We start from the raw sequence: 72,089 nt of genomic DNA on the forward strand, positions 1-72,089 counted from the left end.
TAGGTAGGATTCCAGCTACTTCTATTTTTAAATTTCCGTGTTCATCTGCATCATACTCTCATAATTCTACAACATGCAGTTTGTTAGTAATCAGACACAGGCATCAGTAGGAGGGTAGTGGGCACTCTCGTCCATAAATCGGTGATATCAACACTTCCAGGAACTCCAGTAGCCCTATCTAGTGTCAGCATTCCAGTAACTGCACTTTCGATGTCGTGTTACACCTGAAGCAGTTGTTATTGTTATATTCAAGGTCACCTCCCCTCCCCTCTCTTCCCCTCCTCTCCTCTGTCCCCCGCCCCCCCACCCCCCCATTCGCTTTACTCCTTCTGTATTCATAACGTTGGTAAGTTTATCCTGGGGAAGGCACACGGCAGTTCCCTTTAACACGAGCAGGAGAGGTGCAGTTCTGTTCTAGAAAAGGAACTGTTATATTCCCTTACATGCTATATGGGTATACTGGAAAAAAATTAATGACAAGTACACCCTGCTTATATCGTCTGCCACCATACTTACACGTAATCACATCCCTTTGTTACTGTTTATTAGTGTCGTGGATGACTGACGAGATGATTATGAGAGAATCAGAAATAAAGCAGTATTTGACAAGGGTAACACTCTAAACTGATGAACTGAAACTAGGTCATTCTATGGGAATGTTACAGAAAACTAACTATCCTTAAACCCATCTTGGAGAGAAAGTATCGAGGAAAAAGGGAAGTAAGGCATTTGTGGAACGGTTAGGGTTCGATAAAAAACACAATAGATGGTTTACTCTAATATAAAATTTAGTTTAATATATTATTGCACACTGTACAAGTAATAATCTCTATTCAATCGTTTATGAAAGCAATGAAGTGGACACCTCGCCACCATTACCAACAACAATTTTATAATAACAATCACTGCATTATGAAAGAAGTTCACATCATGTAACACCCACTTTCATAGAACAGTAACTATCACATATGTGATCAAAAGTATCCGAACACCCCCAAAAACATACGTTTTTCATATTAGCTGCATTGTACTGCCACCTGCTGCCTGGTAATCATTATCAGCGATCTCAGTAGTCACTAGACATCGTGAGAGAGCAGAATGGAGCTCTCCGCGGAACTCACGGACTTCGAACGTTGTCAGGAGATTGGGTGTCACCTGTGTCATACATCTGTACGCCAAATTTCCACTCTCCTAACCATCCCTAGGTCCACTGTTTCCGATGTGATAGTGAAGTGGAAACGTGAAGGGACACGTACAGCACAAAAGTGTACAGGCCGACCTCGTCTGTTGACTGACAGAGACCGCCGAGAGTTGAAGAGGGTCGTAATGTGTAATAGGCAGACATCTATCCAGACCATCACACAGGAATTCCAAACGGCATCAGCATCGACTGCAAGTACTATGACAGTGAGGTGGGAGGTGAGAAAAATTGGATTTCATGGTCGAGCGGCTGCTCATAAACCATACATCACGCCAGTAAATGCCAAACGTCACCTCGCTTGGTGTAAGGAGCGTAAACATTGGACGATTGAGCAGTGGAAAAAACGTTGTGTGGAGTGACGAATCACGGTGCATAATGTGGCGATCCGATGGCGGGGTGTGGGTATGGCGAATGCCCAGTGAACGTCATGTGCCAGTGTGTGCACTGCGAACAGTAAAATTCGGAGTCGGTGGTGTTACGGTGTGGTCGTGTTTTTCATGGAGGGGGCTTGCACCCCTTGTTGTTTTGCGCGGCACTATTACAGCACAGGCTTACATAGATGTTTCAAGTTCCTTCTTGCTCCCCACTATTTGAAGAGCAATTCGGGGACGGAGATTGCATCCTTCAGCACGATCGAGCAACTGTTCATAATGCACGGCCTGTGGCGGAGTGGTTACACAACAATAATATACCTATAATGGACTCGCCTGCACAGAGGCCTGACCTGAATCCTATAGAACACATTTGGGATGGTTTGGAACGCCGAGTTCGTGCCAGGCCTCACCGACCGACATCGATACCTCTCTTCGGTGCAGCACTCCGTGAAGAATGGGCTGCGATTCCCCAAGAAACCTTCCAGCAGCTGATTGAACGTATGTCTGCGAGAGTGGAAGCTGTCATCGAGGCTATGAGTGGGCCAGCACCATGCTGAATTCCAGCATTACGGATGGAGGGCGCCACGAACTTTTAAGTTATTCTCAGCCAGGTGTCCGAATACTTTTGATAACATAGTGTATTTCTGCATCTCCACTGAAACATACGTCGCACTCGATTATACTCGTATTAATGTAACTGTGTGTTGTCTGCTCTGTCGGACATGTTGAATGGAACAGACAACGCACAGTTCCATTAAAATATTATTTATTCAGTTTGTTACCCCAATTACCCTTTTTCTGTGAGAATACCTTCACAACTGCGACAAATCGTGTAAAGTGCATTCTTAAAACTACAACACAAAATACCGAGTAATAAAAACATCCTCACAAGCAAAAGTGCTGGAACTGCTCAGCGTATTGTCATAATGCCGCTCTTGTATTGCATTCGTTGAAATCACGCGCGAGGTGCATATCGGCCAACTCTTCACAAGAATACCCATCCATGTTGATTTCTATCACTGTTGAAGCACAACTGGCACTGCTGGAAAAATAAACCTGAGGTAGAATCGAGCAATACTGAATGCAGGCTTGAGGTCGAAGAGTAAAGTGGCCAGCAGAAAATACCGTGAGTGGACGGAAGAAGTTTGTTTCCAAATAAAACGCCCAGTACATGTCTTCGACATTTGACATTTGAACTGCTGTGCATATATTTTCAGAGCATTACAGATACAACGATAATTGGGGTAAGAAAGCAAAGGAAATGCAGTTACTCTTTAACGAACTACGGGAGAGCATAGGACACTTATAGTCCATGGACTTCAAGAATACCATACACACACGTAACTGTTCACGGTATCTGTAAATGACCTGGTTGGAACATCAGAATGTCCGTGAGTCTCTTGACACATGTTTCTATTGTGTATATAGCAAAGTCGAAACACCAGAAAACTGTAGTGAAATTCCAGAAGACCCGCAGAGTATCAAAGCATGGTGCAATGACTGACAGTTGCTTCGCAGGATAAATAAAACTAACGTATCGCGCGCAAATAAAAAGAAAGCTTACACGATACAGTGACATGCGTAATATATTTATTGTGCGAAATATAATAGAACAATGGATAGAATTTAATTATCCATTGCACCTAAATTTCATTGATTTTAAAAAAGCATTTGGCAATATACAACGATAATCATCATGGGAAATATTTTGTTTTCCTAAACATTTCGTTGATGTTTGTAGAAACATGTATCTAGCTACGACTTGCTGTATTAGAAAAGAAGATGGGAATACTCTTTCCTTTAGCATTATAAAAGAAGTCAGACAAAGATGAAGTTTGCCAATTCCTGTTACTATCAGTCACGGATTTTATGAAGAGAAAAACTGTGGACAAGTTGGTTGGTTGGTTGATTTGGGGGAGGGGACAAAACGACGAGGTCATCGGTCTCATGTGGACAAGTTCAACGTAGCATATATCGGTATCAGTAATTGAGAGTTACGGATCTGTATTTCGTTGATGACGTAGTTCTTCTGGGAGAAACACCAAGAAGTATGCAACCAATAACTACCACGCTGAAAGTAGCGGCCAGCTCTGTAGGGCTAAAAATAATTGCTACTAGATATTGACCGATCTCCCTACCTCGATAACCTTATCTGTAAGATCAGAGACGTAGATCGAGACATCAACAGCAGAAATGGAAAAGCTCCTGCAGTCTTCCAACGAATGCAGTCCGTATGGAAATTAGCTTCTAACAGTATGCCCACAAAGCTTAAGAAGTACTCCTCTATCATTCTACTTATGGCCATACACGCATGTGAGATCTGTAATAAGTCAGCAGAATCAGCACACAAACTTAGTGCTTTTCTTATCCAAACCGAGGATGGAGGGGGAGAAAGGAAAGGAAAGGGAATGAATTATTGCTGTCAGTCGCATCCAGACTTTACGCCCAACCAGCGGCGAAGAGTGAAAATGTGTTCCGCACTGTGATTAGAGCCTGGGATATAATACTGGGGAGAACTAGGATACACAGTCTGCACAGAGTCGTCGCTGAAGAAACACTGAAGGTTGTGGGCGATTTGCTATGCGTGAAAGATGGAACAATCCCCACTGTTTTTGAACCAATGGACGTACACACATCAAAAAAGTTTTGCATCACCCCGGTTTCCAGAACTCTTGAAGATAGACGTTCACTGTGGATATTGTATCACATACACAGTCCCTTTGACTGTTCAGAGATGTCACTAAACCCGCCCAAAGATGTAATCCATCATGCATGAGCAGCGCCTATTAGACGCAGGGAGTCCGACAGCCGATCAGTTCCAATCATTCCACCAGGAAGGAGGTACAAGGCTCGCGTTGTCTGTAGGTCAACCATGCCTAGTTGGACAATACCACGGTTCGATCGCGTCCGCATTGTTACTTTGTGCCAGGAAGGGCTCTCAACAAGGGAAATGTCCAGGCGTCTCGGAGTGAACCAAAGCGATGTTGTTCGGACATGGAGGAGATACAGAGAAACAGGAACTGTCGATGACATGTCTCGCTCAGGCCGCCCAAGGACTACTATTACAGTGGATGACCGCTACCTACGGATTATGACTCGGAGGAACCCTGACAGCAACGCCATCATGTTGAATAATGCTTTTCGTACAGCCACAGTAACGACTGAAACTGTGCACAGTAGGCTGCATGATGCGCAACTTCACTCCCGACGTCCATAGCGAGGTCCATCTTTGCAACCACGACACCGTGCAGCGCGGTACAGATGGGCCCAACAAAAATCCGAATCGACCGCTCAGGATTGGCATCACGTTCTCTTCACCCATGAGTGTCGCGCATGCCTTCAACCAGACAGTCGTCAGAGACATGTTTCGAGGCAACCCGGTTGGGCTGAACGCCTTAGACACACTGTCCAGCGAGTGCAGTAAGGTAGAGGTTCCCTGCTGTTTTGGGGTGGCATTATGTGGGGCCGACGTAGCCGCTGGTGGTCATGGAAGGCGCCATAACGGCTGTACGATACGTGAATGCCATCCGCTGACCGATAGTGCAACCATATCGGCAGCATATTGGAGAGGCATTCGTCTTCATGGACGACAATTCGCGTCCCCAACGTGCACATCTTGTGAATGACTTCCTTCAGGATAACGACATCGCTCGACTAGAGTGGCCAGCATGTTCTCCAGACATGAACCCTATCGAATATGCCTGGGATAAATTGAAAAGGGCTGTTTATGGACGACGTGACGCACCAACCACTCTGAGCGATATACGCCGAATCGCCGTTGAGGAGTGGGGCAATCTGGACCAACAATGCCTTGATAAACTTGTGGATAGTACGCCACGACGAATACAAGCATGCATCAATGCAAGAGGACGTGCTACTGGGTATTAGAGGTATCGGTGTGTACAGCAATCTGGACCACCACCTCTGAAGGTCTCGCTGTATGGTGTTACAACATGCAATGTGTGGTTTTCATGATCAATAAGAAGGACGGAAATGATGTTTATGTTGATCTCTATTCCAATTTTCTGTATAGGTTCCGGAACTTTCGGAACCGAGGTGATGTCCGTTTCATAAAAGGTTCGCAAGAGGGCCTCATAGAAAACTGAATTAAATTCCAATGGCAGGCGCCACATGGAAGGCGTTGTGCACCATGCAAACGTTTTCTCTAAAAATTCCAAGAGCGGACTTGACGAGAAGTGTGAGGCAACATTTCTTCCTCCTATGTACATATCGCGCAGTGGTCTAAGCGGGCAATTCAGATGAAGTCGAGCTCATCTGGATATGTATTGACTGTTAATCTTACTGCGCACCATTCGTGAATAGATAGGAAAGCAGAGAAATTATAGTGCTGCCCAAAGTATCCCTCGACATACATCATACATGTATATGTAGCTGACACATATTGTATATTTTGGATGCCGTAGTAATAGTATTATTAATCCTTGGATCACTTTTACGAGGATATTGGCCGTGTCACGGTATTATACCTTACGATCAGGATAACATATATAGAAGTTTACATACTTACACGTCTAGTTGGAGAAGGATGAGACAAGTAATGGACTGTGGTCTTATACTAGGAATCATCCCGGAATTTACCTGAAGTAATTTAGGGAAACCACGGAAAACCTGAATCACGATGGCTGGATGGAGTTAGAGCCTCCGTTCTTCCGAATACAAGACCAGTCTGTCTACAACAGCGCAGACACTTTCGGTTTACCCCTAACGCACAATACTACTTTCTTTATAAGCTTTTGCAAGGAAGCTGTTCCTTAATGTAGAAACTTAGTTCTACATTGTACATTCGTGGAACAAAGACGACCCTAAATAGAACACTACAGAAAAAGGCTCTACTAGTACCGCGTAAGGCCTTTTCCGGCAGTTGACGCTTACGTGAAATAAACAAGCCATAAGAGAAAAGTTTGGTCTCCAGAAGCCGTCGTTACTCTTCCCGAACACGAGAAGTACCTGTTGGTCATATCTAAGGAAAGATAAAATTATTAAATACTAACTCACTCTAGTGACAGCCTCTACGGGAGCTCTGATTTAGTGACTTTTATTTCCTACACTGCGCCGGATGTGGAGGTGATTTTTCGCCTTGCTGCAAAACAACAAAAAAAGACATGCGGGGCATTGTGATGATGATCGACAACAATATTTAACAACGTTTTTATTTTACGGAAAAATAGTTTACTCCAAACTGCAAAGTGTCAGTGATTCTATGAAGAGCTCCGTAATTTTTTGATACAGATCACTCTTCTCCATAATTAACATGGCTCTGTAGGAATCCTAGGTTCCTCACATACGGCAACAAATCGAACGTGGCAACGAAATAAGCAAACTGATGTTTCAAAAGTCGGTGTGGTGTTTGCCTGATCAGTATACGGATGACGGGCTACTTGTCTCTGTTCAGTGTAATACTGGCATAGAGGACGCTAAAGAATAAAGGCTGTCGGCAAGTGACATGCCCGAAAGATGTCGGCAGCTGCTGAGTTGTAAAGAGAGCGAGCGTAGGCGTAAGCGCGTTGTAAAGTTGCGTTCCGCTTCGCTTCGCGTCGCTTTCTGCCCCAGCGGCTGCCTCACGGTCTTCGTGGGGGAGTTGGTGGCTGCGCCCTGCCTCTCTGGCTGTCCGCAGAAAAATCCTCCTCACTTATCTCAACCCATTAACGTCCATCTTTTTAAAGTCCTGACGTCCTTATCTCTTCGACTGTCTCCTGAGGACTGGTTTAACTGGCACCGCTTAACATAGCCAGATGCACACATTCAGAAGTTCCCGAGTCCGAAGGTTGTATTTATAATCCTTAAAGAAAAGAAACTTGTAGCTCCATGATCTCTTTTCTTGCTTGTCTGGGTGAACTGGTATTCATGACAATTGGCAGGCGTCCTAAATGCATTCGAAATAAATTCGCTGAATGCGAGTATCAATGCATCAGCTGTGTTATAGATGTACTGCTTAACAGTAAGATATGAAAATTTGTGCCGGACCGGAAATCGAAACCAGAGTTTTCTCTTACGTGAATGATAGCCCCGACAGTTTCGGCCATCAGTGCACGCCTCCCGGACCGACCCAAACTGTCATGTCACACTGTCTACATCACTATACCGTAGTCCCCTGCATTCATCACTTACTGCTGGCAGCTTTATTCTGTATTCCCACATCAGTGAGAACGAAACTATAAGGAATCGGGACCCATGATGATATCATCTAGCGCCCGCCTCGGCACGTAACATTTACTTCCAAGAACAGACATTAATGGCCCTGGAGGTATTCACGGGTAGCCGAAGTGATGAAAGCGACCGCTCGAATAAGAGGGAAATACGGCTTTGAGTCCCGGTCCGGTACAAATTTTTATTTGTCACTGCTGATGCCAAGATATTCGTATACAGCGAATTTATTTCGAATGAATTTCAGACGCCTGTCAATCGTCATTAATGTCTGTTCATCCAGACATGCAAGTAAATATTACATACCGAGGCAGGAGCAAGACGATGATATCACGGGTCTCAATTCCTCATAGTCTCGCTCTCAATGGTGCAGGAATACAGAGTAAAGCTGCGAGCATTAAATGATGAATGTAGGGGACTATGGCATCGAGATATTGACAGTGTGATATATGGACGTTTGGCGGCGTGCGCGAATAGTCGTCTACGGCAGGAATTATTGCAGTCACCGATTAGCAACAATTTATAATAATTAATTAATATGAGGTGTACAGTAAGTTGAATGTAAACATGATGTTTGGCTATGTAGTTTTGAGTTCACATGCACTGATGGCCTAAGTGGTTGAGTGACCACTCACAATTAGCGGGAAATCCGGCACAAATTCTCATTCGTCATTATACATGTATAGCTAACATAGCCGGTGCTAAGACGTTCGCATTCGGAAAAAAAGTAAGTAATTTATTATATCGGTTTTACTCACCAAATGCTCTTGCCATCAAACATAAATGTGGTATGAAGAGAACCCCACTACTACCAAAGTAGTTGATATTATTATTCCACCCAGCAACTGTACACCCTCGCCAAAGGGCCAAATGGTTTATGCAAATTACGGCAGAAATTATGACATCATAGATTAGCAACAGTTTACAATAATTTATTAATGTAAACTATACAGTACAGAACTTGAGTGTAAAGATTATGTGTGGCATGTAATTAAAAGATCTTGATTAAATAATGAAAATTGTACCAATTACTTATTTTTTCATGCTTAGCACAAAGTTTTAGAAGAATTTATTCACATTTCAAATGCATTTGTTTACATGAATATTTTTGGTGATGTTTACATGTGTGATTTTCTGCCTCTCATGCGTCTTTTTTGGGTTATACTGCAGTCGGAAAATCTGACAAAATCGATCTCTGAGTGAGTCTAATGCTAATATTAGTAATATTAGAAGTGGTATTTTTATTTGTCTAGTTACAGATACTCTGCCTCTTCTTTTGTACAGAATATCATACACACGTTTTCGTCACTTGCACTACTTGTTTTAGTAATCAAAACATGCTACAAATGTATTACTATACTATGGTTTCACAAAGATTTCGTGCATAGGCAGAGCTGTTATAATTTCTTCGAATTACGTTACATATACAAGGTTGTCTGTATGTTTACGTCTATCGACTACCGAATTATAGATTACTTTTTTTAAATGAGGAACTGTTCATATTTACGAAAATTACTACAGTTATCATAAGCAGGAAAAACATTTGAAAATAACTGATTGAACTACCTAGTTTGTCACTGAGAATTTTTTTCTCTTTGCTTTTTGTGGTGTACAAAAATTTCAAGCTCCTCCTTTAAATCTATGGCATGTGATTTCTAGAAGTGGTGGAGTATCTTAAGATCTTCATCTATGTTTCTGAATGGGTATCCAGTGTTTTTTGGTGTGTGCTGACATTCCTGATTCTTTAAATTGGTTGTGTGTGTAACTGTTGACGTGTTCAGTGTATCTAATTTAAGGAGTCATGCCCGTTTGTCCTATGTCGCAGCTTGAGCAAGTTTTACAAGTTTTGTTTTTTCTATTCCTGATTCTGAGGATTCAACTTTTTTAGTGCTTAAGGTGTGGACTAATAATTTCTGCTGTAGTCTGTTGTTTGTGGAGAAAGCTACTTTCACTTTACGTGAGCGAAGTAGGTTTGCTATTTTTTGGACATACGTTTACAAACAGCAAACAGCATGGATCCTAATATATGGAACCTTACGTGGGAGAAAATTCCTATCATAGTTGTAAAGAGTACTTTAAGATCTGTAACAGAGTAAGAAACTGAACAAAGTGAAATCTAAAAAATATCGGTCTAGTGAAGAAGGAAACAATGTTAAAAACACGTACGCAATCTATGGCAAAGTAGTGAACAACACAGACGTAGTATTCAACGAAAGAGAGTTAAACCTGTTAAATAAAGGTTTAAAATACAAAGCAAAAGAAGCTCCGTTAGGCAGCACACTGAAACACCTCATAGTGGCAACAAATAATGCAACGGACATTGTAAAACTAAACAGCAATTAAAATACTGCCATAGGTCACAAACTAAACAAATTCGTCGAAAAGAAAGTAGTTAGATACAAAGAGAACTGTAGACACATACAAAATTATTTAAAGAGAAAATCAGTATAGACAAAAAACCTGGAGAAAATCAGGCACTAACATTAAAATCAGATAAAAGCCACAGAATTTTCGTTATGAAAGTAAGTGAATAAATTTGAAAACTCTTAAATTCTTCACAGAAAACAACATAATGCAACTAAACAAAGATCCAGTAGAACAATTCCACAAAAAAGTCAAAGGACAGTTCAAGGAAACACATTTCTGAGTGACAGAATATGAAAAGAAATACATCATCTATATGATCCCCAATCCTCCCCTTTTAAGATCCCAACCTAAGGTACTCAAGGAAGGATGTCCTGTAAGGCCTGTGGTTAACAGTATGAACAGCTCTGCATACATTCAAAGCGGCGTCTGGCCATCCGGCCGTCCCGATTTAGGTTTTCCGTGATTTCCCTAAATCACTTTGGGCAAATGCCGTGATGGTTCCTTTGAAATGGCATGGCCGACTCCCTTCCCCATCCTTCCCTAATCCGTCGGGACCGATGACCTCTCTGTTTGGTTACCTCCCTCGAATAAACCAACCAACGCCACACGTTATGTTATAAGCGTCCGCCGAAAGGTGCAGTCGATCTGATCCTTGTTTTGTGTGCCGCAGACTGGCGGAACTCAGGTGTTTGTTCATGACTTACCTTCTGAATGCTATCGTTGTTCCGCATTCTTGCTTTATTTCACGGTGTGCCAACGATTCTTCTAACTACAGATGGGTACATTCATGCTGCTCGCCAGTCGCTTCGTCTTAGACAGATGCTAAGCAACGGCGTGCTCCGCTGCAGAGACTCGTGCATTGTTGAGAACACAGTCACGTCGCGATATGTTGTTTACTTTAGAGGACGTATGGGAAATAATTACGGCACAGTTAGACAGACATCCCAGCGGTAATAGTATAGGCGTAACTAGGTTGAGACAACCGGGCCAATGCCCCCGGCGATAACAGAATCTGGATCGAAAACAATTAGGGAAAAATGAAGAAAAATTAAAATATAAAGGAAAGTGGAAAATTTAGTAATCACCACGAACAGCAATGCATGCTATGGCCACAAAGTTGGTAAGCAGTTCAGTAGGGCATGTCATTTCTCCACCAGCGTTATTGACAACAGTTGGATGGTCTTTGGAAGCATTGCTCATTGAGCATAGGGGGCTACAAAGGATAGAAATCAACATTTGACAAAAAAGGATAAATTCTGATAAATCTCAGTACGCGAAAGTAGTGTTATACGAGCGCGTGCTGAAAAATAATTCCTCCGAATTTTTTATCCTGTTCTCAGTATCGGTTGAGGTATTACGAGCTATATCTTCTTATCTCCTGTTTTCTACTGAAAATCTCGTGCTTGTACTCTTGTTAACTTTACTATTACAGATATCGCCTAAACTTTATTTTTTTTATTGGTCCTGTGCGCAACAAATAACTTACTTGGTCTTTCTGCTGCCACTGCTTGATCTGCTGCATTCTATTATTGAACAAAAACATAAAAAAAACCTATTATCCATGCTGAGTGCAATGTATGTTCTGTATGGGGGCTCCTGCTGTTGCTGCGGCTGCTGCTTACTACAACTACATATAATTCAAGAGAAAGGGTTTGGTCAAATCTAAATTCGATAAATGATAACCCAAACAAGTAATTCCTTTTTTCAAAAACTATATTCTGAAAGCGATTCTTTCTCATTCAATTTATAAAACGCTAGAAGCTCTTTGAACAATCGCTTCGTATGTAAATCTGCCCCAGTGGCATTAAAGCAATATTACAAATTATCAAACTCTTGAGACAGATTGAAATACTTCTCAATTAAATACATAGTGAAACAATTCCCTGACAATTACAAAAGAAATCGATGACAAACATCAATACTTAATCGATTTGCCTAACAGTGGTTTCCTTAAGAATTCAACTCCTATCATCATCAAAATTACCGTCTGCTGCTACGCACATGCACAAACCTTTTTCTTTAAATTAATAAGCGCGCTGCAAATTATAAAAAATACCAAATCCTGTGTCGCTGCTGGCGGACACGGCAGTACGGCAGCTCGGCGACGACCCCTCGCCCAACACACGTGTGCACCACAGCAGGCGGGCTCCTACACTGGCTTCCAAACTGCCACTAATTAAACCGTGCGCTGCGAAGAGCGACAACAATATCTTAGATTCCAGAGCCTGTGTATGCTCGCTGTAGCCAACCTTTAAATCCTAAGAGAGTTTGGCCAAATCTCAATAGATAAAGCTTAGTGCGCCATTTGTGCCAGCGTACGCAAACATTTCGATGTGCTTAAAGTTCTGTAAAATTTCTTCATGAATATTCCTTTTAAAGAAATTGATGAAATATTCGTCCTAATATTTTGAGTTTTAATATTAGTCGTTACCACTCAGTTTCAGTCTTCATGTGTAATTGTTTTGGTAATATGTATGCTTCAGTTTATTTGATGTTTCTGTATAACATGCAGGAGATATTATAGACATGCATTTTGATAAAGTTATGAGATTAAAGATTGTTGCATTTAGCTAAACGTTATCAGAAAATATTTCGAGATCAAACTCTTGTGATCCGCCATTGTTAATCGCTCTCTCTATGAAGTGTAAAGTTCACATTTTTGTTTCTATTAATAAATGTTCAGGCCATATTTTTCTAGTGAAACAACCAGCATCCATTCCCACTCTTCCTGCCGTTTCAGTCTCACTGCGTATTTTTTTCATTTATCTTCTGTACTGTACTGTAGCAGTTGTTTTTATGTACGGCTCAAGTTTCATCCAGCTGTGGTGCTTAGCAATGACAGACTATCTGACACTTACTTTTGTCCTTAAATGTTGTACAGCAGTATAAATAAAGTCGATGACTATATCACTCCTTCCACGAGACATACACTGCGTATTATACATAAGAGATGTCCACAGTATGAAGGAGGCAAGGGGAAAATTTCTCTACCGTGCAATGAGGGACGTGTTCTTCCAGTAAAAAATGCACTCGACGTGGCCCTCTTTCAGCGAAAGAACTTTGCCTAAAGTTTCTCTAGTGAGTAGATTCCAGCACTGCAACGATATTCTGCAAGATCGCATGAGAGAATAGCTGTTATTCGAAGAAGGTCATTCTCATCATCCAATAATTTGTACTTCAGATTACTCGATTTTATTACTGCTAAAGTATCTTTACGACATGAAGGAAGAAATTACGTTCTTTCTATTTTGCGATCTTGGATTCTTCTCGTGTTTATTTTCACCCAGTTCGCATGGAAGTCGCTCGTAGTATTTTCCACTTAGTATTACTCACGGTGAAAGGTAATTAACAAGAAGTTGTCTTTCCATTATCAAAAGCAATCGTCATTTAATTTGTAGTAGATAAAGCCGGCTTCATCTTTTTCAGTATAGGGCAATACGCTTCTATCATTTGATTGCCGTTTCGTCTCTGACGTAAAGAAGTGGAACTATGTTGTACCCGCAGTAACAACACTGCAAAAAGTCAGAATGATTCTTTTGGAAAAGGCTCCAACACGGCTGTAGATTCGTTTCAGCATGTACTTTTGGGCAGTATTCGACAAGCACACCGTTCGTGTAGTACAGAACTTTGTCTCCGTCAATTCTTGGTATAAAACGTCCTGGATTCTTTCTTTTGATATGATTCTGGGGTCATAAATAAAAATACATCTTCAAGCGACGATTGTCAGACACTTTCTCGATTTTTGTGGCTGCTTGCAGTACTGGGACGATCATCTTGTGGATCACTTTCAAGACGAGTAAACCCAAGGTCGATTCATACCCAAGGCTGATTCATACCCAAGGCTGATTCATACCCAAGGTTGATTCATGCCGCCAATTTCTTAACTGCTGAAAATGTAGAAGCTGATCATTTATAAACCTTCAGTTGATTTGGATGTTTCCCATTCGAGATAAGCCGTAACAATTTTCGTTTTTGAACAAAACACACGCAAAATGATTACATTAAAAGCCGTAGAAACAAAACCACTTGTCAAATTCGGTTGACACTAGACACGTTGTTAATGTGGTTATTACACGGCAGCCTTTCCTCCAAGCTGACACGCAACACATTTCATAATATTATACACACCCAAGCTCAACATGGTCAATCTCTTATGCGGTATCACAAGTGCAGACAATATTCAGTATTACCACTGACTGACCAGCAAATTACGGTGAAGGGCCCCTTATTTTTCTACAGAGCTGAAAGCTTTCGAGCTGACTGAGGCGACATAATTTACTTAAATTGGCCAGGAGGAGCTACAAGCGTGTTCAAAGCTGAGGGCTATTTTTCAGCGTAGGTAGACAGCGCAGAATTCGTTTCGGGCCATCTCAGCAGCGGGCAGTCCAAGCGTCGGCCTATATGCCGTAAAATTCAATTGTACCACTCCTAAATAAACCCTTTTGGAAAGATAAGGGGTGCAGCCAGGTGCGCATACCACGCCGAGAGGTGCGTGGGATGAGCCGTTACTCTCCGGCCATGGTACAACAGAACGTTAATTTGAAAGCCTTGCAAGAGGCTTTTCGATTGGGGCGTAATGTTTATTCCTTTAGAGTGCACTCTTTCTCATGTGTCCACATGCAAGCCTTTCAGTTTATCAGCTTCGGATTTCTATCATGAAGTGGGAACGGTTCTCTGCCTGTCTTCTGACACTACGGTTTCATTGATCACTGACAGCAGAATCTGAAGGAGTAGGAGATCTTTTAACTGATTTATGAAACTATTGTTGGACGGAACTAGCAAGATTTGCTGAAATTGGCCGGCGTGATTGTCACACTTGCAGAAACAGCCAAGTTTCAGAGGATTACGGCAGAGAATACTTGCGGAGAGATGAGGGAAAAGAAATCACTTGCTGCTAAGAGATCGCTGAGTAAAGTCTTGCTTCTGAGAGATTAGTGGGACGAGACTTGCAGCGATATAGATGGACGCCTCCAGTTTAGCACTGAGTGCAGAAGGCGAGCTGGACTCCCCAATCTCCAGCCGCTACTGCCTCCACCTTTCACATTCACGCTGTATGAGCGTGGTAAGAATGAACGGACAGAGGTATCATCGATTTAGAAGGGCCAAGAGCTAAATGCACAGTTTTAATGTACGGAGCCAGTTAGTTTGCTTTCCCCATGCACACTGGGAAACTTACTGGTGTTAGTGCTTACAATAAAACACAAAAAATGTACAATGGAGGAATTATCCCAATGGGACGGAAATAGGCAAATGGGATTTACAAACAAATGATTACAGTTTCAGAGAAACAACTTCGCGCTGATCCACCATTGCCTTTTTATAAAAGCAGTTATTCGGCTTGGCATTGTTGATGCTTTATGATAATAAACCTGAGTGCTACAGTGCCCACTTGTTTCTGTTATACGTAGTTGTACGGTACCTTGTCTATTAACATATCCATGTGTGGTGTGGTGTCCATATTTTCATGCTTGATTGTGTCACCCCTACTAATTAACATTCAAGGAGACGTTTCCCTTGCTTGACATTATCATTTCCTTAATACTGTAAATGATCTTATGGAGAACTTCCCTTCTCTGTAGGTTACCAGAGATCGAATGTGTGACATCTTATGGGTATGCTAAACAGCACAATCGGCACCCCACATGGTCTTCAGTCCAAAATTTTTGATGCAGCTCTCCGAACGCGTTTGTTCTGTACAAGCCTTTTCGTCTCTGCATAACTACACCAAACAACGTCCATTTTATCCTGCTTACTGTAGTTAAGCCTTGGTCTCCCCCAACAATTTTAACTCTCCAAACTTCTCCGTTACGAAATTGATGAATTTTTGATGCCCCAGGACGTGTCATATCAACCGAATCCGTATTTTAGTGATTTCTTTCCTTTCAGATTCTATTCTTCATTAGTTATCCAGTTTACCTATTTAAGTTCGGCATTCTCGTGAAGCACACCATTTGAAAAGTTTCTATTTTTGTCTGAACCGTGCAACATGTAACAGCACCTAAATTTCTTTGATTTCAACGTCGTCATTGAGCCAAGACTCGAAATGTTTTTTCTTATCCCTGTATCTTTTTGAGGACGTTCACCTGAGCATCCCTTGGATCACCCGTTACTGGAAAGGACACTATGAAGACTCTTGGCATGTGCCCATTCTATTGCAGTACACTGCGGTCACTTACATGGTTTATTCTAGAGTAGATATAGCATTCTCCAGCAGGCCCTTCGTTCTTAACAAATTGCTAAAATTTTGTTACAGCCATTTGGAGAATTCAATGGGAAATTTCATTTAAACGCATGCCTTTCATATTTAGTACATATGAACTGCACTGAACAAATCTGGCATGACATCGGATGCCTGCTCAGAGTTCACTAATCGTCACGTCGTTATCTACCGTGTAGCGAACTCAGTGGACGTTCATGATCCATTTACTTTCTCCCTTCTTCAGCCTACCTCAGTCCACTGTTTTCATAGCTCTCCCCCATACGCTCCAGTTGTCTTCGGGTTTGAGACGCCTGATACCATCGTGTTCCATCCAGCAACTTCGTCATGCCATCTATTTTGTGGTCTTCTAATGCCTCTTTCTTTGCCCCATGATTCCTATGGATCTACCTGCCATAACCCTGTCCAGCTACATTATCACTTCGCCTTGCAATTCTATTTAGGACGTGTGTTGCCTTAATCCTCCTCTTAATGTCCTCTGGACGAAGCCTATCCCTGAAGCTGACTCTTAGCATCTATCGCTCCAATGCTCGATGTGTGCACTTACGAGCACTTGCTTCGGAGTCATAGTTTTCAGACTCTGTGCTGTAACTAGCTGTAGGTCTCGATAAAGCTTAATTTTCGGAACGCTGTCCAGCTCTACCCTATTCTCCAAGAAATTTCTGCATTTTGATCGTTTTCTATAGCTTTAGTGGCCAAGTTAGACGCATTCATCAACAGCTTCTACATACTGGTTTCCGACTGTAAATAGTTGGTCGTCTGGGATGAATGTTTTTGTTTCACTGATTTTCATCTCCTTGTCAATCTTTGCAGAGGCAAATTTTAGTCCTTGGACAATACTTTTTCTATCTCCCAAAATTTCGCTTACGAGCAAAACATCATCGGCAAAACACAGATAGTTCAGATACGAGCCATTGGTTTTTATTCCTCTGTTATTCCAGTCTAGTGATTTGAATATACCAAAACACGAGTAAATAGTTTCAAAGAGATGATGTCACCTAGGTGAACTTCTTTCGCCGATTGAGACCTTACTGATAAGATCTTCATCCACTCTGATTATCCTTGTTGCGTGCTTTTGGATGTATCTCAAAAGCTTTTTACATCTTCAATTTTTTTCCTGGAATTTTCAAAGGCCTTTGTAATTGCCTAAATCTCCACGGAGTCGATAGCTTTTCGATACGGGGCATATGAATCCCGATAGTATACGCAGTTGCTTTCTCAAGGAGGATGCCATTAGTCTGGGTGTGATCCGTAGCCGAAAAACCTTTCCGACGTCCCTCTCGCTCAATAGGCTCACAGAAATCCAGTTTTCTTGTGTGGCTGGTATTTACAATTTCAGACAGTACGTTATAAAAATATGATAACGAACTAACTGGACGACAGTTCTTAGAGTTTTCCTCATCCCCAGAATTTTTCCGTTTCACTTGTTGACTAGTGTCCTTACAATTTACAGCAATTAACGTTCGCCTAGCTTCCATAACCTGTACCGACATAGAATTCAGTACTTGTGCATGACGGTATGTGAAGAGCTATAGAGTCATTCCATGAAAAGTGAACGTTTTGTTACACCTTTAACATGTTCTCTTCCTGTGTTTAGTGGTGAATCAAAACTACTCGCATCATCGCACCTTCACTATATAGAATATTATTTTCAGATCTATTTGTTTTTCTTTTTCTTGTTATTAGTTCAGTGTAAATAGTACAAATGTTAAGTCTGTAACAAAGGAATGATCCTATAATGTTCTGGCTGACAAATAGTAAGTATACATCATTAGACACGAAAATGGGGCATTAAAATTTAGATACTGAGCACGAAAGGTAAAAGTTACACTTGAAAATGTTTAGTGTTAGATGTAACTTTGCACGCTTTCCCGATAGATATGTTGCAAATGAACTTCTCGGGTTTGCTGATGTATAATATTCTGCAAATCCCACAACATTTCATCAGTGCATCTGTTCGATATCTTCAGGCGGTGCTAGTAGCTGTAGTCACTGATGCGACTGATAATAATCGCACGTCGACGTCGAATTTATGAGGACAGGAGCAAGAAGGACCAGGACGGCGCTCACAGTTTAGTTAAATGGCAGCCAGTGCTGGATTACAGTAGGTGCTTGGTTGAAAACATGCATCCCTGTTGATAAAATTGTCCGCCATACGGATATGTACGGCCTCCTCAAAAACACAATTTCTAAATATAATGGTCAGAAGAAAAGCGGACGGTACACTGGGTCATAGTGTCTACTGCAAACCAATTCACACAGAGCTATGTTTACAGGCCACAAGGTGTCATCATCCTACACAATGTGGTAACGTCTGTCACTCTGTGGTACACAGAGCATATGTAGTCTCCGATACCGACAGTCTGTTTGGTGAGGTACAACAGCTAAGAACGATGTTCCAGCGGAACGGCCATTCTGACAGACAGATACACCATGTATTCTGTTCTAAGCAAGTTCAGTGCAGGGACGTAAATGAAAATACATAGGAACTCGCTGCTATGGCGTTCTGGCCGATACAAAGAATTCTCAAGAAACGCGACATCAAATGTATTTTTCGTTCACCTGCAAAATTAAGGAATTCTTTGTGTTCGATCAAAGACGACCTTGGCGTCAGAGAACATGGCGTAAATAAGACTCCGCGCCGATGTGGAAAATCTTATGTTGGGCAGACACGTTGAACCATGCAAGAACGTTGTGTTGAAAACCATTGTCGTACATGCCTGGGCCAACCAGATATATTAGCGGTAGCGCGGCACTGCCTGATCACGGGATACCGCATGTTTTACAAGAAGACTGAAGTTTTATCCACAGCGTGATCATTTGGGGCAACAGCCACCATCTGAAGCGGTTGAACAGTTGTATCGACGAAATACATAGGGCAACCACAGGTACGAGTAATGCAATCACCTTGGGTATTAGTAAACCGCTTCAGCTGTAACTCGTCCTTTATTTTTAGATCACTACTGGTTTCACGGCACTAAGAGATATTCAGGTGAACACCTCCATAACAAGAAATCAAGAAGTAAGAACAACCCTAAAGCATTCACTGTTATGACAATTTTATAAGTGTTTCAATGGCCGAGCGGTTCTAGGCGCCACAGTCTGGAACCGCGCAATCGCTACGGTCGCAGGTTCGAATCCTGCCTCGGGCATGGATGTGTGTGATGTCCTTAGGTTAGTTAGGTTTAAGTAGTTCTAAGTTCTAGGGGACAGATGACCTCAGATGTTAAGTCCCATAGTGCTCAGAGCCATTTGAACCATTTAAGTGTTTCAATATTTTAAAAAAATATTTTTTAAACTTTTAAATGATTTTACATAAAAATATCGAAATATTTGTACTCGTGAAACTAAAACAGTAGAGCTAAAAAGCTCGGTAATTGGTACAGAACATATTTTGTTTGTTGAAATAAGGCATTCCTACAAGGCGGTGTGTCATTGGATAAAACATGCATGGATTCCAATCCAATGTGGAGGGTGGGGCCTAAAAAATTATACCATACTGATCCACTGGTAAGGTGAAAATATATGAAAAATATTAAGATCTAGTAAGTGGCTAGCTATAAAATGTCTGGCTGCAGCAAAAGCAACCTAAACAAAATGAGCAACCTGCACAAAATGAGCCGGTTAAATAGCTCATTGACGGAAAAGTAGAACATGAAAAACACACTTACACTTTCCAGATTACACGCAGTTGCGGGACACGGGCACGACCAAGTCTACCTCTTACTGACGGCATGAAAGTAAAAATAGTTTAAGAATGTAAAGTTTTTAATTTTTCTTTAGGGGACGCTCTCGGCAGTTACGTTCATTTGCCATAATACAGTATATGCATCCGATGGTCATCTCTTCAGTCATTAAACGCACCTGGTTTAAGAGTTACTTTTAGGTTAGCATAACTCATGGACGTTCCTAATGAAAACTAGTTTCAGCTATCACTATTATATTCAACTCACTGTTTCTTACGTATTGCATGTGTTGTGTATTACTCGGTCGAGTTTCCCACTTCGCTGACACGTGTTGCAAACCTCTACCGCTAGCGCTCTCCGAATTGTGGTCTGCAACATGTCGGCTCGTAAGAATCAGCGTGCTCTCGTTGGCAGAAATGTATTCGTCACTGGGGTGACTATGTTGGGAAGTAAACATGTAGACTTGAAGAATAAAGATGTACAAATTTAATAACATTTATTTTATTTAAAAAGCATGAAGAGTTTTCACATAAAAATTCCGAGGCATTACTTTTCAGCACGTCCTCATGCAAAAACATACACTTCACTACAGCAAATCGACGGAAAATGAAACACGATAAATTATCTCAATTTTGGCATGTTTTGAAAATATATATGGAGGCTCCAGTCCAGCAACGAAACGCAGATCCACAAACCAGCCGCATTCACACCAAATGCTTTGTAACTGGATGTCCAATGCGCCTATCTCCAAACACACGAGCAAGCGTCTTAGACATAACCGTTCGATGAGGTGTCAGAAAGAAGAGTCAATGCTGTCTTCAACCACACAGTTTTGCACAGAAAGAATTTTGTCAGCTCGCACCGTAATTGGCTGCCACAGGTCAAAGCTAGCCGTACTACCAAGATATACACTTCGCTAGAAAGCAGAACTCGCTACGAGACCCGCTGGGACAAGTGAATGAACGAAAGACGCATGGGTGCACATGATACGACGCAGGGGTCTCGCGACAGTGGCCACGTTTTATAATGAAATATTTTAATGATGTGCTGATATGTAGTGTCCTGCAGCTGGCTCTGAAACACCACTAATATGAGACTAATAACCAGAAATAAGTAAATAATCGTATTAATAAATACACACATCTAAATCACGACTTTTCGTTTATCGACAACCAGTTTCAATCTGCATTGCACACCATTGGAGATCACCTTCAGATACAAGTTGGAACAAAAAGGCAATAACGGGTTGTTGTTTGGGGGAGGAGCCCAGACAGCGAGGTCATCGGTCGGCAATAACAATAATGATTTTATAGAAGTGTGATGTTAGAAACACTTCTCCCGTGATAGCAGAAATAACAAAAAAGTATTATGAACTTACACGTAGTTGTCACCTCAGAGTTAAGTCTGTCAACGTTGTGTAAAACTAACATAAGAAACAAGTATATCGTGGGGAAGAAAATGTTTCTTATAGTCAAGTGACATATGCGAGTGATAGTGAAGTCCTCAGTGTATTACTATTCTTGTTCATTAAAATAAAGGCAGTTTCTAAGTCTCAGATATATTCTGTAATTTTGCATTTTTTTAAATATATAAACAACGACGAAAATATACGACACACAGTAGCTGTCAGTATGTTTTTCATGTTTTTTTATCTATTGTATAACGCGTCATTCACGCTGAAATGCACTACACTCACAGTTACGGTTATCTCGTAAATATATTCCTTTTTGATCCCCTTTTTTTAAACTTACAGTAAGAGTCCTTAGTGAATTTCCATTTTTATTCATTAAAATGAAGGAAAAATTTCTTAAGGCCTCAACTACGTTCAGTAACTTTTAATTTATGTAAAATATGTATACAAGAATGAAAATGTTCGAAGCGCCATGTCCTGTTAGCATGTTTATAAGATTTAAACAGTGGAAAATCCAGGATGGAATAATGAGAGCAATATGAAAACGGTAGACTGCTACTCACCACATAGTGGAGAAGTTCAGTCGCAGACAGTCAGAAGAGCAGAGTCAGGCTTTAATTATGAAACAATTGTTTATTAACGTAGAGACAAATCGAAACTTTTTGCCTAACCACAAAATGGCGGACGATGCAGGCGACAATAAGCTGCAGGCAGGCTGAAGTTTTACGTTCAAAGAGTAAAAGTTCTTCACCCATGTGGTACAGAAATCAATGTTTGCACCGTTGACGTGCAAAGGATATGGACTGTGAAATCCGATGGCTTTTGGGAAGGTCTTCGATACGCTAGAGAGGAAGGCAGCAGACTGAATCGAATGCTCTTATAGATGATCTCTGCGGTAAAATACTTCATTTAAAATTCTAACTTTGAAAAATTCGTGTAATCGAGAATCGTGCTCTGGGCAGAAGCGAAGTCAGCTGTAGTAAGAGAAGCCGACGGTCCTTAATTGCCTCCTCCTTTCGAGGTACCGGAACCCTTTCCCATTCCGTTATCGTTCCTTATCTTCTGTCCCTGCCTCCATTCCCGCGAATGTGAAGAAAACCGGGAGTAATTGCATGCTATATCCATTAGAGTGTTGCCAGATAAGCAACAAAATTGGCAATTGTGGTTTCGGATGTCTGCGGCTAACCGAAAAGGCGGCGACAGCCTCGGTGGAGCAGGCCTGGCGGATAATGGGTAACGACCTCCTCTTGCGCCGTGATTACGTTCTTTCTCGACGGCATGGATTCAGACAACATGCGTACCATTCTCACGAAGAGCAGCAAAGATTTTATTTAAAGCAGAGAAAGCAGAGTTGAAGTAGGTGTAATTTACAAACAATTTATAAACTTGCGCGTACGCGTACTCGAAATACAGGGTACATCACAATATCGGAAACAGCTGTGGGTGAAAATAAACCATATTAGATGCAAAAACGTGCGAGTTGACACGAGTCCGCAAACTAGCCGTTTGCCAGGTAACTACGAATTTATAGTTACGAGCCACCATTGAATTCACTATGAAGTATTGTCGTGTTAGTACAGATGTGAACTTTTCGATTCATGTGATTAGACTGAAAGAGCAGCTTTGACCTTTGCAAAAATTTTACGTTGACACTTCAGATGAATGCTTGCCCGATAACTCGATAAATAACGATTCTTAAGTAAATCTGTCGTTTGTACATACAGGGTGTTTCAAAAATGACCGGTATATTTGAAACGGCAATAAAAACTAAACGAGCAGCGATAGAAATACACCGTTTGTTGCAATATGCTTGGGACAACAGTACATTTTCAGGCAGACAAACTTTCGAAATTACAGTAGTTACAATTTTCAACAACAGATGGCGCTGTGGTCTGGGAAACTCTATAGTACGATATTTTCCACATATCCACCATGCGTAGCAATAATATGGCGTAGTCTCTGAATGAAATTACCCGAAACCTTTGACAACGTGTCTGGCGGAATGGCTTCACATGCAGATGAGATGTACTTTTCAGCTGTTCAATTGTTTCTGGATTCTGGCGGTACACCTGGTCTTTCAAGTGTCCCCACAGAAAGAAGTCACAGGGGTTCATGTCTGGCGAATAGGGAGGCCAATCCACGCCGCCTCCTGTATGTTTCGGATAGCCCAAAGCAGTCACACGATCATCGAAATATTCATTCAGGAAATTAAAGACGTCGGCCGTGCGATGTGGCCGGGCACCATCTTGCATAAACCACGAGGTGTTCGCAGTGTCGTCTAAGGCAGTTTGTACCACCACAAATTCACGAAGAATGTCCAGATAGCGTGATGCAGTAATCGTTTCGGATCTGAAAAATGGGCCAACGATTCCTTTGGAAGAAATGGCGGCCCAGACCAGTACTTTTTGAGGATGCAGGGACGATGGGACTGCAACATGGGGCTTTTCGGTTCCCCATATGCGCCAGTTCTGTTTATTGACGAAGCCGTCCAGGTAAAAATAAGCTTCGTCAGTAAACCAAATGCTGCCCACATGCATATCGCCGTCATCAATCCTGTGCACTATATCGTTAGCGAATGTCTCTCGTGCAGCAATGGTAGCGGCGCTGAGGGGTTGCCACGTTTGAATTTTGTATGGATAGAGGTGTAAACTCTGGCGCATGAGACGATACGTGGATGTTGGCGTCCTTTGGACCGCAGCTGCAACACGGCGAACGGAAACCCGAGGCCGCTGTTGGATCACCTGCTGCACTAGCTGCGCGTTGCCCTCTGTGGTTGCCGTACGCGGTCGCCCTACCTTTCCAGCACGTTCATCCGTCACGTTCCCAGTCCGTTGAAATTTTTCAAACAGATCCTTTATTGTATCGCTTTTCGGTCCTTTGGTTACATTAAACCTCCGTTGAAAACTTCGTCTTGTTGCAACAACACTGTGTTCTAGGCGGTGGAATTCCAACACCAGAAAAATCCTCTGTTCTAAGCAATAAACCATGTTGTCTACAGCACACTTGCACGTTGTGAACAGCACACGCTTACAGCAGAAAGACGACGTACAGAATGGCGCACCTACAGACTGCGTTTTCTTCTATATCTTTCACATCACTTGCAGCGCCATCTGTTGTTGAAAATTGTAACTACTGTAATTTCGAAAGTTTGTCCGCCTGATAATGTACTGTTGTCCCAAGCATATTGCAACAAACGGTGTAATTCTATCGCTGCTCGTTTAGTTTTTATTGCCGTTTCAAATATACCGGTCATTTTTGAAACACCCTGTAGATAACATGAGCGGCATTTTTACGATGGTCACCGTCTTCCGCTTTCTCAGCTTCCATTGTATTCTAGCTGATCAATCTTATTCCAGATGGCCCCTTTACTTCCTCCTATCATTAGCATCTTCATCCATTTCTAGTTGGTCTTCCACGTTTTCTTCGTCCAGTTGGTATTAATTCATAGATTCTTTTTGGCCACTGGTTATCGTCCATTCGTTAGAAGTGGCCATACCAGTTAATATCTTTGGCATCGAGAACAATTCCTTCTTTCCAATAGTTTCCTGTATTCTTTCATTTGTGAAGTGTTCCAGTCTGGAGATGCGACAACTTCTTCGCCATAGTCCGTCTCAAGGTACATCAATTTATTTTTCTCATTTCTGGTTAGCTCCCATATTTCAGTGCCATATGTGGCGATAAACTCTACGATTGACTGATGCAGAAAGACGTTCGTTTTCTTAGTAATTTTGTCACTCAGTAGCATGGAGATAAGTTGCCCAATTACTCTTTTTCCTTGTCCAATTTTATTTGTGATGTCCTGCGTGCTTCTTCCATTTGTTGTAAAAAATAATCCCAAGAATTCAAATTGAAAGATATTTTTAATTTCGCAAAATCCTACACCAAAGTCTTCTGGTTCACCTTCCTCCAATACCGTGTATTCCGCCTTTCTGTATTATTGTCAGGCCCGATTCTGAGTATTCTTCCTGCAGTTTTCTTAACATGTAACTCGAGTCGGTTTCTCTCCCTAGTCACGCCCTGGTCATCAGGCAAGACAGTATTTCTTGTCTTACAAGCATTCCCATTCCATGACATTTCCTCTTCCTGTTTCGCAAAACCACTTCCAAGTATACTTTAAATAATGTCGGTGCTAATGAGCATCCTTGTCTTAGACCCTAATTTATGGAGAATTTTTCTGATACTTTGTTACGGGCTTTAAGCATACTTTGGCACTCTCATACAAGTTTCTTATTACCGGGATATAGCTATTACCGAAGCCAAAATTTTGCACTGTTACCTACAACTTAATTAGGGGGACTGTATCGTATGCCTTCTGCAGATCAATAAATATAAAGTAAACCGTCATTCCGTTCTCTATCCTCTTTCCAATGAATTATTTAAGAGAGAATATGCCATCCCTACAAGAGCGTCCCAATATAAACCCATTTTTCTCCGACTCAGTTATTTGTTCTTCCATTTTATGCTTTATCACTTTACCAAACAGTAAGCTGAAAAGTAATGCCTCTGGATTTTTTATGTGAAAATTCTTAATGATTTTAATATAAATCGAAATTAATAACATTCTACATTTTTGCTCTTCGTGTCTATGTATTTATAGTCATCTTGGCGACGAACACATATCTCCCAATGAGAGACCAGTTTGTTGATACCATCACTTCAGAATGTTTGACATTGTGGACGGAGCCACAATCTCACCTCTGCTTGCAACGCTTCAAACTGCCAAAGTAAACGCCTCGATGGTGTTCTTCAAGTTTTGGGAACAGATGAAAATCGAATGGGGCCAAGTCGGGACTGTATGGAGGATGATTAATGACAGTGAACCCAAGGCGTCGGCTTAGTGTAGACGTCGCAGCGTTCGTATCTCGTCTAGCATTGTCATATCGAAGGAGAAGGTGCTCCATATGTGGACATTCTCGAATTGCAAGCTCGATTACAGCACGCTGTTTCTCACACACAGACACAGTTACGTTACAAACCGCTATGTTACACGTTGCAATGCAGAGCCCTCCAACGGCGGAGGGCTGCAAATATGCAGGAATGAAACACAGAAAAACGTTATGTTAATAACGTTAGTTTTGTTTAAAAGTCTTCAAGAGTTTTCACATAAATATTTGGAGGCATTACTTTTCAGCATGCCTTCTTATTTCACGTTTCATACATATTATTGAAATTCTTGCTGTGCCGTCATGCATCTTATATAATAGAACTACCAAATTCGCTTTTCATAAAACTGGAATCATAATTTATTTCGACACAGATTTCTGTGCGTCCTCAATAGATGACCACGTCGTACGGTTCGCAGTTCGAAATTTTTGCCGAGTCTACCCAGAGGCGCACCGGACAGTGGTGGGCACGAGTGAGACCGAGCAGTAATCCACCTGTTTAAAGAGGAGTCTCACTAATGAGGAAGCCGAGCATCCGCCTCTTACGCCAGTGCAAAATTCGTTATTAAATTCGGCTCTGCAGAGGCAAGTCATTCATTTCCACGGGAATTACGTCAAATCCAGCTCTCCTGCGTCGTCAAAGAGACACCCGTTTGTACAGAGCTAAGCGGCACACATTTGCCGGGCTAAATTTAGACCGTAATGGGGCCTCGTGATCTTCTCTGTCGAGAAGCCGCTCATGTCGTTGAGTGAAAGACTGCTGCTTGCTCAAGGCGCGCTGCTGTGTCCAACGCGACGAGAAGGAATTTACTTTGGGCTGCGGACTCTGTTCAGGACGCTTTGACGTAGTCACAAGACAAGTCCAGTCACTTCCAGCAGTTACTTCCAAATGCTATGCCATCAGTCTGTTCCGAGCATTCGCTGCGAACGCTGACCAATCTGGAGAGCGTACGAATAGGCAGTAGATGAAATGGCTAAGAGTGCAGGGAAGACTGTTCTTCGAATTCGTCCCACAGCGAATTAAACGCCATCGAGTTAGTTTGGGACCGAGTTAATTTGGGCCAGTATCAAAGGCTATGTACCAGCAAGAAATAAACATACAAAATATCAGAAGTTAAACAACTGAACCGAAGAGCCAAAGAAACTGTTACACGTGCCTAACATCGTGTAGGGCCCCCGCTACCACGCGGAAGTTCTGCAGCACAACGTGGCATGGATTCGACTAATGTCTGAAGTAGTACTGAAGGGAATTGAAACCATTAATCCTGTAGGGCTGCCCATAAATCCGTAAGACTACGAGGGGGTGGAGATCTCTTCTTAACAGCACGTTGCAAGGCATCCTAGATATGCTCATTAACGTTCACGTCTGGGGAGTTTGGTGGCCAGCGGAAGTGATTAAGGGCAGTTAGAACGGAAAAAAATTTTTTTTTTCACATTTTCGGATTTTTATCTCATTATAAAATTTGCAATTTTCCGAATAAAAATGATGTATATATATATATCACTTATAAACTGACATGGGAAGTATTGTATTCTATTTTTCAAAACATAATCTACACCCGTTGAAAAATGTTAAAATTTTTACATACATTTACTTCAAGATCTAATAAAATCGGTAATTTTTTATGTAGAAGGCTGTGGACTGCTGCATTACAAAGGTTAAATTACGTGTTTGTATTAGTAGCACTGTCAAAAACACTATCGTATCGTTTCATAGTATAAACACGAGTTGTATGTCGAAGAGCTAAACGTGTTTCGGAGGAAAAGTGACGAATAGATTAGTAAATCTCTCAAAAAAGTAAAGTATGACGCCAAAAAAAGAATTGTTTTTAAGAAAAACGTGGCTTTCACGGTAATAGATTTTCGAATAAGGGGAAACGTTGTGTTCAACATGTGGCGTGTGAAGTTACAGACAATGAAATACAGGCAAACTCTTCAGCATCTAGAGAAACACCCATTAGTGCTTCGAAGATTAAAATAAAACATTACGATACACAGTTTTCTCAAAACGAAAGTGATGTAAATGTTAGGTTAGGTTATATTCTGATAGATTTACACATCCTAACAAGGGTGTTAGGTGAGTATGTGAGTTGTAAAATATGTGGACGGCCACTTAGTTTACATGAAGACAGTGAGGTATCAAATGGACTGTACAGGAAACTTATCATTAATTGTGCCAGTTGTAAATATACTCGTTCATTTAGGAATTCTGATAAGTGTAAAGATAATTATTTTGAAGAATATGTTAGGTGGTTTTATGGATTGAGAGCTATTGGCAAAGGACACACAGCAGCAGAAAGAATGTGTGCCGTGATGAATATGCCACACTCACCTTCTAAAATCTACAAGTATTCTGGATTTATTGCAGCTGCTGTGGAATCTGTTGCATGTGAGTCAGTGAAAGGTGCTGCAAACGAAGCTGTTGAAATAAATGATTACATTAGATTACATCAGATTAGATTAGTACTTGTTCCTTAGATCATGAATACGACACTTCGTAATGATGTGGAACGTGTCAGGTTAATAAAAGGTGTCTATACAAGATATTACATTAGACAAAATATTACATGACACTCAATATTTTTAATTTTTTTTAATTTTTATTTTAGTTTTTTTTGTGGGGTTAGAAAATTGCCCACTTACTATATCCAAAAATTCATCTAATGAATAGAAGGAGTTGCCATTAAGAAATTCTTTTAATTTCCTTTTAAATGCTATATGGCTATCTGTCAGACTTTTGATGCTATTAGGTAAGTGACCAAAGACTTTTGTGGCAGCATAATTTACGCCCTTCTGAGCCAAATTAGATTTAACCTTGAGTAGTGAAGATCATCCTTTCTCCTGGTGTTGTAGCCATGTACACTGCTATTACTTTTGAATTCGTTCGGATTGTTATATTGTAAGGCTACAGTGAAGATTTCTAGCTCTTTAAATAAGTGTCTGCAGGATGATCTTGGATGAGCTCCAGCAATTATTCTGATTACACGCTTTTGTGCAATGAACACTCTTTTACTCAATGATGAGTTACCCCAGAATATGATGCCATACGAAAGCAGAGAATGAAAATAGGCGTGGTAAGCTAATTTACTCAGATGTATATCGCCTAAATTTGCAATGAGTCTAATAGCATAAGTAGCTGAACTCAAACGTTTCAGCAGATCCTCAGTGTGTTTTTTCCAGTTCAACCCTTCATCAATGCATACACCTAGAAATTTTGAATATTCTATCTTAGCTACCGATTTCTGATCGAAGTCTATATTTATTAATGGGGTCATTCCATTTACTGTGTGGAACTGTAAATACTGTGTTTTGTCAAAGTTTAATGAGTGCCCATTTGCAGAGAACCACTTAATGATTTTCTGTAAAACATCGTTTACAATTTCATCAGTTAATTCTTGTCTGTCGGGTGTGATAGCTATACTTGTATCATCGGCATGAGGGTATGACTGACATACCAGTACCTTTTGATGGCACTTGGCAGAAGCGCGCCTACAGTTCCAAGAATTCTGTTGCTAAGGTGACCAGTGTGAACACTTGAAAGGTAATAGATTTCCAGATTTTAACCAAAAATTCTTATAAGTGTAAATCAGGGAATGAAGAAGGGCATATCTGTGACAAAAATTATAAAGGAACAAGTGGTGGTATGAAGGCCTCCGCAGCCATTGAAATTATTAGTCGATCTGTGAACAAAAGGTGAGAGTGTTACACTAAGTTCTTAGGTGATGGACACTCAAAAGCATATAACACTGTAGTAGCCGCTCAGCCTTATGGTGAGAAGATTATCACAAAACTGGAATGTGTTGGTTATGACCAGAAGAGGACGGGCACCAGGTTGAGGAAGCTGAAACAAAGTCTGAGAAACAAGAAACTTTCAGATGGTAAAACCATAAGAGGCAGGCTGACAGACAAAATGATTGATCAACTACAGCAGTATTATGGGATGCCCATTAGAAATAATACTCAGGATTTGTTGAAAATGAAGACGGTAGTATGGGCTACCTTCTTCCACAGACTGTCAACTGATGAAAAACCAGTACACCACCTTTGCCTTCCTGGACCTGATTCGTGGTGCAATTACTGCAATGCCCAGTACTCAAACAGTTCATGCAGCCATAAACATTCCATCCCGGCAGCTAGTCATGGATATCATAAAACCTATTTATAGAGACCTGGCAAATCCTGACTTGCTGGAGGAGTGTCTGCATGGTCAGACTCAAAATCCCAATGAGTCGTTCAATAATCTTATGTGGACTCTCTTACAAAAAAATGTTTTTGTTGGAATGAAGACACTAAAGTGGTGCTCAGTGATGATGTTATTGCTTTTAATGATGGCAACATTGGTAGGGTGAAAGTGCTACAGCATATGGAAATTAATCCTGGAGTAAACTGCATCAGAGAACTTGAACGGATGGACAAGGTTCAATTGATAAAGCAGAGTATGCAGCACAGTTGGCCACTAAGGAGTCCAGAAAGAAGAAAAGAAGAAAAAACTTGAAAAAAGGTCGAGAGGATGATATACAGTATGGTGCAGGGTGCTTCTGAGTTACTAAAAATAAAAAATTAAGCATATATTAAGTGAGTCTTTTGAAACATTAGAAGCCGTTCCTGAAAATTTACATTTTCTGTTGCATTTTTCCCTAGATCTCAGAAACCACTTAGGGTAGAGTATTCAAATTTTCAGGGAGTAATAACATACATCTCCTGAGTTTACTGAACTAAAAGAACGACATAATGTTATGTATAATTAAAACTATTTAGGATAACGTACAAAAAGTACACAAATTTTTGACCGTGTGATTAAAAAATTGTATTTCCGAAAGCAGTGGCTGAAATGCAATTATTGTACTCGTAGTTCAGTAGACTCAGAACATACAGTTTAATGTCTTGTAAAAGTTTCATAAAATGCAGGGAAGCCAAATCACTAAATTTAACATTGTCGGGATAGGACGTTCCAACTCTCATTAAACTCAGAAGAGTGTTCTTGGAGCCACTATGTAGCACAATGACGTGAGGGATGTCGCATTGTCCTGCTGGAATTGCCCAAGTCCGTCGGAATGCACAATGGACGAGAATGGATGCAGGTGATTAGACAGGGCGCTTACGTACGTGGCACCTCTCAGAATCGTATCTAGGCGTATCAGGGGTCCCATATCCCTCCAAATGCACACGCCCCAACCACTAGAGCCTCCTCCATCTTCAAAAGTCCCCTGCTGACAAGCAGAGTCCATGGGTGCTTGAGGTTGTCTCCGTATCAGTACACGCCCATCCGCTCGATACAATTTGAAACGAGATTCGTCCGACCAGGCAACATGTCAACAGTTCAACGTCGGTGCTGACGGGCCCAAGCAAGGCGTAGAGCTTTGTGTCGTGCAGTCATCAAGTGTACACGAGTGGTCCTTCGGCTCCGAAAATCAATATCGACGATGTTTCGTTGAATGGTTCGCACGCTGACACTCCTTGATGGCCCAGCAATGAAATCTTGCAGCAATTTGCGAAAGGGTTGCACTTCTGTAACGTTGAACGATTCTCTTCAGTCGTCGCTGATCCCGTTCTTGTAGGATATTTTTCGAGCCGCAGAGATGTCGGGAATTTGATGTTTTACCGGATTCCTGATATTCACGGTATACTCGTGAAATGGTCGTACAGGAAAATCCCCACTTCACCGCTACCACGGTTGCTGTGTCCCGTTCCTTATGCGCCGACTATAACACCACGTTCAAACGCACTTAAATCGTAATAAGGCTGCCGATGTAGCAGCAGTAACCGATCTAACAACTGCGCCACACACTTGTCTTAAACAGGCGTTGCCGACCGCAGCGCCATATTCTGCCCGTTTACACATCTCTGTATCTGAATACGCATGCCTATACCAGTTTCTTCGTCGCTTCAGTGTATTAGAACAAGCAGCAAGAACAGTGACTGCGGAAGAGTTGCACAAGTATGTCCTCCATGTGGTGGAAAAAGTTGGAACTCAAATCCGGAAATTAGACTGTTATAGAATTGAGACAACAGCTTTTTGTCGTAAATCTGGATGAAAATAGATTGCTTTGAAGGATCGATGATTCCTGTCGGACGCAGCAGAACACGCTACCTCAGTGGTCACGGCGATTTTGCCTGATTGGCGTACCGATTCTGGACTGTACAGCCTTCGAACGGAAACTTTTTATCGCCCCTTGTTTCATCTGTGTATCTATAGATAAAAGTTACCCATTGCGGTTTCTATCTGTATTTTCAGGCTACTCCCAGGAACTGCTTTAGGGATTTTGATAATTTTTCACTAATAGACTGATCATTTCTTCATATGGGGTATCACAGCCATAAATTTGTTAAAGGACATTTTGAAGTTCCAGAGCCGAGGCGAAAACTTCAAAATGTCCTATAACTGATAGACTGGTTCACGACAAATTTTTGCGTGCACAGTTTATATTTTGCCGGGCCGTAGACGATACCTAAGCTACTCATGTGAAGCCGGGGCAAGTTAGTAGTTCGTTTGGATCGTTGTTACACATCTGATGCATTATGGTGAAAAGGAAGGTAAATACGAAAGATAATAGTTTAAAATTCCGTCGATGGCAAGATCATTCGCAATTGGACCCCAAGTTAGCATACTGCAAGGACTGAAAAAAAATTAGCATTTTCAGAGGGACTATCTCAGCTTTCACCTGAATCGACTTATGGAAATACAGTAACTGAAGATTTGAATCTGGATGAATGGATGAATACTGGAGCCCTGCGCTTCCGTAAGCCACCGCATCCTCTAGTTTTGTTTGTAATGCAAGTCCACAAATGTCTTAACAATGGTGTGACTAAAAGGGTCCACTGGAGTACACTTACATGTGGCGCCCGAATATTGAATGATACTAATGTAAACTAAAATAAAACTGTTATATTGTAAATGATGTATGTCTCTGACCAGCTGTGTAAAGCAGATCGCTGACTGTGCACGACCGCAGAGCCAAAGACACTGATTCTCGTATGAGATTGTAGTGTTGGAGAAAGAGAGCGCTTGGCGCACTGAAGGGGGTAACACTACGCTCGGGCGCACGATACTCTTTAAAGCCTGTACTATGGTAAGTTGACGGGCTTCACCTTATAAGAAAGGATTTTGGTATATATGTTGACCGCGTATACCTGAATGGAGACAAAATCAGACTTACATCCACTCAGTAACAACAATGATACGTCAAGCAAGTCTGAAGTGCAACTACACGTTAGGACGGACAAGAAACAACACAGCAGATGCTACCAATTGTTAATAATACGGTCGCCAGCCTAATTAGGCATTAACTGAGTTTCTTCCCTGTACAAGTGGATGTACGTTCAAGCATAACAACACGTAGAAACACTGCATTAGATGGTAAATTTTAGAACCGGAAAATCTACTGAACTGATAATTTCACTTTCTGTACCAATATGGATAAACCATAAATACATAACATTACACTATAATGTTTACTACAAACTTCGTACTGTCTATTGATCTGATTAAAATCGGGCATAGGTTACCCTAGAAATAGCACTTTCGAAACACACATACAATGTCAATTTTGAAAAAGGTAAAACACTGATAAATTTTTGTTTTATATTGACTTTAACTTTGCTGGTCAAATCAGTTCAGTACACTTCAGAATTCAAATGAATAGAAAAGAAAAGGGGGGGGGGACCCTGAAACTGTTATGATCACTGTATTTAAAATTTTGATTATTGAAATCATTAAGCACTCAAGATTTCCAAAATATGAGCTACTACGCTTTTTGTCTTATTTCCTGCTCATTTAACTACCATTATTTTTGTCTCAAATTAATTAAATTTCATTACTAAACCAATTTCAACATTATCTTCCAACTTTGTCAGACCTTTGTTATTTACCGACATATTCATTAACAACAAAGTTCTTTAAACATCATTCTAACATAGATAGGTCTGCAGGTAATTATTATTAACATAAACTTTAAATCTTCATTTCGGGACACTCGGATAGCACAACATGTGGAAGGGACCCTGCCTAGGTTAGTTGTGAGGATAATTAAATGATAGTACAGTTCTGGTTAAATTTAAGTTGTTATTGAACAGTATGGAACAAAAATAACACTGGTCCACACGAATACAGTACTAAAAGTTTCAACCTGTTCTTATCGCTGCGGCGGTCGGCAGGCGGCGAGATGGCGAGGCCCAGAGCACACATACAATCACAGCAATGGCTCTTGATGTATCGGCACTTTGCTTCTTCTTAGCGTCGCCATACTTTTTCGTTTAGTGCCTATGGAATATTGCCATGCTGTATACGCGTCGGAAACGGCACATCCGAGGCTCAACGAAATCACGTTTTCCAGGAGAGCCTCCTCGATCCAGAACGTGTTTCTCAGACCGATGCCCAACTCCGACTACCACTGCTGCTGAGCCCGTTATACCGTGCAGCGCCCATGTGCATTTTCCCGCGCTCGCCTGCCATCCACCTTTTACCGCTCCCCTACAGACAGGGTATTCACCCGAGGTTTTGCATTCTACATATCCTAATACATTGCCTATGTATGGCCCAGATGCACAATTACAACTTTGACATCTTACAATAGTTTCAACTCTTCTTACATTTCAATTCTGTTATAACATTGCTTGAAATTTGACATAAATATTAATATTCACATCGAAAGTTGTTTATAGTTTCCTTAACATAATGGCATGAAACAAAAAAGAAATGAAATCAGAACATCGATTACACTAATTTATCGAAAATTAGAAGAAAAATTTATTATATGTACAATAGTATAGCGTTGGTGTTGTTACACATTCCCCTGTTTCCAGTAAATTTCACTAAGTGCAAATTTGATGGGAACACTAATTTTTATATTTATACAGTGGTTCTGAATCTTTGTGTGATTGTCCCATCAAAAAAATTTATACCACAAACTTCCTTTCACCCACATTATATAGGCCTATAATTTTTTAATATATCAAGAACATTTACCTATCGTTTGCTTAAGTCCCTTTGGCACAGTCCAACCTCCTATCACAACATGAATTAAATAGCAAATTACTCATTTTTATTAAATTTCTCAAAGAAATAATTTCAAAATCTGGAACACAAACACTTATCTACAAAAGCAAATGCAAATATCTATCTATACTATAAATCAATTTGTTGCTGCTTGCATTGAATGGCAGTCCATTTCCTTACTTACTAAAAAAAAAAATAATATTCAGAAAATTACTACACATATTTGCTGCCTATTATTCTGATTTGGGCAGTCCTTTTCACATCATATTATCACATCTCCTGTACCACACTTACAATTCTCCTTTGACTATTTATCTGCCCTCTTTGATGTTTGGTAGTCCTTTAGATTATGACTCATATACTGCTTACTTTGGTTTTTGACAGTCCCATCTTTTATCTGGCTTACAGCATTTATCCTTTCTTTTCAGCCCTTTTCTCCATACATCTTTGCATTTATAATACATTTGGTAATCTGAAATTTACATAAGTACATTAGCACACTGTCATTGGTATACATATATTTACAAAGATTTGTTACATTTGGAATAAAATAGTTTCAGCATAAGATACAGCACATTTTCTGCAGATTGCTTTCTGAGTGTACTTAGGTCACTCACTCCTAGGAACATACAGTTTCAGGTCCACAACGTTTCTTACACCTAAAGGTCTTTTGGATTTTGGGTAGATCAGGTAGTAAGCATTATCGTGTGGAATGTTCTGTATTATATACAGTCCATTATAAATATATTTAAATATGAAAATTTCATGGTTCAGTTCACTAGAATTTTCGTGGGTTTTTAAAAGAACATAATCCCTAATTTTAAATTTTGAAACTTTCAGATTTTTATCATGTCTTTTAGATCTAGATTCATCTTTTTGCTTTGCCCTTTTTCTGACTAATTCTTTCTTTTGACTCAACCCCAAGCTTGTACAAGGTGGAAACTCTAGTTTTTCCTCAATTAAACTTTTACTTCTGCTGCCTAACAAAATTTCTTCCGTGGGGAACCCAGTAGTTTCATGATGGAAGGTGTTCATGACATTCTCAAAATCCGATATGAATCTACTCCAGGCTCTATGGTTATGACTGCAATACGTTCTACACAATCTCCCGATTTCTCGCATGTATCTTTCAACTGGGTTGCTAGCTGGGTGGTAGGCTGAGATATATTTAACCTCCATACCATTTTGCTCCATTCCTTCTTTACTGACACTACCAGCAATTACTACTACATTATTCAATTTATCCAAACATTTCTTTGGCCCACTATGCCCCAATGCTAAATGAAAATAGTCTATGACATCAGTATCAAACTGGTGTGGCCAACATACTCTCCATTCCTCAGTGACTAAATCTTTCCTCCTATATAAAATGCCTTTAAAGATTTTATAATATTTCTTAATTTGAGGATACTGCACACTGTCAAAATTTACCTTCACAGATTTCCATGTCGGATCCTTATTCTGATGGTATCTCATATTTTTACATACACTCCTGGAAATGGAAAAAAGAACACATTGACACCGGTGTGTCAGTTCCACCCTACTTGTTCCCGACACTGCGAGAGGGCTGTACAAGCAATGATCACACGCACGGCACAGCGGACACACCAGGAACTGTGGTGTTGGCCGTCGAATGGCGCTAGCTGCTCAGCATTTGTGCACCGCCGCCGTCAGTGTCAGCCAGTTTGCCGTGGCATACGGAGCTCCATCGCAGTCTTTAACACTGGTAGCATGCCGCGACAGCGTGGACGTGAACCGTATGTGCAGTTGACGGACTTTGAGCGAGGGCGTATAGTGGGCATGCAGGAGGCCGGGTGGACGTACCGCAGAATTGCTCAACACGTGGGGTGTCAGGTCTCCACAGTACATCGATGTTGTCGCCAGTGGTCGGCGGAAGGTGCACGTGCCCGTCGACCTGGGACCGGACCGCAGCGACGCATGGATGCACGCCAATACCGTAGGATCCTACGCAGTGCCGTAGGGGACCGCACCGCCACTTCCCAGCAAATTAGGGACACTGTTGCTCCTGGGGTATCGGCGAGGACCATTCGCAACCGTCTCCATGAAGCTGGGCTACGGTCCCACACAACGTTAGGCCGTCTTCCGCTCACGCCCCAACATCGTGCAGCCCGCCTCCAGTGGTGTCGCGACAGGCGTGAATGGAGGGACGAATGGAGACGTGTCGTCTTCAGCGATGAGAGTCGCTTCTGCCTTGGTGCCAATGATGGTCGTATGCGTGTTTGGCGCCGTGCAGGTGAGCGCCACAATCAGGACTGCATACGACCGAGGCATACAGGGCCAACACCCGGCATCATGGTGTGGGGAACGATCTCCTACACTGGCCGTACACCACTGGTGATCGTCGAGGGGACACTGAATAGTGCACGGTACATCCAAACCGTCATCGAACCCATCGTTCTACCATTCCTAGACCGGCAAGGGAACTTGCTGTTCCAACAGGACAATGCACGTCCGCATGTATCCCGTGCCACCCAACGTGCTCTAGAAGGTGTAAGTCAACTACCCTGGCCAGCAAGATCTCCGGATCTGTCCCCCATTGAGCATGTTTGGGACTGGATGAAGCGTCGTCTCACGCGGTCTGCACGTCCAGCACGAACGCTGGTCCAACTGAGGCGCCAGGTGGAAATGGCATGGCAAGCCGTTCCACAGGACTACATCTAGCATCTCTACGATCGTCTCCATGGGAGAATAGCAGTCTGCATTGCTGCGAAAGCTGGATATACACTGTACTAGTGCCGACATTGTGCATGCTCCGTTGCCTGTGTCTATGTGCCTGTGGTTCTGTCAGTGTGATCATGTGATGTATCTGACCCCAGGAATGTGTCAATAAAGTTTCCCCTTCCTGGGACAATGAATTCACGGTGTTCTTATTTCAATTTCCAGGAGTGTATTTGCTCAATTTTCCTTTTTCTTGAACCCTCTTTCATATACCTTATCTGAAAAGTACCCTCTTCACCATTTTCATCAGGCACTTCACTCATACCATTAGGCAATCGAGATAAAGCATCTGCCACATTATTCTCAGTACCCTTAACATAGCAAATCTCGTAATCAAATTGTTGCAGGTACAAAGCCCAACGAGTTAGCTTGCCGTTAAGTAAACGACAATCTTTAAGAAAAGTTAAAGCTTTGTGGTCAGTATGTATGAAGAGCTTATGGCCCCACAGATAATTTCTGAATTTCTTTAACCCCCATATAAGGGCTAAAGCTTCCTTTTCCGATATAGTGTAGTTTCTCTCGTATTTTGTTAGAGTTCTACTTGCAAACGCGATAGTCCTGTGTTCGATTTCTTTGCCATCACAGATTTCTTGGAAAACTTCTATACCAATTCCATAGGCACTGCTGTCAGTACTCATGTGGAAAGGTTTTGACAGTATGGGGTGATGCAAAATATTGTCATTCAAAAGTTCACTTTTTAAATTTTCAAAATCTCTCATGCACCCTTCAGTCCACACAAAAGCACTATTTTTCTTAAGTAGATTATTCAAATGAGGACTATTAAAAACTTGCCCCGTGACGAATTTTCTATAGAACCCACATAAACCTAAAAAGGCTTTCAACTGTTTTCTATTTCTAGGAGCTGGACACCCTGCTATTGCACTTAACTTTTCCGGGTCCTTGCCAATACCAGTCGTAGTAATAATGTGCCCCAGAAACTTTATTTCCGACTTCACAAATTCACATTTCTTCCACTTAAGTGTCATGCCCCCTGCTTGTAGAGCAACAAAAACTTTCTGCAATAATTCACAATGTTCTTGCCATTCTTCTGTAGCAATCAGTAAATCATCTACATAAATAGTTAGCCGGGAACTCAATTCTCTCCCTAATACAAAGTCCAGTGCCCTAATAAATACTGCCACAGAAGTGCTAAGCCCAAATGGCACTACTTTATACTGATAGCATTTCCCGGCGAATAGAAAAGCGGTATATTTACGGGATTCTTTGATCAATGGGATTTGCCAGTATCTGGCGGTCATGTCCAGACTGGTTAAAAACTTCACATTATAAAATTTTTGGAGCATTTCGTCCAGATTTTCAGGTCTGTCTATTTCCTTCTTTACAATTTTGTTCAAAGTCCCGGCGTCAATAACTACTCTTACTCCCCCATCCCTTTTATTCACGATGATAAGGGGACTATTATATTCGCTGCTACTCCGTTCGATTACACCCCATTCTATCATTTTATCTATTTCCACTTGCACAGCCTGCCTCTTTGATATGGGTACCGAAAACGGTCTTACAAAGAAAGGTTTATGCTCTATTGTCTCAATCTGGTATTCGAAGTTCTTAACTAGGCCAGGTTTGTCCGAAAATACGGTGCTATTACTTTCTAAAATATCAAGCAATTCTGTTTTCTGATCAGGAGATATCTCCTTCAAATTTTCCACAATTTCTTTAAAATTATGCCCCTGCTTGTCACTCTCATCTATTAACCTCTGGACATGGTACACCTCATACATGTTTGTCAAACCATCATTCCCTTGGTCGATCTCCAACAATAAAGAATCATTTTCTGAATCGAACACCTTCCCATTTTCCTCAAATTTTAATTCCAAATTCATAAATGCATTATTAATTTTAATCACTTCCTGGCTACAATCAATAATCACCTTTTCTTTATCTAACCAATCTATTCCCAGAATCATTTCAGTACTCAAGTCTGGCACAACCAAAAAATCGTGTTCAAATTTTTTTCCTTCTATACTACATTCAACCAAAATCTTGTTCTTTACCGGCTTGCTAGTCTTGCCCGTAGCACCAACAATTTTTACACCCGTCACTGACATAATTACTAGTGTGTTCGAAAAACGACTGGGAGATTGCACTTATCTGAGATCCAGTATAAAGAAGTACTTGCAATTTCACATTATAAATTTCAACTGGTATTACAGTTTGTTTAACCGTCGAATGCTTTTTATTGTTGTGGTCTTCCCTAAGCAAATCCGGATCGACGATAAAATCGTCCCAAGATATGCTTTTAACATTCACATCACCTATATCTGGCGGTTTCTTTGCTTCCAGGAGTTCAAAGTCATTAATTACTTGAACTCTTTGTAAAATAGACCCTGAGTCGTCAGGTGGCTCTTTCTTTCTTTGTTCAGTCTCAACATCTGGATTTTGTTTTGAAACTTCATCATCAATACATACAATATCGCAATTAACTGTATTTCCATTATTTCCACTATTACCGAAATATTCGTCATCTGAACTATCGTCAGAATCCGACCATTCTGGATCGCTTTCAGGTTCTAACATAAAAGCTTTTCTGAGACAGGCACTAAGTTCTTCCTTTGCATTTTCATCAGGCTTTGATTTTAACTCAGTATCTTCTTTTGGCAAAACGGCCTCATTATCAGCTTTACTCACATCCACTGTTGCTTCATATTTAGTGTAATCCTCGTGGACTTCAATTACTTTCAGGTAACTACCTGCCCCTTCCCCACCGTGCCTTTCGGTAGCAGCTTGTACTGTTGGCGTATTGTTAACAGAAGTTACTTCCTTGTCAATGCTAAGGATTTCATCCTCCAATTCCTTCCTATCTTTAACCTTCGTCCTATCGGCAGCACGCGTACTTTGCGCGGCGCTATTTACTCTCTCCTCTTCAAATTTGGGCCACGTCACCTTATCGACGTCCCTACTATTTCCTTTTCCACTAATTAACTTCCTTGCCTCATACTCCTTCTTAAAATCCTCCCACTCACATTGCTTAAGGCCTTTGTACAGATCGTCGATCTGCACACTCCAATCAGTTACTTCTGCTAATACATTCTCGCCATTTACTTTATTGCCAACACTGCTAACCGCACATCTCTGTGTATCCACTGTTTCATCTACTATTTCCTTCGCCCCGGAATTACCACTCGTAATGTATTCACCAGTTCTTACGGCAATGTTCGTACCTAATGCCGTCGCATTGCTAGCGGCTTCTCTCTGAACAGCTGTTCTGGTAGGCTGGGCCGTTGCCCTCTGATGCTCCACTCGCCTGTTAACATGTAGCACTCTGCGCAGCGAAGATGAGTCATCTGTGTGCGCACCTGACGCTTGTTCTGCAACGACACGTTGCGTCGTTCCACGCCTGTCTCTAACCTGTCTTATAATTTTACTGTCAGTCCGGTAACATTTCTTAAATCGGGGTCGGTATGTACTGTCCGCTTCCGTTTGGCCCGCAACGTTCGCGGAAATCAGTTTCCCGCGTCGTTATTATTTTTCGCGGTGTACCCTCTACCGCGACCTAGATAACTTCCTCTTCCTCTTCCTCTGCCTCTACCTCTCTGTATCATATTGACGCGAAACCCATCGCCGTCATTTCTCTCGTCATTATTACGATTATTTCTGTTACCAAAATTTTGATAATTGGCACGACTTTCGCGCCAGTGGTCTTCGTCTTCGACCCTTTCGAGAAATACTTGGAAGCTGCGATGATGGCTTCCCACGTATCTCTTTGAATCTTCTGGAAGCTTTTTATATAGCTCCCAGATGATTTCTGAATCGGATCTTCTTCCTCTTAAATGCGTCAACTTCCGGTATCAATATTCGCAGAAATCTTTCAAAGAATTCCTGCCCCTGTTATCATGAAGTTTGGCCATGATAAACTCGCGCCACAAATGATCCTGTTTTTGTTTGGACCAATATTCTTCCGTAAATTTTTGCTTAAATTCTTCGAACGTCATTCGTTCGGTATTCAGATTAATTCCCCAGCGCTTAGCGTCATCTGCTAGGGCGCTAATTACTACGTTTATCTTTTCCTGACCAGACAAGTGTTCAGGAGACATTCTCTCGCAATTTTTGATGAAATCTAACGGATGCCATCCGTTATGTTTCTTGGCGGGATCGAAGCGTTCCTCGCCTTCCAATAGCTTCGTAAGTAGTGTGCCATTATAGACAACACCAGGCCTATCTTTAATTTTACTCTCAAGATCGAAAATTTTGCCTTGAATTTTCGAAGTATTTTGTTCACATTTTTGTATACATCCGGTAACTTTCTCACCTAAATCTCTTTCAGTGTCTGAAACTGCCTTTTTCAACTGTGGGATTCCGTGTTGACATTCGTTTACGATCTCAGTTTTAAGACCGAAAACTTTTTCGTCTACTTTTGTTTCAACTAGAGGCTCTACTTTCTCTTGGATGTTGAGAATTTCAACATCAAACCTACTGTTAATGTTGTCAATTTCCCCCTGCATAGTATCCATATTTTTTTTAATTGTGTCAATTTCAAACTTCATAGTATTTACTACAGAGCTTAAACTACCCACTTTTTGTTCTACCTGTTCTATTTGTTTACTAATTCTAATTCCTTGCTCTTCGACCTGTGCTTTAACCTGACCAACTTGTGTTTTAAGCTGCTTGTCAACGTGTGTTTTAAGCTGATTACTTTGTGTTTTAAGCTGCTCATCAACGTGTGTTTTGAGCTGACTAACCTGATTACTGACTTGTTTCTGAAGCTGATCATTCTGCGTTTTGAGCTGCTCGGCAACGTGTGTTTTAAGCTGATTATTCTGTGTTTTGAGCTGCTCACTCTGTCCTGCAATTTGTTTGGTTAATTGTTCAAATAAATCGTTCATGCTTAAAATTTTCACACTGTTTTGTTTTACGGAATCGATGTGTTCCGATCCTACCTCAAAATTTTCTTTCGATTCTTTCTTTATCTGTGGAGAATCAAACATATCAGTGGATTCGTTCACGTACCCACTATCATCCACAAAGTCATCCTCTACTTCTTGTTTTATCCCTTGCTGTGTTCGAGGCAATCTCGACATTTCAATCTGTTCGTTAACACGTTCGTGATATTGTATATACGCCAATTGTCTTCCGCTAACGCCATCTGTTATCTGGCCGCGTAAACTCCTGCTATTGCCATGCGCATTCTCCATTACACTCGGCACATCTACTGTTTCTACGTTCTTGTCCATACTGAATGCAAATTACACCTCTCCACTGTACTTGACGTTCACTGCTATTTACTTTAATGAATATTATTACAATTCGTGCCACTGAATATCCACTGTTCGGTATTCACATTAATTTGTGACCGACAACAACTGGATGTCCTGTCACCGGGAGCCACTTGTAACACTACGCTCGGGCACACGATACTCTTTAAAGCCTGTACTATGGTAAGTTGACGGGCTTCTTCACCTTATAAGAAAGGATTTTGGTATATATGTTGACCGCGTGTACCTGAATGGAGACAAAATCAGACTTACACCCACTCAGTAACAACAATGATACGTCAAGCAAGTCTGAAGTGCAACTACACGTTTGGACGGACAAGAAACAACACAGCAGATGCTACCAATTGTTAATAATACGGTCGCCAGCCTAATTAGGCATTAACTGAGTTTCTTCCCTGTACAAGTGGATGTACGTTCAAGCATAACAACACGTAGAAACACTGCATTAGATGGTAAATTTTAGAACCGGAAAATCTACTGAACTGATAATTTCACTTTCTGTACCAATATGGATAAACCATAAATACATAACATTACACTATAATGTTTACTACAAACTTCGTACTGTCTATTGATCTGATTAAAATCGGGCATAGGTTACCCTAGAAATAGCACTTTCGAAACACACATACAATGTCAATTTTGAAAAAGGTAAAACACTGATAAATTTTTGTTTTATATTGACTTTAACTTTGCTGGTCAAATCAGTTCAGTACACTTCAGAATTCAAATGAATAGAAAAGAAAAGGGGGGGGGGGGGACCCTGAAACTGTTATGATCACTGTATTTAAAATTTTGATTATTGAAATCATTAAGCACTCAAGATTTCCAAAATATGAGCTACTACGCTTTTTGTCTTATTTCCTGCTCATTTAACTACCATTATTTTTGTCTCAAATTAATTAAATTTCATTACTAAACCAATTTCAACATTATCTTCCAACTTTGTCAGACCTTTGTTATTTACCGACATATTCATTAACAACAAAGTTCTTTAAACATCATTCTAACATAGATAGGTCTGCAGGTAATTATTATTAACATAAACTTTAAATCTTCATTTCGGGACACTCGGATAGCACAACATGTGGAAGGGACCCTGCCTAGGTTAGTTGTGAGGATAATTAAATGATAGTACAGTTCTGGTTAAATTTAAGTTGTTATTGAACAGTATGGAACAAAAATAACACTGGTCCACACGAATACAGTACTAAAAGTTTCAACCTGTTCTTATCGCTGCGGCGGTCGGCAGGCGGCGAGATGGCGAGGCCCAGAGCACACATACAATCACAGCAATGGCTCTTGATGTATCGGCACTTTGCTTCTTCTTAGCGTCGCCATACTTTTTCGTTTAGTGCCTATGGAATATTGCCATGCTGTATACGCGTCGGAAACGGCACATCCGAGGCTCAACGAAATCACGTTTTCCAGGAGAGCCTCCTCGATCCAGAACGTGTTTCTCAGACCGATGCCCAACTCCGACTACCACTGCTGCTGAGCCCGTTATACCGTGCAGCGCCCATGTGCATTTTCCCGCGCTCGCCTGCCATCCACCTTTTACCGCTCCCCTACAGACAGGGTATTCACCCGAGGTTTTGCATTCTACATATCCTAATACATTGCCTATGTATGGCCCAGATGCACAATTACAACTTTGACATCTTACAATAGTTTCAACTCTTCTTACATTTCAATTCTGTTATAACATTGCTTGAAATTTGACATAAATATTAATATTCACATCGAAAGTTGTTTATAGTTTCCTTAACATAATGGCATGAAACAAAAAAGAATTGAAATCAGAACATCGATTACACTAATTTATCGAAAATTAGAAGAAAAATTTATTATATGTACAATAGTATAGCGTTGGTGTTGTTACAGATGGCGTAGGAAGTTTTTGTGGTGTGCACTGTTAAGCCACCAAGTGTTACATTATAATGTAGGAATTACGTGTACATAAATAAATGTCGTGTAACTAGGGCCTCCCGTTGGGTAGACCGTTCGCCGGGTGTAAGTCTTTGGATTTGACGCCACTTCGGCGACTTATACATTGATGGGGATGAAATGAGGATGATTAGGACAACACAGCACCCAGTCCCTGAGCGGAGAAAATCTCCGACCCAGCCAGGAATCGAACCCGGGCCGTTAGGACTGACATTCTGTCGCGCGGACCACGCAACTGCCGGGGGCGGACTACGAGTACATGTACTGTTAGAAATATAAATGTGGAAGCAGAAGTATTCACGCAAGCAAGGTAAAGATGTTAAGTATTAGTATAGATGAGTTGGCTGATAACTAGCAATTGTTGAGTAACCCCAGATTTTACGTAAACAGATTTGATGTAAAGGCTAGTTAGATATTTCCCTTTCGTAATGTTTCTAAGATTTTTAACACAATTTTACGTAATTTGATGATTTATCTCTACGCTTTTTTAGTGTGGTTAGATAATACTTGCTGTATAAATCTCATTGTTCGTGAGTCAATTAGTAAAAAAAGGTAATTTTTCTGAGTAATGTAATTTCAGTTGTCAGATGTTTTGGAAAGCCAAACTTAATTCGAATACAGACTCACTATTGAAAAGGCCAGTGTTAGTAATTCACCCAAATCAGCACCGCCTCCCTGTCCAGGTCATATGTTTTTCAAAGACATTGAATTTTTCTTAAATGATTTCATTTATCAGCCAAAAGAAATTCCATGCACATTTCAAAGCAATACGGACACAACTGCACACCGCTGAGCTTGTAGCTAGTTTAGTTTATTCTTCTTCGTGAGAGAACAGAATACATCGCGATCCACCGTTGCTGCTTCAGAGTTAAAACAATGTTATTTATTTGTTATGTTCACAGGAACCAAAGTTACCAGTTTCGAACAGGGCCAGAGGATCCAGTGCCTAAGGGGCTTACTGTAATTTGCAGTGACTGTATTTTTTATTGGTATTTGGAGTTGCATTGCCCAATCATTTCGTATAAAGTGTTTAATAATAATAATACAGAGTAAGTACACCCACCTACAGTTACAACACGCTACACGATATCTCCAGTTTTGCATGCACTCCCAGTTCAGTCATTCATTCCATGCAAAAGAAAGAAGATTTTTTAAACAACGTTACATGACTAATGACTGATATGCTTTTTCCCGATAAATTGTAACTGAATGTATAAATGAAGAACTATAAAGAAAGGAATTTGGGGTAGAATATGTAACGATTTTGTGATTTTATGTTTAGAGTTTATAAAGGACGATATTTTTATCGTCTGGGGACGACTGTGATTGTTAAATTACAACGATTTTTATATTATGACAAAATCACAGTTCTTTCCAGAATGAGTCTTTCACTCTTCAACGGAGTGTTCATTGGTTTGAAAGTTCCTGTCAGATTAAAACTGTGTACTGGAGTGGAAATTGAAACCGGTATCTTGCCTTTCGTGAGCAGTTCTCTTAAAATGCAGGTGCAGTACAGAAGGCAAATACATGGTCTTCCTATGCAGAGATGATCAAAATATCTCATCTGAAAACATACTTTTGACTATGTCTTTCTAGAAAGAACAGTACTCTTTATTTATAGAGCGATATTTAGGGCAAGCATTCAGGTTATATCACATTATAAATATACAAGAAGTAATTGACTTCCCCTGCTTCATTCTCTTGCTTTCTAGTACTCGTTCTAAACTTGTAACGCCCATGAGAGTTTATAGACCAGACCTTACACAGAAATGTTAAATATTTGTGTTCATGGCAGAGGTTCTACGTCACATGCTAAAGTTAATCAGAAGTCGTCTGATATGAACTGTGACAAGCCCACTGGGTTAAAACGTGCTGCGTTAAAATTCAGGAGAACCTCCACTATTGGTCAACACACAGTAGTGGTTACGTCGATAATTGCTATGCCAAAAATAAGGAAAACGCACTGTGCCCTGGTGGTGTAAACATTGTTTGTTGTTTAAGGAATAAGAGACATTAAAAATTTGGTGCCTGGAGATATATTTCAACTATATACCTGTGTCCAATTCCTGACTCAAGATATTGCTGTTCTTACGTTCTTCGCAACAGAAGGAAGTAAGAAATAATTAACAGTATTAGCCGGTTAAGTTGCTGATAGGAGACTCAATAGCTCATCACAGCCCACAGGATACTTGTGAGGATACTTTCTTTTGTAAAAGCACAGGCCAAAGTCAGGATCGAGTGCAGTATCCAGAGCACCAAGCAGCCGGGACCAACGAACTGCTGACACAGCAAGCTTCTGCCGTGCGCCTGCTGCTGTGCCAACATCCTTCCACATGACGACAGCCCGACAAGGACATTGACCCCAGTTTGGGAAGTATCCATGTGTCCTAGGAATGCGGCAGTGGTACAATTTTCCATGTGATCAGCTCCAGGCAGTTGGATCTAAACCCTGGTCCAGCCAAGTAGGTCATCGGCAAGGTAGGGCAACGTTACGGCTCCCCCTTTGTCAGTCGCTGTCACGAGATCGACAACATTCTACTGATGCAGTCATAATCGATACAGCTGAGTTATGCTGCTCCAGTCAATGCCGCACATATGACACAGCTACCAATATTGTCACGAATCAGTGAGCTGGCGAATGCCACATGGCCATCTACCTAGCAGGCCCGCCCGGCTAGCCACGCGCTATAATGCGCTGCTTACCGAGCACGAAGGCGCGCCCGTCCCTGGCACAAATCCGTCCGGCGGATTAATGTCGAGCTCCGTTGTGCCGGACAGCCTGTGGATCGCTTTTAAGGCGGTTTCCCACATCTACCTCGGCGAATGCGGACTGGTTCCCCTTATTCCGCCTCAGTTACACTGTGTCGGCAATTGCTGCGCAAAAACTGTTTCCACGTAACCGTACACCGCAATTATTCTACCATACCATGCAAACATTTGGGGTTACACTCGTCTAAAATGAGACATTGCCAGGGGGAGGGGGGGGGGGAGGAAGCGGGGGTGGTCCACTGGGGTCCGAACCGCACAATAACCATGGGTTCGGTGTGAGGCGGCGGTGGGGTGGGTGGACTGCTGTGGCCTGTTGTGGGGTTGTGAACCACTGTGGGATACTGCGGGACAAAGCCTCTCCGTCGTTTCTAGGTCCCCGGTTTAATGCATACATACATACAGACAGACATACATACATGCATACGTAGCAACATTCGGCCACCTCGTGGTCCGAAGTAGAAACGAACAGCCGCCCAGCTCTATGCAGCTGGAGTCTGTCAGTCGCCTGCTGCTGCCCGTCAGTCAGTGGTCCAGAGTTTTACTCTGGGCGACGCCGTCGTCTGCCATAGTGCTAGCCGACGACCATTTGCTGTCTCTTGTTAGCAGCAGAGCCATGTCGAGTGCTTCACTCCACCACCACAGTGTCAGCATCCGCCGAGTTGGTATTCATCAAGTAAGTAGACCACCTTCGACCTGTGTGTGTACATCACTGGGCCGTAGGCAATGCATGCCATATGGAGGGACAACATGGGATGACGGCTGGATGAGGAATATTTATGCCCACCGATGGTTTTGCTGCAGTCCCCCTCCCCCCCCCCCCCCCCCCCCCCGCAAAGTCTTCCAGTCTCCATCGCTGTCAGCAGAACTGAGGACGCCCCAAGTGGCGGTCTAATAGCTCTTGACAAACAAGAAGACGGCTTTCACCACCGACCAGCGGTCATTGCACCCCACCAGCTAGTCACAGAAAAAGTTTAAACTGAGAGGATTTGTTTCTTTAAGAATAGAGTTGAATTTGTTACTAATATAGAGGAAGCAGTGGTTGTAACTGTTAAACCATTAACGGCATTTACGTTTGGAAACCATTCGAGTTTAATTATCAACCTGAGATGTGTTGAGAGATCAGACAAATTTTGGATGATTTATATTGCATGAGACATTAAGCTGTAAGGAGCAAAAACGGTGCAGAGGCTTGTTTTAGCTACACAGTAAGTGAAAAAAAACACTGAAATTTAGAAATTGCAGTAAAAGTGCAAATTAATTTTACTGCAGTGTGTGTCTTAAGCGACTTAAGGTTGTTAAAGATGTGAGTTATTCTGGCTTCCACTTGTGTCAGACGCATGTGGCAGTATTTAAAGAATGAATTGCATAATAGCAGCCATCTTCACGAATTGCATTATGTCACAGGAATATTCTAGTACGTATCCTCTTGAAGGGTAGTTGCTCTTCCGATTAGCTGCTGAAACAAACTAAATTACATTAACGTTATACGGCTTACAGATGCAATGAATACTTTTATTGTTGTATCAAATATGCAATGAATGTAGTTTTCTCTCAGAATTTTCCTGTGCACTTTCTTTGAGAACAAATTACCATTGTTTATCGATTATTTGAGGAATAAGGCATTTAGTTGTCAGTGAGAAGCATTGAAGCAGTGATAGGGCCTATGTATCCAGTGTGGATTAGATCTTCTTTTCCTGTCTGTGAAGCGGCTACTGCGACATTTCAAATGCCAAGTAAAGACTAGAAAGCCTCTCTCTCTCTCTCCCTCTCTCCCTCTCTCTCTCTCGCCCTCAGGGGGCTCAGCACTTAGTTGCTGGGTACGGGCTTGGCGACCCCGGGGTCCCTGATCTGGGGACTGGGAAGCGCCACCAGTCCTCAATGCCATAAGCTCTGAGCGTGCTTCAACGACCACCGTAAGACGCGAAAGTGGAACGTTGTACAGTACAGAGCCCGGGGATCTTAGCTTAACTGCCTGGGTCGCGAGGATGGTATAAACCTCCATAAAAAAAAAAAACCCTCAATCTCAAGGTGTGCTGCGCGCTGAGGAGACGCATGGCTGTTGAGGTAGAATAGTTGCTAGCGGGCGACCTCTGGCGAACCTGCCACCCACCGGTTGTATTAGGCTTACCCAGGCAAGTGGGGTTCTGTCTGGGTGGACATTCCTTCCCCTAGCTGCTCGTGGGACCACCATGAGACGAAATACGAATAGTGCGCAAGCACGAGTCTCTAAGAAAGGAAAGTTCAATGCTTTACAGTATGGCCCCCAATCGTTCACTTCCATGTCCACACAAGGGGAGGAACGGCGGTCTAAATTACCTGGTGAGACGTATTCTCCTCGATTTCTGGTTTGCAGCCGAACAGATGGGGAGTCATTTCTGACCACATAGCCTCAGTTTTTTGTGGACAATTTAGAGGACAAGTTTGGAGAAGTTGAGGGCCCGTCTAAAATGAGATCTGGAGCAGTCCTTTTACAGACAGCATCCCCAGCACAGTCACGGGCATTGCTTGCTTGTGACAAGCTTGGTGATGTTGCAGTCTCCATTACGCCTCATAAGAGCCTCAATATGGTTCAGGGACTTATTTTTCGTCGTGACCTTGTAACAACAACTACTGAACATATAATAAATTTTTTCTTTGGAATTTCGATGAATTCATGTACGTAATGTTTTAATTTCATTTCTTTTTCTTTTCGTGTCATTATGTTAAAGAAAATGTAAGCAACTTTAGATGTGAATATTAATATTTATGTCGGATTTCAAGCAATGCTATAACAAAATTGAGGTGTAATCCCTGTTGAATCTGTTGTAACATGTCTGAAAATGTAATTGTGCGGCTGGTCCATGCGTAGGCAATGTATTAAGATATGTGGAATGTAAAACCTTTGGTGAATACCCTATCTGTAGGGGAGCGGAAAAAGGTGGATGGCAGGCGAGCGCGGGAAAATGCACACGGGCGCGGCACGGCATAACGGGCTCAGCAGCGGTACTAGTCGGAGTTGGGCATCGGTCTGAGGAACACGTACCGGATCGAGGAGGCTATCCTGGAAAAAGTGGTTCCATTGAGCCTCGGATGTGCCGTGTCCGACGACTATACAGCATGGTTATATTCTAATGGCACTGGATTGAAAAGGATTACGACGCCAAGAAGAAGCAAAGTGCCGCTACAGCAAAAGCCATAGCTGTGATTGTATGAATGCTGTGCGTCTCGCTATCTCGCCGCCCGCCAACCGCCGCATCGACTCGCACAGGTTGAATCTTTAGAATTGTATTCGTGTGGACCAGTGTTAATTTTGTTCCTGACTGTTCAATAATAACTTAACTTTTACCAGATTTGTTCTATCAATGAATTATCCTAATCACTAACCTAGGCAGTGTCCTTTCCACATGTTGTGCAATCCGAGCGTCCCGAAATGAAGATTTAAAGTTTATGTTAATAAGAATTAACTGCAGACCTATTTATGCTAGAATGAATCTTAATGAGCTTTATGGTTAATGAAAATATGAGTAAAGAGCAAAGGTCTGACAGAGTACTAAGATAAATTTGGAATTGACTTAGTAAGGAAGTTTAATTAATTTGAGACAAAAATAATGGTAGTTAAATGAAGAAGTAATTGGACAATAAGAGTAATAATTCATATTTTTTAAATCTTGAGTAATTAATGTTTCCAATAGTTAATGGTTTCAACATTGTGATCGTAACAGTTTCAGGGTCCCCCCCCCCCTCTTTCACTCTTTTCTTTCCTATTCATTTAAATTCTGAAGTGATTGCACTGATTTGACCAGCAAAGTTAAAGTCAAGATAAAACCTAAATTTATCACTGTTTTACCATTATTAAAATTGACATTGTATGTGTGTGTGTCAAAAGTGCTATTTCTAGGGTGACCTATGTCCGATTTCAGTCGGATCAATAGACAAAACGCAGTTCGTAGTAATCATTGTAGTGTAATGTTGTGTATTTATAGCTTGTTCAAACTAGTACAAAAAGGGAAAATATTAATTCAGTAGATTTTTCTGGCACTAAAATCCACCATATAATACAGTATTACTACGTGTGGTTATGCTTGTACGTACATCTACTTGTACAAGGGAAAAACTCACTCAATGCCTAATTAGGCTGGCGACCGTATTATTAACCATTAGTAGCATCTGCAGTGTACGTTTCTTACCTGTCCTAATGTGTAATTGCACTTATACTTGCTTGACGTATCATTGTTGTTACTGACTGGGTATAAGTCCGGATTTGCTTCCATTTAGGTACACGCGGTCAACATATGTACTAAAATCCTTTCCTATAAGGTGAAGCCCGTCAACTTATCATAGTACAGGCTTTAAAGAGTTAACGTACGCGAGAGCGTGGAGGTTACAACCTGTTGTTGCAGTCTGACGACGAGCTTCTTGCAAATCTGGAACGCCACGGTGTCCACTTTGTACGACGTGTCTTCAGGGAACCTAAAGATAGTAGCGTCGCCACCGGTGCCTTCATCTTGGCTTTCGAGGGAGACACCCTGCCCGAGAAGGTCAAGGTGATGATATATCGATGTGATGTTAAGCCTTACGTCCCTCCTCCCATGTGCTGCTTTAAGTGCTGGAGGTTTGGGCATATGTCATCGAGATGTGACGCCAACCCTACCTGTCGGGATTGTGGATGTGCCCCCCATCCCAACGGCCCATGTTTTCCGACCCCTGTTTATGTCAACTGTGGACAGAAACATTCACCTTGCTCATCAGACTGCGCAGTTTATCAAAAAGAAAGAAAGATTATGGAGTATAAGGCCTTGGACAGGCTCACTTACACAGAGGCTAAAAGCAAGTACGACTGACTTCAACCTGTGTGCATTTCATCGACGTTTGCTGCAGCAGCTTCGATGTCGCCGTCCCTGGCGACAAGCCCCCAAGTTCAGCCGCTTTTTGTGGGCCCTCCAACCTGGCCGTCTATTCCTGCCCCTCAGGTAGTTGGGGGAACACCCTCTTCCGTTGCTCCCCTGTTATTAACATCGGGAGTACAACCCCTCCTTCTTTGGGGTTGGGGTGGCTGTTCGAATCCGGGCAGGAACGGAGTTTACCATCTGTTGCCTCTACCTTCCCCTGGATGAGGTTGTCCCTCTTGCCGACCTAGCTGCCTTGTTCGCCCAGCTCCCCCCGCCATTCCTTCTTTTGAGGGACTTTAATGCCCACCACCCTTTATGGGGTGGGGCCCAGATCTCGGGCCAAAGTAGGAATGTTGAGGCTCTATTGGCACAGCAGGACGTTTGCCCCCTTAACACTGGTGCTCCCACATATTTTAGCTTGACTCATGGCACATACTCGGCCATTGACCTCTCTCTTAGTAGCCCTGGTCTTTTTCCATATCTCAGTTGGAGGGTTTACGACGACCTCTGTGGTAGCGACCACTTTCCTATCCTGGTTTCTCTTCTTCAATCCCAATCCCCTGACCAGCTGCTACAATCGTCTCTTCGTGGAGCTGATTGGGCAGCCTACAACTCAGCTACTTCCTGCTGACACTGATTTGGCAGTGGACGAGGTCACTATGGCCACTGTTTCTGCTGCTGAGGCAACTGTCCACTGCTCTTCAAGTACCCTAAGGCGTAATTCAGTCCCTTGGTGGACACCAGAGATTGCAGAAGCTATCTGGGACCGCCAGGGAGCCCTGAAATGACACCGGCGTCATCCTTCCTTAGAGAATTTGGTTGCCTTTAAACGGCTGCGGGCCCGGTATCGGCGATTAATCCGGCGGAGAAAACAGGACTGCTGGGAACGATATGTTGCTACCATAGGTTCTCGCACCTCCCCATCTCAGGTGTGGTCGCGGGTTCGGCGCATTTTTGGCTTTCGCCCTCATACGACTTCCCTTGCCTTTCTCCTCGGGGTACATTTTGTTCTGACTCAATCGCCATCGCCGAACATCTGGCAGAGTGCTTCGCTCGTATTTCCGCAACAGCAGGCTACAGCACAGAATTCCACGCCATTAAAGAGAAGGCTGATCGTATGCAGTTGTCATTTCGCATGCACCGTTGGGAACGATACAACGCCCTGTATAGTGAATGGGAATATCAGAGTGCTCTTACAGCTTGCCACGATACCTCTCCAGGTCCAAACCGAATCCACAACCAGTTTCTTCGCCCTGTTTAACCACGTTGGAGGGTGTTTTCCCAACTCGGTGGCAGGATAGCGTTACCATCCCGGTGCTGAAACCTGGTGCAGATCCGCTGGTGGTTGATAGCTATCGCCCTATCAGCCTTACCAATGTTATGTGCAAACTCCTGGAATGGATGGTGAGTCTGCGGCTCATGTTGATCCTCGAAGCTCAGGGCCTCCTAGCCCAGCAACGGGGGGGCTTCCATAAGGGTCGCTCAGCGATCGACAAGTTAGTCTCGCTAGAGTCGGCTATTCGTACAGCTTTTACTCGGCGAGAACATCTAGTTGCTGTTTTCTTTGATCTTCAGAAGGCGTACGATACCACCTGGCGCCATAATATCCTTGCTACGCTGCATGAATGGGGCTCATGGGGTCCACTTCCGATTTTTCTACGGAATTTCCTCTCCAATCGCTCCTTTCGGGTTAGAGCTGGCTCATATTTTAGCTCTGCTCATATTCAGGAGAACGGTGTCCCGCAGGGCTCGGTTCTCAGTGTTCCCCTCTTTTTGGTGGCGATTAATGGTCTTGCGGATGTGGTGGGCTCATCGGTCTGTTCCTTTCTATATGTCGATGACTTTTGTCTTTATTACAGTTCCCCAAGCATCAGTGTCGCTGAACGGTGGCTGCAGGGAGCTATCCGTACGGCACATTTTTGGGCATCCAACCATGGTTTTCAGTTCTCAGCCTCTAAGACACGAGTGATGCATTTCTGTCGTCGAATGGTCGACCTCCATCCAAAGCTCTACCTTGCCAATGAACTCCTTCGCTTCATAGCATGCTGTTTGACGCTCAGCTCACTTGGACACCTCATCTTTGCGAGCTTAAACAACGGTGCTGGCGGCACCTCAACATCCTTTGCTGCCTTACCCACACCGTTTGTGGGGCTGCACGAACAACCCTCCTACAGCTCTATAAGGCCTTAGTCCAGTCCCGTCTCGACTACGGGAGCGTGGTGTACGACTCAGCAGCACCTTCAACGTTGCAGATCCTCAACCCGATTCTCCACTGTGGCGTCAGACTGGCGTGTGAAACCCGGGCCACATCGGCATTCCAGGAAACGAACGTGTCGATCGGTAGGCCAAGCAGGCCACCACTTCGCCACCCCTGGAGCATGGTCTCGTGGAAAGAAACCTCCGGTCAGCTCTACACCGCAATGTCCGTGATGTCTGGAGCTCTGAATGGTCTGTCTTGCCAAATAAGCTCCGCATGGTCAAGTCGTCCACGACCGTATGGAACTCATCCTTGAGGGGCATGCATAGGGACTCAGTTGTTCTCTGTCGTCTCCGAATTGGACATACGCGGTTGACCCACAACTATCTCCATCGCCGTGAGAACCCGCCCAAGTGTCGCTGTGATGCAGGGCTGACAGTGGTCCATCTTCTGATGGACTGCCCCCTTTTAGCCCCCTTGCGGTAGTCCTTTAATTTACCAGCTGCACTTCCTTTAATTCTCGGTGACGATGCCTCTATAGCTGTCTTAGTTTTACGTTTTACTCGTGCAGCTGGGTTTTATCACTCGCTCTAGTGTGGGCACTCTCGCATGATTTCTCAGGCTCCAGCGACTTTTAATTGTGACTTGGATACCAAAATAGTGTCTTTTATTGTAACAAGTTGCGTTGATACCTCTATCAACGCTTTCCAGCTGGAGGTTCTTCGTTTGTAGTTGAGTGGTTGACCTTTTACCTGATTCATCAACCACTGTAGTCTGTTTTACTCTAGTCAACTATTTGCTCTGCTCCTTTTAAGTATCCTCTATTTTGTGTTACAGCGGTGTTCATTTTAGCTCTATACTCCTTGGTGTTCCCTCTCTCTGGGTGCAGAGGTTACGCTTTTACTGTATAGGCCTTTTACAAGTATGTCTGTTTGGAACTGGAGACTGATGGACTGATGACCTCGATGTTTAGCCACCATCAAACCCCAAAACCAACCAACCAACCTCTCTCTCTCTCTCTCTCTCTCTCTCTCTCTCTCTCTCTCTCCCCATCACCCTCCTCGCGCTCGCGCGCGCGCACACACACACACACACACACACACACACACACACACACACACACACACAGGCGCGCACTCGCGCGCAAACTGCTGTCTCCATGTGCTCGTTGCTCATTCAGTAATTAAGGATGCCAGTCATAAAATTCAAATTGTTCTCTTTTTTTCAATGGACTTTGGCACTGAGATCATGTTTGGATCGGGACTGAGCTCTGCTTGTAAATAAGTAACATTTTCGCTATGAACTAGTCATACTTTATCCCTGATGATACGGTAACTCTGCACTTGCTTCGATTATAAAAGAGAAAATTACGCTTCAGAAAGCCATATTTTCGTTGAATGATTTATGTTGCTGCTACTGAAAGAAATATAAAAGTAATGAGCAGTAGCAGAAATGAGATCAGCGATAAACTTATAAAAACTGATGAACCTCGAACTCGTACATGAAGTGAAGCACTAAAGTTATCTTGAAACCGAAATGACATATGACGGAGAAACAGCACACTGTTACACGTGAAGAGACCGAGCGTACTAGTATGAAACACCAGCAATAATATAAGACATTTCTGAGAATGTACGTTTCGAGCACAGCATTGTATGAATGTGAATCATGAACCGTGGGAAACCCAGAAAAAAGATAAGCGAAAGGTTTGTGATGTGAAGCTATAGAAGGATGTTAAAAATTAGGTGGATTAATAAGAAATTCAGGAGGTTCTTCGCAGAATCAGCGACTAGAGGAATACGTGGAAAATACTAACAAGAAGAAGGGGTACGGTGGTAAGTCATTTGTTGTAACTTCAAGTATTAATGTCTATGGCACTCGAGGGACTTGTAGAAGGCGAAAACTGTGAAGGAAGAAAGACACTGGGATAGTTCCAATGGATAACTGAGGACGTATGGTACAAGTGCTACTCTGAAATGTAGAGTTTGGCACAGAAGAGGAATTTGTGAAAGAGCCTTAAAAAGTCAGACGAGTGATACAAAGAAAAAAACGTATGGCATATGATAGAAAAATAATTTGTTCTGTCAACGAAAATATAGTTTATTCAGTCACAGAAAATGTAGTGGTTTTCTTTCTTTCACTTTAGTGAGCTACAAAGATGGATTCTTAATAGCTTACGAGTTTTGAAACACAAAATATCTTTAAGTTGGTCTCTCGTAGACTTCATCATTTCTCCGATATACGCCTATTTTTCATGACACATATCAGGCGTTAAGTTCGTTTCCGAAGCTGATTTCCACCTTAGCTACATAATGGGTTCCATACACACAGAAACTTTCTATAACCGTATGAGGTAGCCGCGCGGTCTAGTGCGCCTTGTGACGGTTGGCACGAAACCCCCTGTCGGATGTTCGAGTCCTCCCTAGGGCATGTGTGTGTGTGTGTGTGTGTGTTGTCCTTAGCGTAAGTTAGTTTAAGTTAGATTAGGTAGTAGTGTGTAAGCCTAAGGACCGATGATCTCAGGAGTTTGGTCCCATAGAACCTTACCACAATTTCCATCTTTCTATACACGACGTACCTCATCAATACTATGTCTTATTCTATAAAAATAATTTTGGAGACGTATCCAAAGCCTGCCCCAAGTTACGAAGCTCGGTATCCAATCGAACTCTTTCGTCAACAGTTTCCCGGATTATGACACGACATGGACTTCACCTCTGTCTGGTTCTGAATGACACAATACGTATGTTCTATTAGATACGTAAGTCTTGAACGAAAACTTCAGTAGTACTTCTTTTTGCGTTTTGTATGTCTGATTCACTACAGCTCATATCCTGAGAAGAGGTTAGTTAACCTTAATGAACGCTAAATCATCACATGATTGGTGGATCACTGTATTGTCTTTCACCTGTTTCGTAGCGACCAAGTAAAAATACGATAGCGAATTTCAAAATAGGGTAGAACAAAGATAAATAAAATATTCAGGCGTTGGCATAATACGAGGGCGAGCTGAAAAGTGATGCCTCCAAATTTTTTATTCTGCTCTCTATACCGGTTGAGTTATTACATGCCATACATATTATACGGTCAGCTTTTCTGCTTCGCTGACAAGGCGCAACCCTCTGCCCATAGAGGGCTCCGAATTGTATCGCGTTACATGGCAGCTTGTAAAGTAACTATGTTGGTTGTGAGAAACAGACCCTCAGAATACAAAGCAACAATTCGAAGAGTCTTAGCACACTGGACTCGCAGTCTGGATGACGACAGTTCAAACCCGCATCCGACCATCCAGATTTTGGTTTTCCGTGATATCCCCAAATCGCTCCAGGAAAATGGCGGGATCGTTTTTTTGATAGGGTACGGCCGATTTCCTTCCCTATCCTTGACACAATCCGAGCTTGTGCTACTTCTCTAATGACCTGGATGTCGACGGGACATTAAACCCAGTCTTTCTTCCTTTCAATTCGAAGAGTTTGTCCACACATTGAGCACCCTCTCCTTTAGCATGACAATGCCAGACCACACACGAGCGATCTGCAATAATCCGACACGTTGGCGCCGGCCGCGGTGGCCGAGCGCTTCTGGGTGCTTCAGGCCGGAACCGCGCTGCTGCTACGGTCGCAGGTTCGAATCCTGCCTCGGGCGTGGATGTGTGCGATGCCCTTAGCTTAGTTAGGTTTAAGTAGTTCTAAGTTCTAGGGGACTGATGACCACAGAAGTTAAGTCCCATTGTGCTCAGAGCCATTTGAACCATTTTTTGAACCGACACGTTTGGTTCACCGTCATCGATAATCCTCATTTTGTCCCCGCTTGGGCCATCTGTTTAAATCTGTTCCCAGAACTTAAACAACACTTCACTTTGACAGTGATGAAGTGGTGCAATGGGAGATAAGGTTTTGGCTCCATGAACAATCAAAACATTTTACAGCGGCGGTGTCAACAAACTGGTCCCTGTGTAAATATATCGACATGAACAATAAAGATTCAGAATGTTAATAACGTTTGCTTTATTTGAAATGCACTAAGAGTTTTGACATAAATTCGGAGGACGCGCTCATGTTTTTGGTTGAAGTACGAGTAATGCGTATATATTGAGGAAATAGAACTGGAACGAGCTCCTGGCTCAGGAATTGATAGCATTTTCTGCAATAGCTATCATATAGAAAAGAAATTATGAACATGGGATCCATCATCATTTAACAGTTCCAGTGTCCCGGGTACTGGTAATGAGCCTCTTCCACTTGGTCGTGTCCAAATACACCTGTTCACGGTGAACATCATCCACTGTCCATCCTCTGCTCACTAGATCAGCCTCAATCAAGTCCATCCATCTGGTTCGAGGTCTTCCTTGAGGTCTTTTCCCATCCACCTGGCTTTTCAAATTTATTTTGTCTCTTCTAGTTGGCTCCATTCTCATCACATGTCCGTACCATCGAAGTCTAGATGCGCCAATTCGATCTAGTAGGGATGTCTTTATTCCAGCTTCTTTCCTCATCTCCTCATTCCTTGTCCATCTTCTGGATGGTGGATCTAAGAAATTTCATCTCTGATGCTTGCAGTCTTGATGATTCTCTTTCTGTGAGGGTTCACGTTTCAATACTATTTAATATTTGTATGAAATAACTATTAAACATCATCGCTTTTGCCGGTTTTGGAATCAAGTCATCCCATAAAAGTGATCTTACTTGTTGGTAGAATTCAGATCCTTTTTGCACTCTGTTGGTGATTTTATGGAACTAAATAACAAAAAAATCCATTTTCAATTCAGACTAACAATATTCACCTATACCAACCAACTGTTAACATTTGCAGCAGGAGCTGTCGTATCTATTGAGTCTTAGAATTGAAAAGACTTTTCTCGAAAATTCTACATTGATTATTACTCGTTTAGAGACTTGGTCAGATTAAAGAAAATTAGACATAAACACAATAAGCATTCAGGCTGTCTCTGAAAAAATAAGGAGTTGGTTATTTAACACCTGCGGCAGACCCAGTTCGTCCAGTAGCAGGTTTCTGCTCTCTTTCCTCGGATGTTTAATATACCAGCAGCAAAAGGGGCGAATTTTACCGGCCACGGAAATGACTCGATCGACCCGAAGTAGAAGTTCTCAGATGCTTGGAGCGCTCTCAGAAAACTCAGGCACTTCTCTTTGCTCGTTTCTGCAGCCTCTACGCTTCTGTTTTGTATGCCGAGATTACACTAAAAAATTCAAACTGCAATGCCTGCTTCGGCTGAGTGTTATGCTGGCTGGTGGCTTACGTCATCGCAACAAACCGCTCGCAACAGTGGCCTGCTTCATTAGAAATGTTCGTCAAACGGTGAAATTTCACTGGAAACTTACAGATGATTGATTGTCTACATACTGTAGGCACTATCAGTAAGAACATAATTAACACAGACGTTTGCAAATTTTGTTGAAAGCCTTTATTTGGCCAACATCGCAATACAGAGAGCACTGATTAGTAGTTTCAACTGTTTAAACGGTCATCTTCAGATCTGGAAGTTGTTGTAACGTTAGAAGTCAGAAATATTTCGTAATACAAAGACATTGACCACAAATAATGATGCAAAAGCTGTAAGAGTGAAAATCAGAATACTAAAATGCGGCGTCTAAATCAAGTGAATAACTAAGACACTTTGTCTTTAGAGTGTTAAAATCCTTAAGGAAGTATCAGTGTGAAACAAAATAAGTTTACATGGGAAAGACTTAACGCCAATGGAATGAAACTACGCGTAACAGATTTACAGCGGAAAACATAACCGACTGTCGTATTTTCAATACACGTACGTCAAACATTGCACAAACATCGTTGTCGTATATGACATGAGACACAGCCATCATACCCGACCGCAGTGTCAGTCAAAGTTAACCGGATTAAAATAGCAGCGCGGTTTGACTGGTACTGTGTACATAGGCTCACAAGTATATTACATAATCACTGTTGTCGTATGTGACATGAGATACAGACATCACGCTGGCCACAGTGTTAGTCGAAGTTATCAGATCTATAGTAAGTAGCACACAGACTGATCCCTGTTACAGTTCGGCGTTTGGCGAAGGCTGATTTTTGAGAGTATGTGTTATCTTTTATATAACTCTAGTGGTAATAATTATTTTTGAAAACATTATGAGACATGACTGCGATCTAATTATAATCTCTGGAAATAATTATAACAATCTAGATTGCAAGACACTTTTATTGCTTTTATTGAAAGGTGGCCGGTTTCGTTCATTACATGATCATCTTCAAACGTACAACCATACTGACGGACAATGGCTGTGCATGGAGCAGGAACCGCTGAATAACGACGACTGCAGTTGACTAACCTCATTCAGCGGTTCCTGCTCCATGCACAGCCATTGTCCACCGATATGGCTGTAGGTCTGAGGTTGATCATGTGGTAATGGAAACCGGTCACCTTTCAATAAATGTGCCTTCCGATCTAAACTGTTATAATTATTTACTAATGGTAATACTTATGTATGTTTTATGTACAATACCATAGTCGCGCCCTAAAGAAAACTTACGGTAAGAAAGCAATCAGTATGTTTACTGAATATCAGCAAAAGTTTCAGTATACTGAGCCATGTATCATTTCACTACTACCTATTTATTCGAATTATTTTACTCGCACTACAAGGTGCAGTTGAATATTACACATATTGTATTGCATGTTATATATCTCTTACAACAACATTTATCGGATGGCATTGCTTTTAATTATAAGGCCGTTGTCATATATAGAGACTGTGTCTTTTGGCTTTCTTGTTGTACAGTGTAGTCGTTAATAATTCCATTTAGCTATGGTTATGTAATAGGTAGTACTTTTATAATGTAGATGTAAGGAACGAAATATGAGTAATATTAATTCTCTGTCTTTGAAATTATTAGTTTCACCATAATACTGCCCCATGTGTAGACATCTATTTGTGCAAGTTTATTTTATCTTGTTGTACATTATTTATTTTTTATTATACAAAATTGTAAAATTTTGTAGTTATAACTGTTGGTTCTCAGTTACTTTAAATTACTATTTTCGTATATCTCTCTCTTTTTAATTATTGTAACCCACTTCATTACGCTATATAGCCACACAGGGGCGTTTTTGTTGACCACTGAGCCCAGATAAACATTAGTGGGTCTGTGTGCTACTTCGATTCGGTTAACTTTGACTGACTGCAGACGGGTAAGATGGCTAATGTCATATACTATAACGATGTCTGTGCAACGTTTCGTGTTCGTATAGTGAAAATATGATTAAGTTGTATTTCTCACTGTAAATTTGTGCTAGTTTCGTATCACTGACTTTGTATCTCACCCATGTAAATTTGCGTTGTTTCACAGTGACATTTTCTTAAGTACGTTAACAATATAATGACAAAGTGTCTTACCATTTTCCCTTGATTTAGACATCGCATGTTTGCATTCAGGTATTTACTCTTTCAGCTTTTGCAGAATTATTTCCGGTCAGTGCCACTGCATTCCGAAATATTTCTGACTTGTAACCTTATTAGAACTTCCATCCCTGAAGGCGACCGTTTGACCAGTTGAAACTAGTAATCAGTGTTATCTACATTGCGATCTTGGCCAAATAAAATTTTTTAACAAAATCTACAACAATCAAGTTTACATATCGCCATCTTCATTCTATGTCAAATACTTATAATAATTGGTATAGTCGAGAAACACGTCCAGCCTATTCTCTATAGATACACGCAACATGAGCGTAATCACCATAGGATACTTGAACCGTTCGTCATGTTGTGAAATCTTAGTTCCTTCTATACTTATGAGTGGGAGTAAAATTTGTATCTGCTTCGGTACTCTAAAACTGACCTCAGATCATACGTAATGTTGAAGGTGCAGGATAAGTTCAACCATTTGTTTGTCACGCGACCACGATTGTTTAATATCAATTTGACACAGGCGCAATAAAACGTCACATGGAAATTTCACTAAGAAAAAATACGAAAACAAATTTCAGTAACGAAATAATTTAGTCACTAACACTAAAGATGAATTATATTACCCCTGCAGGATATTAAAAAAAAGTGCCGAAAATTTTGAGAGATGGTACTCATCGAAACAAAAGGAACTAGTCAAGTAAAGATGTGTCCGGAATGGTATACTTTCTGAGATATGAACACTTCTTGCTTATAGGAGGGGCTGAAAGACGTTTGGGTGCGGCTATGATCAGAGGCGTTGCTCTGGTGCTCGGTCAACGTAGTGGTTGGATATGTTTCTCTGTCACAGTACACTAGGTACACATTAGTTTGAGGGTTACGAAGCTTCCAGCTAGTTGTGTGGTTTCAGTTGTGTTGCGCTGCTGTTTATTTAACTTGTGTTGCGCTGCTATTTATTTAACTTGTGTTAGTGTGTGTAACTGCACAGCAAATTACCCGCAAACCTGAGTATGTATCGTGGTGTCTTTCTGCTTACACAAATGACATCACTTTTGTGTTTACTGTTTGTACTTACGAATGGTTCAATACATTCTCTCCCTCTGCTTGGTAATAGTGGCAGCTCACCATTCAACAAGCGATATTGGGGAAATGATTTCTGCTATGGTTTACTAATTGGAAGGATCCCGTGCCCTCTAAGGTCTAACATATCCGCCTAGCAGGGTGCCAAGAGTTAAACTTCCAGACGATTCTCCTTCTCAAGCTCTGCCCGACATCTGTTTTTCCTGTAATTTCTTCAACGTGATCATTCCACTGTAGGTCGGTCCACTCGGTTTTTCTAGGCATTTTAAACTACTTACTTTTTCCACTGGTTTCTCGTTGTAATAAAACTGTAGTGGATTTTTTCATCTGTTTAAGTCCAATAGATTTATGTACGTTCAGTTTCAACTGCCATTCCCGTCATCAGTTGCTGATCCTCTGCAGACGTCTGGCTTTTCAACCTTCCTATAGCCATCATCCTACGTTAATAGGCACTGATAACACAGGTATAAATCATTTAATGATAGCTTTGTGTAGACAAATACACTTAGGTTCAACAAACCTAGGTTGATGGCCTTATCATTTTTATTTCTGGCGTTCTTAACATTTTGACACTCTCTGAGCAAATCAGTGGCTCTACACGGAACTGTACGTTACCAGTAAACTATATCATCGTCTAGGAGTATTTAATTAGCAATGCGGACAGATCAACAGCGGAAAAGATCATTTCACAAAATAACTACAGATGTCCACATCTTGGAAGCTCTAATGTGAACAACAAACTATGGCAACGTTCATCCAAAGAAAGGTCTTGCTTCGGCTCATATTCCTTGACACGTGCTGCTTCCGGACATGGTCTTACAGAAGACTATTCATCAGTATCGTGATCACATGTCAGTTGAAATCGAGCACTCACTGGCAAATACCGAGGTGTTAGTAAGGCTGATCTGGTTTGATGGGGAAGACTGATGACTGCATCGTATGTTTGTCGCATCAAGTCCGTCTATATTGCCTCCAATGGCTCATTCCTGCCAAAATCATGTCAGTGTAGATTGGACTGTACAGTAGACTAATTGTTTTATTTTGTGTATTCCAATAACATGTCTACATTATCACCTTGTGCAATACACTAATGTGGCATAATAAATAAACCAAAGAAAATTGTATGTATTGAGGAGCAGCAAAAAATGAGGTTAGCGATAAACTTAACGTCAAAATTGGTGTTCACGTAGAAGACGAAGTAAAGGAAGTCTGCTATCCTGGAAGCAAGGAGAACATATGCAGAATACCAGCCCTGACAAAGAGAACATTCTTCGCCAAGAGACGTGTTCTATTATACAATACAGATCTTAAATTTAGAAAGATAATTCTGAGAATTCACGTATGGAGTACAGCATTGAGTGGAAGTCAGTCATGGGCACTACGAAAACCGGGAAAAGAACACAATCGATGTGTCTGAGACGTGTTGTAACAGGTGAGTACCAAAAATTGAGTCGACGTATTAGAAATGATGACGTTGCCTGCAGACACGGTGAGGAAAGAAACTGGCGGAAAACATGAAATAAAGTGAGGTGCAGAATGGCGGAACATGGTCGTGTATGAGGTGGGAAGGGGATAAGTTCTTTCCTCTCAGTATCAGCTCGTGTTTGCCTAAGAAACCGTATTTCTCTTGCACACTGCCCCACAGCTAGCCAGAGTGTGAATTAATTATAGCCCTGTAACAAGTCCACTGTTAACTCTGAAATGTAACAAACAAAATAAATATTGAATAAGAGGGTCACCATTAGGCTTTATTAACTAGAAAAGGATGAAGAAAGTTTGACCGATCTTCGTCTCAGAGCCTGAACAGTGAGGTTGTACATCTACTAACATGTTAAATGACGGTTACACCGCGAGGCACGGTAAAACATTTGTTACTAGTGAACAAAGTGCACTTTTGTTACTTTAAGAATACGGAATAGTACATACAGTTTCCTGTCACGTTTATCCTAATACATTCACACATACATGTTACTCCTATACATATTGATGCTCTTTTGTATGTGAAATGTCATTTATTAGTACATATATTTAGTTATAGGAGTAGCATGGAAGTGTGTACAGACCGGGTGTCCCTCCTAAGAATCGACAGGCGCATATTCTCTGGTGTTTCGGCATATATATCCAATTTCGTTTTTTCGCTGTGTAGCTGGAGTCAAACAAATATTGCTCATCACATCTTTCATGTGACGTCCAATGTCGACGGAAAGCGTCGGTTTGTTTCCATTTACAAACAAAATGATTTTTAAAGAGGCATTTTGCGTGTTCATTCGATTGTGTGCTCCCAAATTAGTCGAGTTTGAAATTAGTCCAGTGTGACATTTTGTTTTATCGATAGGTATAACAGGGACAGTGGTGAAGGAAGAATAACCAGTACTCCACAACGACAGCGCCGCCCTGGTCCGCGCTGACTGCTATCACCATGCAGCAGCACTGCTGCAGTACTGGTTATTCTTCGTGTTAACATACAGGGTGTTTCAAAAATGACCGGTATATTTGAAACGGCAATAAAAACTAAACGAGCAGCGATAGAAATACACCGTTTGTTGCAATATGCTTGGGACAACAGTACATTTTCAGGTGGACAAACTTTCGAAATTACAGTAGTTACAATTTTCAACAACAGATGGCGCTGCAAGTAATGTGAAAGATATAGAAGACAACGCAGTCTGTGGGTGCGCCATTCTGTACGTCGTCTTTCTGCTGTAAGCGTGTGCTGTTCACAACGTGCAAATGTGCTGTAGACAACATGGTTTATTCCTTAGAACAGAGGATTTTTCTGGTGTTGGAATTCCACCGCCTAGAACACAGTGTTGTTGCAACAAGACGAAGTTTTCAACGGAGGTTTAATGTAACCAAAGGACCGAAAAGCGATACAATAAAGGATCTGTTTGAAAAATTTCAACGGACTGGGAACGTGACGGATGAACGTGCTGGAAAGGTAGGGCGACCGCGTACGGCAACCACAGAGGGCAACGCGCAGCTAGTGCAGCAGGTGATCCAACAGTGGCCTCGGGTATCAGTTCGCCATGTTGCAGCTGCGGTCCAAATGACGCCAACGTCCACGTATCGTCTCATGCGCCAGAGTTTACACCTCTATCCATACAAAATTCAAACGCGGCAACCCCTCAGCGCCGCTACCATTGCTGCACGAGAGACATTCGCTAACGATATAGTGCACAGGATTGATGACGGCGATATGCATGTGGGCAGCATTTGGTTTACTGACGAAGCTTATTTTTACCTGGATGGCTTCGTCAATAAACAGAACTGGCGCATATGGGGAACCAAAAAGCCCCATGTTGCAGTCCCATCGTCCCTGCATCCTCAGAAAGTACTGGTCTGGGCCGCCATTTCTTCCAAAGGAATCATTGGCCCATTTTTCAGATCCGAAACGATTACTGCATCACGCTATCTGGACATTCTTCGTGAATTTGTGGCGGTACAAACTGCCTTAGACGACACTGCGAACACCTCGTGGTTTATGCAAGATGGTGCCCGGCCACATCGCACGGCCGACGTCTTTAATTTCCTGAATGAATATTTCGATGATCGTGTGATTGCTTTGGGCTATCCGAAACATACAGGAGGCGGCGTGGATTGGCCACTCTATTCGCCAGACATGAACCCCTGTGACTTCTTTCTGTGGGGACACTTGAAAGACCAGGTGTACCGCCAGAATCCAGAAACAATTGAACAGCTGAAGCAGTACACCTCATCTGCATGTGAAGCCATTCCGCCAGACACGTTGTCAAAGGTTTCGGGTAATTTCATTCAGAGACTACGCCATATTATTGCTACGCATGGTGGATATGTGGAAAATATCGTACTATAGAGTTTCCCAGACCGCAGCGCCATCGGTTGTTGAAAATTGTAACTACTGTAATTTCGAAAGTTTGTCTGCCTGAAAAAGTACTGTTGTCCCAAGCATATTGCAACAAACGGTGTATTTCTATCGCTGCTCGTTTAGTTTTTATTGCCGTTTCAAATATACCGGTCATTTTTGAAACACCCTGTATATCAATAAAGCAAATATCCCACTGGACTAATCTGGGACCGCTCTGTCGAATGGACACGTAAAATACTCCTTCAAAAATCATTTTGTTTGTTACGGGAAACAAACCGACGCCTTTCGTCGATACTGGGCTTAGTATGAAAGACGTAATGGGCAGTATTTGGTTGGGCTGAGTCCAGCTACACATTGTAAAAACTAAATTGGAAATATCTGCTGAAGCACCAGAGAATATGCACCTGACGACTCTTAGGAGGGACACCCGGCGCATAAGTGTAGTTACTCATCCACGTGTCTATCATACACCCATGCTACATATTACTTAACCAATATCGTGCAGCCCCGGGGGCACGTCCCTTGTCTACGAAGCCGCATTCGGGAGTGACGTTCTGTTCCACAGGCTGGCATCCGTGTTGCTCTCAGCCGCTCCAATAGGTGATCGCCAAATCCCCGACACAATCCCGGTCTCTTCCCCTTGTAGCAACAATAATATTTCATTACTTTTAGCTCGAGATGTACGTCTCCTTTTAATAGCAGTCCTCATTCTTCTTTTTTTGCACTATATTATTAAAGCAGATCACTCACAGTGCTAACTATTTGTTATTTTAGGACTCGCGATTTCGCGACATAGTTCGGTCCTACGGTTATGCTGTCCATTTGAAAATCTCTCTCCTCTCGAGGAGTAGCGGGCGGGAGAAAGTACCACACAGTCCAGCGATAGCTTTTTCGAGAAACATATCTCTGGAGTGACCTGTCGTGGGCGTCGGTCAGAAACACATTGTAAGAAAAGCTATCTTATGTGAGGAAAAATCAATCCAAAGCACCTTACCAAATTTTACAACAATACAGTTTCCTTTTCTTGTCGGCTACGTGATGTATTCTCCGTTCAATATTTTACTTCCACATTTAAATTTTAAACCTGTATTGACATGAAGCAGATGCATTACACAATTTTTAAACAGCCTCGGCGCTTAATCCGTTCGGAATTCACGCACAACCATTTCGTATGTTCATCATATTTCTTTGTGCACCAGGCAATGATGCCATCCTTGAAAAGACCTGGCTTCCGTTTCATTGTTGTAATTATTTACGTTACTCACAGCGAGTAGAGTCAAGTAGCTTAGTCCTATGAAATTAAGGGAACGAAGGCGCTCGGCGAGGACGCTGCCTGACTGACGGTGACAACACACTTGCTGCTGTTCAATGACTGGCGTAAACAAGCAGCGGTGAAGGCTCTGGTCGGATGACCCACGACGCAGAACTGCTTAATCGGAAGTCCCACCTACGAAAGGATCGGAAACACCACGGTTTCAGATCCCAAGTATCCGATGGGAGGGGCGGTTCGCCGCGCTGCAGCGGCTCTGCAAACACAGCCAAGACGCCGTGCTGTCTCGCCACGCTTCGCCAGAAGATGAGGGGAGCTATCTCATCGAAAGGTAGCGCCTTTTCGACGAACTTATTTGGCTGGGAACGCGAGAGCCTTGTATTACTTAACTCACCGAAAAAGACAACGAGATCGCTCACAATATGGTTTCCCCACAACTGAGCAACCATTTTAATCATACGGTATTGCAGTTCACATTCACATTCCGCCTTATATGTAGCGGAAACCACCGGGAGGATCGGAGCTTAAAATCTAGTTGACTCGAGGTGATATTCGATCGAGGTTTTGTGGGGCTTGAATCTTTCTTAGAAAGAATGGGGTGCAAATTTATCATGCAGTTATGCTACTTATCTTTAAAGATCTTAATGGAATCGGCCATCAAAGTCTAACTTTTTACTGGGTATATACCTGGTGGTTATAATTAAAGTTTCTCTATTTAAAACGATATAACACAGAAACTGATTACCGTACCAGTACCAAACTTGATAGCATTAATGTCGAGAACACGGGGAAGAGAAATAATGAAGAATCAATTCAATTGAAAAACTTTTAATGTGATGCTATGGTACATCATACCATTACATACCGGTGCCATTACTGCTACAAATGCGGCTCAATATGGCGCCCATCAGTGTCCAGAAGAGTCTGAAAGCAGAGGATTGCATTCTGCACAGCAGAACGAAGCATGTCCAAAGGTATGCTGGCTATTTCTCTTACATGCTGCACTTCAGATCAGCACATCTGCGAATAATACCGTGGTAAAACGTGTCTTTCAGGTAGCCCCACAACCAGAAATCACAGGGAGTGAGATCAACTGATCGTGCCGGACAAGAATTTGGAAACGATCGACTGATAACTCGATCATTTCCAAATATGTCTCGGAGAAGCAGGTGAACTTCACGAGCGATGTGCGGTGTGGCCCCATCTTGAATGAAAACTGTTGAGTCCAATGCGTCTCTCTCCTGTAGGGCGGGTATGATATGATGGCGAAGCATATCGCAGTATCGGAGGCCAGTCACAGTGCACATCATTCGTCCCTCAGCGTTCAAAAAAAAAAAAAAAAAAAAGGGCCAGTGGCGAACGCAGCCGTGAAGCCACACCATACGGTGTTATCACCATACAGCGGAACTTCATGCACAGTGACTGCAGTTGGAGATCCCCATACTCGGCAATTCTGCGTGTTCATCCGCCAAACCCGTCAAAGATAAATGAGCTTCGTCTGTCCATAGGATGGTCCAGGGCCAGCCAGCCCCCGTCAACTTCACTCCTCGCGAGCAAGTGGAAAGCGAAGTCAACACAATGTTGTGTGTCCTGTGGTGCAAGCTGCTGTACAATATGGATCTTGTACCGATACCAATTGAGAATGGTTCGAAGCACCTTCCGTACAGTGGACCACGGGACGTTCAACTGTGGTGACGCAGAAACACGCGCACTGCCTGACAATTGGCAATTTCGTGCAGCGTTGTCCGCCACAGCAGCACCGACTCCATCAACCACCTGTCGTCGGCATCTTCCCGGAGCGACGCCCAGTACTCCAGTTGGTTCGAACTTCTTCGTCATGCTCCGCTCGGCAGGTGGAGATGGAAGACCCTTCCGTAATGCTTTCATCTGGCGATATTCTCGAAGTGCAGCTGCAGCATTACTGTTGTTTTTATAATAGAGCTTCACCAATAATGCCCTGCTCCTTTTGTCCACGCTAATGTTGGCACGTCGACAAGTGCACTGCGACTGGTCATGTCTATGAGACTATGAATCACGGTGACTGATCACGTCACCTGGTGCCCATATTTGGAACTGGACGGTGGCGCTGTGACGTATGGAAATCATGCACCCCACACTCTGGACATTAATGCTACTAAGTCTTGAATAGGAAAAGTTTAATAATACCAACCGGTATATCGTCTTTCAGTCACAAAATAATAGTGGCGTTTTATAGGCTCATTCTCTGTCTTACAGTTACTGCCATAATGGGCGTCAGGATTATACGCTGAAACCAAACGGGATAGTTGCTACGACCCTCCACTTTACATGTTTTCTCTTACTAGCGTGCCCAACTGCCGTGCCTACATCGCCTGCGACTGGGAGCAGCCTCTCCCGCCTTGTATTCCTTTCGGACTTGCGTCCCCGGCGACCATCAGCAGCCGTTATTGAACGGGTACTCGCGGCAGGCTGTCTTTGATCATGTGCCTTGGTCCTTTCCTTTTCATTACTTTACTACTCCTGTTCCTGACGGGAAGACTCCAGTAACTGAGCAGTGGCAAAATCTTCCTTAAATGGCGAAAGACTACTAATTGTTACACGCCAAAACTTAATTAATTTACAGAAAAATCGAGATCATTTATAATTTTAACTGCATCACTAACGACTTCACTGCTTGAGAAAAGAAGCGAGATCGCACAGTGGCTGGGAAATCGTGCCTGTAGTAGGAAGGACTCAAATTCTCATGGGATCGCCGCGATGTAGGTTTTTATTGACGCCCTAAAATCACTTGCGGCTAACACCACAATGGTCTTTACGATAATGTAACAACGCATTCCTTGTCCAAGTAAGTATGTAATACGTCTCTTCCTATGGAAAAAGCTTGAAAAGAAGGTATGTTACTGTTCATCATCAAGTCGACGAAAGGTAATGCTGTATTTGAACCCTAGAAAATAACAGATAGGTGGAAAGAACAAAGAATTGCATGATATAAAAGATCTCGGAAACGATGCAGATTACATGTAACAGATAAGACGAAAAAACAACTGAACAAATTAATGTGTCTCTACTGTGAGGATAGCACACCACCAATGGAATTCATAAAAAGTAAAATAATTAATGCATCAAAGTAAATAAATGCCAGTAATTTTAAAAATTATAGGCGCTAGACATTACGAAGCCACACTTCAAAAAATGTACTCAATATTCTTAAAGAAATATTGAAACCTAAGATTAACTAAATTTTGGGTGTCGAGACTGTTTTTGACGGAGTAGACTTAATGATACTGTTTGGAGAGCTGAATAAAACTGCAATAGACTGGAGACACTTGGAGAAAAATCGAAGTGCAGAAATAGATATCAATAGCGTTTAGAGATGTCCGACAAGGCCGTCCGTCCTTTCTCACCATATTTATTTATCATTATAAAGTGCAATGAAATGTGAGACCAAAGGGACCAA

Source organism: Schistocerca serialis, chromosome 4 (genome assembly GCF_023864345.2).
Source record: "Schistocerca serialis cubense isolate TAMUIC-IGC-003099 chromosome 4, iqSchSeri2.2, whole genome shotgun sequence".
Taxonomy (NCBI): Eukaryota; Metazoa; Arthropoda; class Insecta; order Orthoptera; family Acrididae; genus Schistocerca; species Schistocerca serialis.